General features: G+C 43.3%; 1 protein-coding gene across 3 annotated transcripts; it reads right to left on the bottom strand.

Moving 5' to 3' along the window:
- Positions 1 to 34,636: 34,636 nt before the first annotated feature.
- LOC121004203 (DPY30 domain-containing protein 1-like) lies at positions 34,637 to 63,567 on the bottom strand. 3 transcript variants are annotated; one of them, XM_040436370.1, is made up of 5 exons: positions 63,351 to 63,567; positions 58,281 to 58,449; positions 52,629 to 52,751; positions 50,485 to 50,590; positions 34,637 to 34,879 (listed from the first exon to the last, which is right to left on the bottom strand). In XM_040436370.1, the coding sequence occupies exons 2-4, from the start codon at positions 58,425 to 58,427 to the stop codon at positions 50,540 to 50,542; spliced, it is 321 nt and encodes a 106-aa protein (XP_040292304.1). In that variant the 5' UTR covers positions 58,428 to 58,449; positions 63,351 to 63,567; the 3' UTR covers positions 34,637 to 34,879; positions 50,485 to 50,539. The 3 variants fall into 3 exon arrangements, with proteins under 3 accessions (XP_040292304.1, XP_040292305.1, XP_040292306.1); XM_040436371.1 differs by lacking the exon at positions 63,351 to 63,567 and adding an exon at positions 63,320 to 63,337; XM_040436372.1 differs by lacking the exon at positions 63,351 to 63,567 and adding an exon at positions 63,166 to 63,206.
- Positions 63,568 to 72,089: the final 8,522 nt, after the last annotated feature.

Below are 72,089 nucleotides of genomic sequence, written 5' to 3'. Positions count from 1 at the left end.
CAGAAGCAGGACAAAGACAACACACACCAGGAGAGCTGACACAGAACTGAGGAAACCTCAGCCTTATATACAGGTTCCATGGGTGCAGCAGAGAGACCACACCCATGGAGCAGACAGAGGATTAACTCCTAATAGGCACACAGGGGAGTTAACCCATAAAGAACCACAAATGACACAGGAACGGAACTTCAGCGAGGAGTGCCGAACAAGCAATGATGGAAGGTCACAGCCAGAGATAGTGGCTGTGACACTGACAGATGCAGCAAAGGCTGCAAATTTAGTTTTTGATGCGAAATGGGTGTTTTTTTTAAACCTAGAATATTATTGCAGTATTTCTAGCTTGTATGTCACACTGACAGATGCAGCAAAGGCTGCAAATTTCGTTTTTCACCCAAAATGGGTGTTTTTTTAAACCCAGAATATTATTGCAGTATTTCTAGCTTGTATGTCACACTGACAGATGCAGCAAAAGCTGCAAATTAAGTATTTTGCCCAAAATGGGTGTTTTTTTAAACCCAGAATATTATTGCAGTATTTCTAGCTTGTATGTCACACTGACAGATGCAGCAAAGGCTGCAAATTAAGTATTTTGCCCAAAATGGGTGTTTTTTTAATAACAGAATATAACACCAGTATCTAACGCATGTATCTCACACTGACAGATGCAGCAAAGGCTGCAAATTAAGCATTTTGCCCAAAATGGGTGTTTTTTTAATAATAGAATAGCAGTATCTAACGCGTGTATCTCACACTGACAGATGCAGCAAAGGCTGCAAATTAAGTATTTTGCCCAAAATGGGTGTTTTTTTAAACCCAGAATATTATCGCAGTATTTCTAGCTTGTATGTCACACTAACAAATGCAGCATAGGCCCCAAATGTAGGGTATTACCAAAAATGGGTGTTTTTTTAAAACCCTGAATATTATTGTAGTATTTTAAGCTTGTATCTTACACTAACAGATGCAGCCAAGGCCGCAAATTTACTATTTGGCCCAAAATGTTTTTTTTTTTTAAATAACAGAATAGAACAGCAGTATTTCACGTGTGTATATCACACTGACAGATGCAGTGAAGGCTGCAAATGTATTTTTTTGTGCAAAATGGGTGTTTTTTTAAACCTAGAATATTATTGCTGTATTTATAGCTTGTATGTCACACTGACAGATGCAGCAAAGGCTGCAAATTAAGTGTTTTGCCCAAAATTTGTGTTTTTTTAATAACAGATTATAACACCAGTATCTAACGCATGTATGTCACACTGACAGATGCAGCAAAGGCTGAAAATTAAGTATTTTGCCCAAAATGGGTGTTTTTTTAATAATAGAATAGAACAGCAGTATCTAACGTGTGTATCTTACACTGACAGATGCAGCAAAGGCTTAAAATTTAGTTTTTTGCCCAAAATGGGTGTTTTTTTATACCCAGAATATTATTGCAGTATTGCAAGCTTGTATGTCACATTGACAAATGCTGCAAAGGCACCAGATGTAGGATATTGCCCAAAATGTGTGTTTTTTTTTAACCCAGATTATTATTGCAGTATTTCAAACTTGCTTTTCACACTAAAAAATGCAGCATAGGGCCCAGATGTAAGGTATTGCCAAAAATTGGTGTTTTTTAAACCGAGAAAATTATTGCAGTATTGCAAGCTTGTATTTCACACTGACAAATGCTGCAAATTCACCAGATGTAGGATATTGCCAAAAATTTTTGTTTTTTTAAACCCAGATTATTATTGCAGTATTTCAAACTTGCTTTTCACACAAAAAAATGCAGTATAGGCTTCAGATGTAGGGTATTGCCAAAAATGGGTGTTTTTTAAACCTAGAAAATTATTGGAGTATTTCAAGCTTGTATCTCACACTGACAGATGCTGCAAAGGCACCAGATGTAGGATATTGCCAAAAATGTGTGTTTTTTTTTAACCCAGATTATTATTGCAGTATTTCAAACTTGCTTTTCACACTAAAAAATGCAGCATAGGCCCCAGATGTAGGGTATTGCCAAAAATTTGTGTTTTTTAAACCGAGAAAATTATTGCAGTATTGCAAGCTTGTATTTCACACTGACAAATGCTGCAAAGGCACCAGATGTAGGATATTGCCAAAAATTTGTGTTTTTTTAAACCCAGAATATTATTGCAGTATTTCAAACTTGCTTTTCACACAAAAAAATGCAGTATAGGCTTCAGATGTAGGGTATTTTTTATACCCAGAATATTATTGCAGTATTTCTAGCTTGTATGTTACACAATGCAGCATGGGCCCTAGATGTAGGGTATTGCAAAAAAAAATGGTGTTTTTTTAATCCAAGAAAATTATTGAAGTATTGCAAGCTTGTATTTCACACTGACAAATGTTGCAAAGGCCCCAGATGTAGGGTCTTGGAAAAAATGGGTGATTTTTTTAAACCCAGAATATTATTGCAGTATTTCTAGCTTGTATCTCACACTGACAGATGCAGCAAAGGCTGCAAATTAATTTTTTTGCCCAAAATGGGTGTTTTTTTATACCCAGAATATTATTGCAGTATTTCTAGCTTGTATGTTACACTAACAAATGCAGCATAGGCCCTAGATGTAGGGTATTGCAAAAAAATTGGTGTTTTTTTAATCTAAGAAAATTATTGAAGTATTGCAAGCTTGTATTTCACACTGACAAATGCTGCAAAGGCACTAGATGTAGCATATTGCCAAAAATTTGTGTTTTTTTAAACCCAGATTATTATTGCAGTATTTCAAACTTGTTTTTCACACTAAAAAATGCAGCATAGGCCCCAGATGTAGGGTATTGTCAAAAATGGGTGTTTTTTAAACCTAGAAAATTATTGCAGTATTTCAAGCTTGAATTTCACACTGACAAATGCTGCAAAGGCCCCAGATGTAGGGTCTTAGAAAAAAATGGGTGATTTTTTAAACCCAGAAAATTATTTGGGTTTAAATTATCAAAGTATTGCAAGCTTGTATTTCACACTGACAAATGCTGCAAAGGCACCAGACATAGGATATTGCCAAAAATTTGTGTTTTTTTAAACCCAGATTATTATTGCTGTATTTCAAGCTTGGATTTGAATGTCACAAATGCACATGTGCTGTGCGGGTGCACTGAGCTTGCATAAAATGACCGCCACCGCCCACCTAACTAACAGACGGATAAAAGTTATTTTTCTGTGTCACAGGGCTCAGGGCAGGGTAAAAAGATTGTGCACTGCACCCACAAAACTAAATCTATGTAGATCGCTGAGTTAACAAGCACTTCTGATTAAAGATTCTTTCCTATTCTCTCCCTCACAGCAGCAGCATCCTCTCCCTACACTAGTAACAGCAGAGTGACGTGCAGCACTATGTGACTCCAGCTTAAGAGTTAAACGCTTGCTGATTGGCTGCTCTGCAGCCTTTCAAAAAGCGTCATTAACTCGCCAAACACCGAACCCGAATCCGAACTTTTACTGAAAAGTTCGGGGTCCAAAAATCCTAAAGTTCGGTACGAACCCGAACTTTACAGTTCGTGTTCGCTCAACCCTAGTCTGGTCCTTAAGGTGAAAAATTACCCGGTCATTAAGGAGTTAAACATGTGCTCCGTGGACAATGCTACTAAGTGTGTGTCCTGTGCAATGTATGCGTGCCTTGAAGAGCCTTTCGAGGCTGAATACATTTTCACTAGATGCAATCATGTTGCATATTTGGAAGCCCAGACCTTGAATCTAAATAATCAGCTTGAAATACTTAGGGGCATTGCAGACCTGGAGAGAGGCTTAGACCTCACTTTGCTGGCACTGACTGGGGTCAATGAAATGGAGGTTGGAGGAGGAGGGCAAGATCAGGACTATCAGGTCAGCAGTTGGGTTAATGTGTTAATGTAGGAAGAAGGGGTAGAGGGAAAAGTGCCAGGGAGGCTAGTCCTGAGCTGGAACACCCTAGTAAATATGCCTGTTTGGCTGATATTAGGGATGAAAGCCCAGGGCCAGCAACACTGCAGCAGAGCGTTTCTCCTAGCAACCAGGAGGATGACCGCTGCAGGAAGGATGGTAAAAGGAGTGCAACAAAGGTGAGACAGATGCTAGTGGTAGGGGACTCTATTATTAGGAGGACAGACAGGGTCATCTGTCGCCGAGACCGTGAATGCCGAACAGTGTGTTGTCTGCCGGGTGCTCAGGTTCGGCATATTGCGGATAGGATTGACAGATTGCTGGGTGGGGGTGGGGAAGACCCGGCGGTCATGGTACACATAGACACCAATGACAAAGTCAGGGGGAGATGGAAGGTACTTAATAATGATTTTAGGGAACTAGGAGAGAAGCTCAAGTCCAGGACCTCCAAGGTAGTGTTTTCAGAAAGACTACCAGTGCCACGAGCGTCACCATACAACGAGAGCTTAGGGAGTTAAATAAGTGGCTCAGAAGCTTGTGCAGGAAGGAAGGGTTTGGGTTTATGGAGAACCTTAATGGGGAGGGTGCAACTGCCCTGGGGGAAAAATAGTTAGACGGCTGGAGGAGCTTTTAAACTGGGATCATACTAATAAGGGGGTAGATAGTGTAGATAGAGAGTGGGATATAGAAGGGGACAGTGGGGATTTAGTGGGGGCTGGGTTTAGTGAGGAAAGTTGGGAGAAGACTGGGCATAACAATACACTTATGAAAAATAGAACTGTTGGTAACAAGAACCTGTTACATACAAACTTCAACCAAGGTAACCCAAAAATCCCAGATATTTACTTTACAGGTAATAGTAATTTAAAGTGTATTTTCACAAATACCAGAAGTCGAGCTAGCAAAATGTCCCCCATTTTACTAGCTAGACTTCTGGCTATTATGAAATGCTATGACACTAGAAGAACACATAGATATAGTTGGTGTGGCTGAGACATGGTTGGATTCTTCGCATGACTGGGCTGTAAATATTAAGGGTTTTACATTATTTGGGAAAGATAGGGTCAATAGAAAAGGAGGTGGCATGTGCCGGTATGTGAGGAGTGATCTGAAGACAAGTGTGAGAGAGGCAATTGTGGGTGAGGATGTAGAAACCTTATGGGTGAAAGTTCAAAGGGATATAAACACTGAAAAAATAATACTTGGTGTAATCTATAGACTCCCTAACATCACAGAGGAGATAGAAATGCAACTGTATAACCAAATAGAGCGGACTGCACTAGCTGGCACAGTGGTCATAATGTGAGATTTTAACTTCCCAGACATTGACTGGGGTCTTGGTTCTGCCTCAACTGCAAAGGGGAGAAGATTTATCAACTTGCTGCAGGACCACTTTATGGGCCAGTTTGTAGAAGCTCCCACTAGGGGCAATGCTCTGTTGGATCTGGTAATCTCTAATGATGCAGAGCTTGTTGTAAATGTTACTGTTCGAGAAACACTAGGTAATAGTGACCACAATATAATTATATTACCCCTAAACTATAAAAAGCAAACTCTGTCAGGCAGAGCAAAGACACAAAATTTCAAAAAGGCTAATTTCTCTGGGTTGAGGGCAGCATTTCAGGGCATAGACTGGGTGCAGCTACTGTCACCAGGGCCGGACTGGGACAAAAAATAGACCTGGGCATTGCAGTCTAGGGGCGGAGCCAAAACAGGAAGCACAATTGAGAGGCAGGGCCAGCCACCAGTAAGATAGGAAGGCTTCAGCCAACATACAAGCTTCTTTGGGGTCCCCAGGTGACATTAGGGGTCTTAGTACGATCCGGCCACCTAATCCGGCAGAAAATGCAAGGAATCGACTGGACACAAAGCACAGCATGCAGCGGTTTCTGTCCCGCTGATTCTCTGCATTTTTCCCAGATTGTGGCCGGATCTCTGCCGTACCCCATTATAGTCAATGGGGCTGGCGGGCATTCTGTCTGCATCCAGCAGTGCCGGATCCAGTGAATTCTCAGCTGGAACAGCCTGCCAGGATCACTAACGCAGATGTGAAAGTAGCCTCATACAGCGCCCCATACCTCTTATATCCAGTGACGTCTCCTCTGATGTAGATGTTCTCTTTCCTTATCTTCTCCATTCAGACCAGACCACCGTGATAATTTCTTTCAGCCATCTCACGTCTCTGCAGAGTTTGACAGACATCTTAGTTTCCTACTTTTCCATCATCCTCCAATTAACATCCCATCATGCACCCCCAATACTGAGAAGCTGTGCTCCCCAAAACTGTACTGCAAAAAGAACTGTGCTAAGCTGATGCTGTGCCAGGGTGCCCCCAAAGTAATGGTGCTCCCAAAGTCCCAACAATAGTAATTATTTCATTGCCAGAGTGCATTTAGTAGTAATAGTGCTCCTACAGTGCCCCCAACAGTAATTGTGTCCCACAAGTAATAATGCTCCCATAATCCCCCAGTTGTAATAAAGCCCACCATAATGCCCCGATAGTAATAATTCTCTTTATAATGTTTGACAGTAGAACCCCCCCCCTTATAATGTGCACCAGAACAAAAAATGCCCCGTTGTGTGGCAGTAAAAAAAGAAATACCTCCTCTTAGTGCCCCCAGTAGAGCCAATGTCCCCAGAGTGCCCTCATGTGTTCCAATGACCCGTACTGTGTGCCACTACAAAAAACACTTAGTACCACCAGTTGAGCTTAGGTGCCCATAGTGACCTATATAGTTTCCCCAGAAGATGCCCCCATAGTGCTCCTTCCCCGTCTCCATAGTGCCCTCCATAATGTGGCACTATAAAATGCCCCTATAGACTGCCCCACATAGATACCCCCATAATGCTCCTTTCCTCCCTTACCCATAGTGGCATCAAAATGGGTGCCAGTATTAAATGCCCCTATATAATGCCCTCATAGTGCTCTTGTCCCCACTTCTCCATAGTGCCCACCTATAGTGCGTGCCAGTATATAGGGCCCCCAGTAGATGCCCCCATAGTGCTCCTTCCCCTCTTCTCCATAGTGCCCCCCCATAATGTGCCAGTGTATAGGGCCCCAATAGTGCTTCCCCTGTTCTCCATAGTGCCCCCGTATTGTGCCAGTATATAGCCCCCCCATATTGTGCCAGTATACAGGGAGTGCAGAATTATTAGGCAAGTTGTATTTTTGAGGATTAATTTTATTATTGAACAACAACCATGTTCTCAATGAACCCAAAAAACTCATTAATATCAAAGCTGAATATTTTTGGAAGTAGTTTTTAGTTTGTTTTTAGTTTTAGCTATTTTAGGGGGATATCTGTGTGTGCAGGTGACTATTACTGTGCATAATTATTAGGCAACTTAACAAAAACAAATATATACCCATTTCAATTATTTATTTTTACCAGTGAAACCAATATAACATCTCAACATTCACAAATATACATTTCTGACATTCAAAAACAAAACAAAAACAAATCAGTGACCAATATAGCCACCTTTCTTTGCAAGGACACTCAAAAGCCTGCCATCCATGGATTCTGTCAGTGTTTTGATCTGTTCACCATCAACATTGCGTGCAGCAGCAACCACAGCCTCCCAGACACTGTTCAGAGAGGTGTACTGTTTTCCCTCCTTGAAAATCTCACATTTGATGATGGACCACAGGTTCTCAATGGGGTTCAGATCAGGTGAACAAGGAGGCCATGTCATTAGATTTTCTTCTTTTATACCATTTCTTGCCAGCCACGCTGTGGAGTACTTGGACGCGTGTGATGGAGCATTGTCCTGCATGAAAATCATGTTTTTCTTGAAGGATGCAGACTTCTTCCTGTACCACTGCTTGAAGAAGGTGTCTTCCAGAAACTGGCAGTAGGACTGGGAGTTGAGCTTGACTCCATCCTCAACCCGAAAAGGCCCCACAAGCTCATCTTTGATGATACCAGCCCAAACCAGTACTCCACCTCCACCTTGCTGGCGTCTGAGTCGGACTGGAGCTCTCTGCCCTTTACCAATCCAGCCACGGGCCCATCCATCTGGCCCATCAAGACTCATTCTCATTTCATCAGTCCATAAAACCTTAGAAAAATCAGTCTTGAGATATTTCTTGGCCCAGTCTTGACGTTTCAGCTTGTGTGTCTTGTTCAGTGGTGGTCGTCTTTCAGCCTTTCTTACCTTGGCCATGTCTCTGAGTATTGCACACTTAGTGCTTTTGGGCACTCCAGTGATGTTGCAGCTCTGAAATATGGCCAAACTGGTGGCAAGTGGCATCTTGGCAGCTGCACGCTTGACTTTTCTCAGTTCATGGGCAGTTATTTTGCGCCTTGGTTTTTCCACACGCTTCTTGCGACCCTGTTGACTATTTTGAATGAAACGCTTGATTGTTCGATGATCACGCTTCAGAAGCTTTGCAATTTTAAGAGTGCTGCATCCCTCTGCAAGATATCTCACTATTTTTGACTTTTCTGAGCCTGTCAAGTCCTTCTTTTGACCCATTTTGCCAAAGAAAATGAAGTTGCCTAATAATTATGCACACCTGATATAGGGTGTTGATGTCATTAGACCACACCCCTTCTCATTACAGAGATGCACATCACCTAATATGCTTAATTGGTAGTAGGCTTTCGAGCCTATACAGCTTGGAGTAAGACAACATGCATAAAGAGGATGATGTGGTCAAAATACTCATTTGCCTAATAATTCTGCACTCCCTTTATATGGCCCCATAGTGCTTCCCCTCTTCTCCATAGTGCCGACCCCCCCATATTGTGCCAGTATATAGGGCTCCATAGTGCTTCCCCTCTTCTGCATAGTGTCCCCCCCATATTGTGCCAGTATATAGGGCCCCATAGTGCCCCACCCCATATTGTGCCAGTATATAGGGCCCCATAGTGCCCCACCTCATATTGTGCCAGTATATAGGGCCCCATAGTGCCCCACCCCATATTGTGCTAGTATATAGGGCCCCATAGTGCTTCCCCTCTTCTCCATAGTGCCCCCCCCATATTGTGTCGGTATATAGGGTCCCATAGTGCTTCCCCTCTTCTCCATAGTGCCAACCCCCCATATTGTGCCAGTATATAGGGCCCCATAGTGCTTCCCCTCTTCTGCATAGTGTCCCCCCATATTGTGCCAGTATATAGGGCCCCATAGTGCCCCACCCCATATTGTTACAGTATATAGGGCCCCATAGTGCCCCACCTCATATTTTGCCAGTATATAGGGCCCCATAGTGCCCCACCCCATATTGTGCCAGTATATAGGGCCCCATAGTGCTTCCCCTCTTCTCCATAGTGCCCCCCCCATATTGTGCCGGTATATAGGGCCCCATAGTGCTTCCCCTCTTCTCCATAGTGCCGACCCCCCCAATATTGTGACAGTATATAGGGCCCCCACCCCCCTTCTTGCCACAGTATAGTATAAAATTAAATAATAAAAACAATAAATTCATATACTTACCTCCATGCTGCTGTCAGCGATGCGATGCAGGCCTCTTCCGGCCTGTGTCCCGCTCTGTACGGCTCCATTTCACAATGGAAGCGCTCATCTCCACTCCTGCCCGGCTGCTGCCACATTAATAAAAAAAATAAAAAAACTCAGCCGGCGGCCCGGCTGATTGTGTTCGGCCCGGCCCACCGGGGCAAATGCCCGGTCTGCCCTATGGCCGGTCTGGCCCTGACTGTCACATAATAATACTGAGGATAAATGGAAGAGCTTTAAATCCACATTGAGTAATTGCACTAAAATTTTTATTCCTGTAGTTAACAAGTATAATCGGCTTAAATTAAACCCCCCATGGCTTACAGCTACTGTAAAAAGGGCAATAAAAGACATTAAAAAAGGGCATTTAAATAATACAAATCTGAGGGGTCAGCTGGAGCGTTTGAGGATTACAAAGGGCTTAATAAAATTTGTAAAAAGGAGATAAAATTAGCAAAAATACAAAACGAACAGCAGGGAGCAAAAGAGAGTAAAAAAAAATCCCCAAAAATTCTTTAAATATATTAATGCTAAAAAACCTAGGTCTGAGTAGGTAGGTCCACTAAATATAGGTAAGGGGGGGGGGGTAGTCACTGAAGATAAGGAAAAGGCAGAGTTACAAAATGTTTTTTTTAGCTCTGTATATACAAAAGAAAAGAAAGGATCTGATATCTGTGGCGCCGGGGTTGTTAGTACATCCAGTGATATACTCAATTGGCTAACTGTAGATATGGTTCAAGACAAGTTAAATAAGGTAAATGTGAACAAGGCACCGGGTCCAGATGGATTACACCAAAGAGTGCTTAAAGAGCTCAGTTCATTGCAGTCATTGCTGTGCCCCTGTTTATAATTTTTCAAGATTCTCTAGGTACTGGTACAGTGCCAAGTTATTGGCGCAAAGCAAACGTGATGCCCATATTTCAAAAAGGATCAAGGTCCTTCACAGGTAATTATAGACCTATAGGCTTGGAAAGTAAAGTTTGTAATTGGATTGAAAACTGGCTGAAGGACCGTGTCCAGAGAGTTGTGGTCAATGATTCCTATTCAGAATGGTCCCGGGTTATAAGTGGTGTACCTCAAGGTTCAGTGCTGGGCCCTTTATTATTTAATTTGTTTATTAATCATATCGAGGACGAGATTAATAGCACCATTTCTATTTTTGCAGATGATACTAAGCTATGTAGAATTGTACAGTCTATGGAAGATATCCATATACTACAAGCTGACTTGAACACTGAGTAATTGGGCATCAACTTGGCAAATGAGGTTCAATGTGGACAAATGTAAAGTTATGCATCTTAGTTGTAATAATCTCTGTGCTTCATATGTCCTAGGTGATGTAACACTGGGAGAGTCACTTATAGAGAAGGATTTGGGTGTCCTTGTGGATGGTATATTAAAATACAGCATACAATGTCAATCAGCTGCTTCTAAGGCCACCAGGATATTGTCATACATTAAACGAGGCATGGACTTACGGGGCAGGGATGTAATACTACCACTTTACAAAGTGTTGGTGCGGCCTCATCTTGAATATGCAGTTCAGTTCTGGGCACCAGTCCATAGAAAGGACGCACTACAGCTGGAAAAAGTACAGAGGAGAGACTAAAATGATAAGGGGCATGGAGGGTCAAAGAATACGATAAAAAACCGTTCCATGTAAAATGCGCTCAAAAGACAAGGGGGCACCGCCACCGATTGGAGAGGAAAACGTTCAGTCTCCGGAAGCGTCAAAGCTTCTTTACTGTAAGAACTGTGGACTAGACTTCCTCATGGCGTGGTCACAGCAAGGACAGTAGACAATTTTAAGAAGGGTTTAGATGAATTCTTAAAAGTAAACAACATTAATGCTTATGAAAACTTGTAGAAATATGAGTCTCAATTCCTTCTGGGATTCGCGTCTCCTATCCCTTGGTTGAACTTTATTGACTTATGTCTTTTTTCAACCGTATTAACTATGTAACTATGATTTTTTTTTTTATCGAAAGCCCAAAGTACGTGCTTTCTTCACCCCGCGCAACAAAATCGTGCAGTGTGCCGCACAAAAACGTGCACTAGGTTGCGGTCTATCACGGGCCCTCTCCATAAGAGAAGGGCCTCCACAAACCATTCCCTATCTCTCCGGGCCTATGGCTCCTGCAAGGGACAGGGACAAATGGCAACCCTTAGCTGAAGCTGAGGGTACGCCCGTCTGTGCTCCCGGCTTTCGCCTTGGCTGCCACCCAGGACGTCAGCCAGGAGCGATGATACTGAAAGCCATGGTGACTCTATGAGCCGTCCCAGACCGAAAGTGTAGATAGAGAAGAGCAGGGGTCCTAGGACAAAGCCTTGCGGGACACCAACAGAGAGGGAATGAGACGAGGAGGTGGTGTTCTGTTTAGATGAATATCTCTTGCTGGCCCCAGGCATGGGAATGACTCAATTATTTATGCATTACACAATACACTACTTAGTAGCAGGATATAAAAAAGGAAAACTAACAATAATTGTTCAGACAAGTATCTCTAAATAACGAAATGACAAATACACTCCTGTGTTAGTCACTGGGCTGGGTGGCTCTTTATTATCTATCAGACTATCCCTGCAGCCTAGAATTTTCTATGCAGTACACCTCATTGTTTGCATTATACAAGTAATTGGACTATCTTCATGGAGAAAACATTGGTGTAAACAATTATAGAACAAGACTTGCCCATTTTTCATTCCTGCTCTGCATGCAATGGAACAAGATTATATCAAGGATAGAAGCGTCATGACTAGGATTAAGATCAAAGACTGGAGATTTACTGTCGGATGAATTATAAGGAATAAAATATTGACCTTTGATCTGGTGAATAACACAGGAAAAATAACTAAAATATGAAAAGATTTCAGTTTTTCTTTTCTCATCTTAATCACCTACACTTAAAAGATAATTGGCCAAGGAAATATATTTGGTCTCACACATAAAGAATAAAAAAGAAAATTCCCGCTAATCCCTAATAAGGTATTTCTGCCCTGCAAATAGATTTTGGTTTGTTTGGGAGTAAAGTTGGTGTTGGTGATGAAGGGGCCTCCAGAGAAGTACAACTCTAGGGGTGGTAGTTACTCAGATCAAGTAAAGGGTCAGCCAGCATACTGTATTTGTTTGCAATGCAAATGGTTGCCTGTTTTGAGCAACTAATACTGTCATTTTCATAGTACTGATAGTCAGTTAGGCTGGTTTTACATACACAAGTTTTCTGAATTTTTTTTTTTCATAGTTTTTTTTAACAAAGTTTTGCTTTTTTTGTGGCCATATATTACCTTAAAGTCTACAGTGCAATATAAAATGCACCACAAACAATGACCCAGATTTATTAATGTAAAAAATGAAGATATGGCACTCAATATCTGGAGGACTGCTCAAAGCAAATTACTTTATTATTACTACTAATACAGTTCTCAAATATTAAAAAATTAAAATGTCATACAAGATAGGTAAATTGTACAGAAATTAAATAACAAAAGGATAAAACATCACAAATGACGGTAAGGTAAAAATCACTTGAGGTATAAATGTGTATGTCAGACAGCTTTCTGAATTTCTGATTAGTCCACCACAGAAAAATTGGTTATCAGCACTATATAGGCTGTTTGTCAATAATTCTCTGAGATTTTCGATAGTCACCAATTCTTCAGTTAGTAAAATAATAATATATTTTTGATGTTATAACGCAATGTTAGACTTTTCGATAAAATTATAAAATCTTAATTCAAATTTATGAAAGAGTCATATTATTCTTATGTCACAATTCTTAAATTTGTAAAATTGTAGAAATTCGGGAATTATTAGCTCTGAGTGGCGTCCCACCTGTTATCGAGCTGCCTTATTCCCTTACCTCCAACCTCTGAGTGCGGCTTTTTCGTTCAATCGCCGTTCCTTCAGCGTCCCACGTGTTCAGCTTCTCATTAACTTCGATTAGGTGAAGAGTGGAACTGTGTCATTCCAGGAAGTTATCGAGCATAAGTCTTTATGTAGGACGAGTCAGTCACTTGAGAGGTTATCAAATAAGGAGGTAGAATTGTAAATGTCCTTGCGTACGCCAGAATGGTGGTAATGTGGGGTCCAGATTCCTACCAGACGCGTTTCGAAGTCCCAAAAGGTACTGACTTCTTCCTCAGTGGTGACCTGGCTCCCACTAAACCACCTTTTTATATCCTCTTTCCTAATTGGTTCTAGATGTCCCAAAAAAACAGTCCTGGACTAAGATTCAAGTTTCACAGTGTCCAAAATCTGGTCTGGAGTATAACAATGTGGTATAATCAATAAAATCGATAAAAAATGGAATTAAAATGAAATTAATCAGAAAATGGCACTTCTGTTTCTTCCATAGGTATACTACATCAAAAATCTGACTGTTTTTGAAAAAAACGCAGGTGCGGTTTTTATGTACCGATGCGTTTTTTTCAGAAAAGCTGCTGAAATTTTCACCCTTAATCTTTTGGGTGAAGGATTTGATGTTATTTGCTTTCCTTATATCATTAAAATTCGCTTAAGTTAAAATATATAAATGAATATAAAAATTACTTCTTAAAAAGTGATAATCACTACACTTTAGTCTATTTATAAACATATAGCAGTAGGTAAAACGAAGTAGATAAGTCTAAAAGGAGAAACTTGTCAAGTTGGATGGATGTGAGGTTGTGGTTAAATAAAAGTGGGTGCCTTCCACCGAGGCGCGGTCGGATGTACGTAGCTAATATACCATCCGACCACGCATCAGTGGGAGGCATCCACCCCAGAGCATTCATATTTTACAGAAAGCCGAAAATTTCTAATTCGCCATTTAGGCCGTGTGGTATAAGGGTGTCCAGTTCAAAAATCCATCTCGATTCTATTCTGGACCTTTTTTCCACATGGTTCCCTCCTCGCCAGTCTGTCTCAACCTTCTCTATCGCTGCAAAGCTTAAGTTTGTTTGTTGACCATGTTGTTCCTTAAAGTGTTTTGAGAGTGGGTGATCCATGTGGCCTTTCCTAATATTATTAAGGTGCTCTGCAATCCTTTTCTTTAATGTTCGTTTTGTCCTTCCCACATACATTTTTTTGCATGGGCAGCTTATTATATAGATAACACTCGTAGTACTACAAGTGAGGTATTCTTTTATTTTATATCTAAGTTGATAAGTCGGGGATATTATTTCATGTGTTTTCCGCGGGAAATTTGTTAATCGGCAATTGATGCAGGTGCCGCATCTGTAAAAGCCTTTTATATCCAGCATTGTCTGTATCGTAGGTTTGTTGTTTTTTATCTTTTTTATTGTTGGGGCTACCTTCAAGTCTAAATTAGGGGCCTTGTTATATACAATCTGTGGTAATATCGGGATCAGTGAGCCTATAAGTTTATCTTCCTTCAAAAAATGCCAGTGTTTTTTAACTATCTGTTGAATTTTCCGATATTGGGCATTGAAGGGTAAGACCATTCTTATAGTCCCCTCATCTTTATTTTTCTTCTTCCTCACTTGAGTTGGATTAAAAAAAGATTTTCTATACAATTCTCTTACTTTACTTAAAGATGAGTCTACTAGGGATTCAGGGTATTCTCTAGTTACAAATTGTTCTTTCATTTTACAGGCCTCCTCTTCAAATTGTTCGTCTTCAGTGCAATTTCGTTTTAGGTGTCGGAATTGTCCATACGGGATATTTAACAGCTATCTAGGTAGATGTCCGCTGGTATAGGGGATCAGGCTGTGTGAGGACTTGCCTTTTGTGGGACGGGTTGTAGTTTTTATAGGTACTATTTTGGGGTACATATAACTTTTTGATCACTTTTTACACCATTTTTTGGGAAGTGAGGTGATAAAAACAGGAATTCTTTCCTAAACTACCAATTATGTATAGATTATTATTTCCACATGAGGACTTGAACATACAATGGTCTGATCGCTGGTACAATACACAGCAATAGTTATCTATTGCATTTTATTGTACCTGTCAGTTTTACACTGGCACTTGGCCAATCAGACCCTGCCTCTGGCAAGATTTGACAGCCCTCCCTACAGGGCAGACCCAAGGCTTTGTAAGGCCCTCAGCTGCCATAGCAACCAGGGGGACCCTGTGATCACGCTTCTGGTGGCCCAATAAGGGACAAAAGGAGCTCCCATCCTCTGTAAACCCTTAAGATGTCGCTATCACAACGGACTGCGGCATCTAAAGGATTAAACGGGTGGGATCGGCGCTAGCACTGATCTCTGCTGATGCAGCAGGGTCTCAGCTGTATGTCACAACTGACACCTGCAGTTCCTGAGCCAGTGCCATCACAATGACATAAATTTGCAGCATGATGCGAGAATGTGATAATTGCCATGTCGTACATTTACGTCATGGTACAGGAATGGGTTAAAGCATTTTCCCCTATATAATCACAAAAAAAAAGAAAGCAGGGTGATATCTAAAATCATTTCTGATATAAAGCAGTCAGGATGTGGATTGCAGAGAATTAAAAAGGATACATTGGCAGAAAATATATTTATGGGTGGATTCACACGTTTATGTTTTTTTTTTTACATCTTACACGTGTGTTTTTTTGGCATTTTTTCTTTTAGAAAACATCACCTCTGGATGTCAGCTGTAAGTCTATGGGAATTATGAAAAGCAGTACAGGGGTGCTTGTACTGTTTTTTTTTTCCACTTATTGAACATTTTTGGGGTACATAGCTCTTTTTTTTAAATTGCAGCATTCTTTGGCTTTAACACTTTTCTCATCATTTGCTGGTGTTTTTTTGTGCCATAGACATCTATTGTTTTTTGCCCCTTCTTTCTTCAAGGGGCAAATTAAGCATCAATGTGTGTATGGCTTTTTTATATTGTTTTCTAATAGCTTTTGTTATAGAGATGTATAGAGGAGGAGACATTATATAAGGGCTGCAAGGCTGCGTGAAAACATTATTTAGTAAAAAAAAAAAACAACACAAAAATACCATAAGTCACCTCAATAAAGCATATTTTTCTGATGGCTTTTGTACTGAAACACCAAAACAAATGTGTGAAGGTGACCTTAGGGTGATTTCGCAAATAACATTTTTAGCAGCTATTTTCTTTTTAGCAAAAACTGCCACAGCTGAACATTTACGGTAGCTGAATAGAGAATTATGAAACAAACTACTTTTTTGTGACTTTTTTCCTCACTTTTGCTGTATCTTTTTGGATAGGGGATAACTATTAGATTAGTGGGGGTTCCTACAACTGGAGGGTCCCCACGATCACGAGAACAGGGGCCCCGTACCTCCTGCAGCCCCCTGAAAAGAACAAAGCGGTTGGTTGCACATGCGTACGGCCAATTGTGTATGAAATGTAGTATAACTGAACTTACTAATATGCTTTTTTATGAAATGTGTGTGGATCTTCTTATTTTAGCCTCCTTTATTCCAGCAGCTCCACTCCGGCATTTGTCCCAAGACAACAGCAGATCTCACGTTGTTGTGAGCTGCCTGAAGGGGGCTGCTGACTGGCTTGGTTCATTAGCTAGGCCAGCCTCCTTCTATGCCTGCATCAGCCTTAAAGGGGTATTCCAGTGCAAGAAAAAAAAGCTCTCCCAGCGACTGCACATGCTGTAAAATATAACAGAATTTACTGTATACACAACTCACCAATCCTCCAACTCTGTAATATCGGGGTCATTGCTGGCGGGTAGAGATTGGCCGAGTAGTAGTCACAGTCATTTTCTGCCAATTTTATATGGAGAACAGGAGCAGAAAGTGGAGCTCAGCTTGGACCCTCACACTGTGGGAATGGCAGTGATGGGGATAGGGATTTTTTTTTTTTACAACAGTGCAGCTCCGGGGCAGTTATTTTTCTTGTGCTGGAATACACCTTTTAATGAGGAAGCTAAGCTAAAGGGGTTGTCTCAATTCAGTAAATGGCATTTATCATATAGAGAAAGCCAATACAAGGCACTTACTAATGTATTGTGATTGTCCATATTGCTTCCTTTGCTGGCTTCATTCATTTTGCCATCACATTATACACTGCTTGTTTCCAGGGTTTACGACCATCCTGCAATCCATCAGCGGTGGTCATGCTTGCACACTATGGGAATATGTGGCCGTCTCTTTTGTGGCCAGGACACAGGAGTGTGCATAGCTCATGATTTGTCCTATACTGTACAAGCACGACTACCACTGCTAGATGGCAGGGTGGTCGTAACCCCTGGAAACAGGCAGTGTATAATGTGATGAAAAAATAAATCCAGCCAGCAAAGAAGAAATATGGACAATCACAGTAAATTAGTAAGTGCCTTTTATTAACGTTGTCTACATGAAAAATGCCACTTGCTGAAGGGAGACAACCCCTTCAATGAACTGAGCCAGACAGACAGCCATCTTCAAAAACATGACTGTTAGGCCTTATGCACACAAACATATTTTGTTTCCGTGTCCGTTTCTTTTTTTTTTGCGGATAGGATGCAGACCCATTTATTTCAATGGGTCTGCAAAAAACGTGGACAGCACACCATGTGCTATCCGCATCCGTTTCGTAGCCCCGCAAAAAAATATAATTTACGGACCGCAAAACACATACGGTCGTGTGCAGGTAGCCTTAGAGATGAGCGAATCGAAGTTGATGAAGTGGAATTCAATCCGAATTTCAGAAAAAATTGGATTCACACCGAATCCGAATTTCCTCACGCTTTGTGGTAACGAATCGCATTTTTTCCTAAAATGGCTGAAGCACGTGTGAGGACATGGAGCAAGTAACTCTGGGAAGGTGGGATCACCCATTGTAACGGACCGTTTCAGCAGACAAGGGGTCAAAATACGTTTAGGCGATAAGCCCCTTTCTGAGAGACAGGCAAAGCTACTGCAGGATACACCAAACTCCCGAACTGGATACAAAATAGCACTCCAAACTGAAACCTAACGAATAGCTGCTAGCAGGCGAACAGGAATCAGCTTACACTCCTGGCAATCAGTCCCTAACAGCATACAGCGGATCCCCCCAATAACGAGACAAGGCTCCGTGTTGAGGGTCAAATAGTGGTCTGACTGTACTTCACGTACAGCCTCTTTTATTCATAAACCACAAACATAGTACTGCCCACAGGGGTTTGAAATATAACCAATCAGTAATTTACAACACATACAATGATACAACATATCCCCACAATGCATCATGGTTTCCTCCCCTCTGTCCCGGAGACAACCGAGGGGCAATCCAATTATCTCTCAGGACAAAGAGAAATCACCAATACACATGTGCAGACAACAGGACAGATATCACCATTTAAACACACAATGGGACAATGGCACAATAGAAACATACCCAGCATTTTCCTCCCAAGCTGACAAGTTACACTTATTATAAATTGTTACAACTTTGTGAGTTTACATTGGCCATACATATAACTTACATCAATTTAAACAGTATAACTTGGGGACAAACCTATCCAAAATTCACTTGAATAGGTTCAGGGGTTCAGGGGGGCCGGGAGAGAAGTCAGCAGGTGCTAGGGAGAGTGTTAGAAAAAAATCTTCATTGTGCTAAAAAAAGATTTATAAGTGCAGGGAAAGATTATTCAAGGTGTAGGGAAAGGATAGGGAGGAATCATTCCACAGCATTTATGCACAACAGGGTTCAGTAGGGGAGGTTACAGCCTGGGTAATAGGAACAATCTTATTACACCTTGCTGCACTGACTGGGGATCCAAATTGCCATTATACAGTTCTGTAATTCCAGCAAACCGTTCTTGTTATTGGGGTGCAAGTGCTGTTTGATACAGCCATTAAAGGGAACCTGTCACCGGGATTTTGTGTATAGAGCTGAGGACATGTGTTGCTAGATGGCCGCTAGCACATCCGCAATACCCAGTCCCCAGAGCTCTGTGTGCTTTTATTGTGTAAAAAAAACGATTTGATACATATGCAAATGAACCTGAGATGAGTCCTGTCCCTGACTCATCTCAGGGATAGGACTCATCTCAGGTTAATTTGCATATGTATTAAATCGTTTTTTTTTACACAATAAAAGCACACAGAGCTATGGGGACTGGGTATTGCGGATGTGTTAGCGGCCATCTAGCAACCCATGTCTTATTACAAGGTTTTATTACAAGGAAATATTTCTACATTTTATTTGCTCTAGTGCGGTGAAGTTATATGTTCTAAAGCATTTTTTGGCTTGTATTAGTGGGAAAAAAGGGCTTATTAGCCGTTGTGTGGTGAAGTGCGAAAATTACATCCCTTTTTGTCGTGTATTAGTGGCAAAAGGAAAAATATATTTGCCGTTCAGCGATGCAGTTATATGTTCTAAAGCCTTTTGTGATGTGTATAAGAGGAAAAAAGAAAAATATATTTGCCGTTCAGCGTGGAAAAAAGAAAAATATATTTGCCGTTAAGCGGTGCAGTTATATATTCTGAAGCCTTTTGTGAAGTGTATAAGTGGAAAAAAGAAAAATATATTTGCCGTTCAGCGTGGAAAAAAGAAAAATATATTTGCCGTTCAGCGGTGCAGTTATATATTCTGAAGCCTTTTGTGCCGTGGACAAAAATAAGGGCCTATTTGCTGTTTAGTGGTACAGTTATATGTTCTAAAACCCTTTTTGGCGTGTATTAGTGGCAAAAAAAGATATGTATTTGCCGTTCAGGAGATATGTTCTAAAGCCCTTTATGGCATGTATTAGTTGGAAAAAAGAAAAAGGGCTTATTAGCCGTTGTGTGTTGAAGTGAGATCTTTGTCAAGATGAATCAGGCGTGGATCAGCCAGGATTTCCACCCACCAATGTCTGATGCATCAGACTAGATCATCCATGGTGCCACACCAACAATTTGACTAAAGAGACTGGTTTCTTCTGGTTAACTGCCTCAGCTACTAATCTGATGCTGCCACCCGCCTGATGCCACACATCTGATGCCAAGTGCTCCTTCTTACACCCACCCTCTTCAGCTGGTAGTCATATTGCCACCCACCTCCCCACTCTGTGGTCTCCTGATGCTGCTGCCACCTTCCCACTCTGTCACTGGGTCACTCTGTGGTCTCCTGATGCTGCTGCCACCTCCACACTATGTTACCTTGCCACTCTGTGGCCTCCTGATGCTGCTACCGCCACCTCCACACTGTCATTGTACCACTCTGTGGCCTCTTCATGATGCTGCTGCCATCTTCACACTCTGTCATTGTACCGCTCTGTGGCCTCCTAAGACTGCCGCCACATCCACACTGTCATTGTGCCACTCTGTGGCCTCCTCCTGATGCTGCCGCCACCTCCAGACTCTGTCATTGGGCCACTCTTTGGTCTCCTCATTCATGTAAATAATCAGTGACGTCAGACTCAACACAAACTTACTGCTGACACCCTCTCCACTCTGTCGGGGGATTCTACTTGCATAAGCGTTTAATAGAACAGGTTCTGTAGACATCTATGTGGAATCAGCTGACGACAGTGTAAAAGGAGTGCACTTCTTCTTGGCGCTAACATCGACCTGTAAGTCTGAGTTCATACTTGAGTTATTTTGTCAGTTTTGGCCCCGTGACTTCCCAAATAAGTGAAGTTTGCAGTGATTCTAAGAGTGACGCCTGTCATCTGCATGTCATACTGACTCACAGTATTATTTCACTACCACAGCAGACTCCCTATGCCTGTTACTGCAAGTCACAGTGTTCTACACCACTATAAAGGCTCTCTGCAGCCAGGAAATAGCCGGTTTTAATGCAATTCACTGCAAATAAATTCGGACGGAACCACATTTTTTTTGGTTTCAGGACAAATGCATTAGTGGAGTTACTGGGTTAAGAAAAGGGATACTGAAGCAGGAATATTAAATTTCTTATACTGTAATGGGACAATCCCATTAAGTAACATATATATAAAAAGAGCTCCAGTTTATGACACATAGATTGGGAGTGCTATGTTTATTATGTTTGCAGTGGGGTATTATAGAGGAACTACATGGTATGTCCAAATACAACACTGGTCCTGAGTACTTATTGGATGGGAAATCTGTTTATTGCAGCCGTTGTGCTGTATTATGTTCGGTAACTGATGACTGGCAGTAATCAATCTGTTACAATGCTGGCTTACTATATTACATAACTGGTTTAACTCTCTTCTGCTCATTCCACCTGCAGAAAAAGGAACAGAAAACAGTATTTTTTTCTTGGTCCATTTACTACATACCTATAGCAAGTAAGCAAGTACTGCAGAAGAAATGAAAATGTCTGTTTCTCAAAACCTTAGATACTATATATACTATAGATACTAAGGCCTCTTGCACACAAACTTTTTTTTGTTACCGTTCCATTTTTTTTGCGTTCCATATACGGACCGTACGCAGAACCATTCATTTCCGTTTTTTCCGTTCTGTTCAAAGATAGAACATGTCCTATTATTGTCCGCATAACAGACAAGGATAGTACTGTTCTATCAGGGGCCAGCTGTTCCGTTCCGCAGAAAACGGAATGCACACGGACGTCATCCTTATTTTCTGCGGACCGCAAAATACTGAAAAATCTATACGGTCGTGTGCAAGAGGCCTAAGCCAGTTCTACTTTACACCAGTTTGAGAAATCTCCCCCAGTGAGTTTAGGTGCTGCATAGACACTCATCCAACAAGCTTGCATTTTGCTCGTTTAATGGGCAAATAGCTGCACATTTCCATCTACTAATTATTGTGAACAAGCGTTTGTATGAATGTTTGATCCTGATAATTGGCCCGAAAATCTACCTGCGTAAATTCACAACTGCTACACAGCTAAGGACGTGCTCACATCTGTGCTGTGAACTCCGGCAGTCTGGAACAGAGAAATACACTGCTGGCGTTCACTGTATTCAGCGTAACCGGATATCACAGTGCACCGCCAGATCCCCATTCACTATAATGGGATTCGTCCGCTTTCCAACATATATGCTGGCTTTCTGCTGGACAACAAAATTCTGCGTGTAGTATTTTTCGTCTGGAAGAAAGCCGGCATGTATGCCATAAGCAGTGAGTGAATCAGAGTGCAGGAGTTCACAACGCAGACATCAACCCTGCCTTATTGGGTTAAAAGAAATGTCATCATTGTTTCAATCATGTTTTTATGTTTAACATATATATATATATATTATTTTTTTGTGATATTATTTTTATTTTTCCCTTATCAATATCTTTATTTAAACAACAAGCATACAATCCTGCATTTTTTGTACTCGCCACTAAGCCTAATAGGAACCACTTATTGGTCTGTACAGATCACTTTACTGCAGTTACTCTGATGAGAAAAAGGGTAACAATGTTTTGAACGTTTGACTCTGAGGCTCCATATCTCACCATCTGCTACAGCTTCCAACGTGAGACTACCATCATTTTATAGGCAATCACCTTGGCTATCTCATATATAAATTGGACTGGTTGACTCACTTGGGTAGGATTACAATGTTTTCTTCAACTCTACCCACAAGTGTTCAATGCTATTGAAGTCTGGGGACTGTGGAGGCCAATCCAGCACCTCTACTTAATGGTCATTGAACCATTTCTTCGCCAATCTCGACGTCGGGTCGTTTTCCTGTTTGAACACTATGTCATCCTTTTCATATCCATAGCACTCGATTGTACAAAGAAACTCGTAGGATACTCACATATAGCATTGAGACCACCATCGATCCTGACCAAGTATCCAATGCCTTTGGCTGTGAAACAACCCCATATCATCAGGCTTCCTTCACCGAACTTGAAAGTTCCTTTAATTTCTCGATTCGTTAGCCCTCTTTTCCCTTGTTTCTTCCAGACCCATTTGCTCCCATCAGCTTCTTATGATGATATTGAAGTCAAGGCCTTTTCAGCTTTTTATTGGGCCACCATTCTAGACTTTTGTAATGTGCGTCGCACAGTGCTTTCATGGACATCAGTGATCTCACAATTACAATGCACACGAGCCACCTCCACTGCCATGTTTGTTGCTTCAGAACTGATAGACCTTGTGACTCCGATTGGCTCCAGCTCTTGGCTTTGGAATGGATGGACGGACTTAATTTTGTATTTTTTTCAACTGTCATGAAACTCGCATGATGTAGTTTGGCAATTTTCTTGGCTGAGATACCGCTATGGATGAGCTGGATGATGCTGTTTCTCCTTTCTTGGGAAATCTACTTCATGATTGCTCCTGCATTCGAACCAGTAACCCTTTGGTTGGGAATCAACCTAATAACACATTGAGCTATTAGGGTATGTGAGAACAGGTTTTAAATTGTAGTATACAAGAAGAAAGAGATTGTTCCACCACCAAGAGCAAAGCAGTAACAATGCAGTTACATGACAAGGATCTGCATAACTAATCAAATGCCTAATAGTTGCACGTCCACTTTATGTATGAGATAGCCAAGATGACTGTCTATAACATGATAGTAGTCTCACGTTGGAAGCTGTCCTGGATGGTGAAATATGGAGCCTGAAAGTCAAAAGCTCAAAACATTGTTACCCTTTTGCTCGTCAGTGTACCTGCTTACCTTTACACAGAGGTGATATCATTACAGGCATAATTAGAATGACCGATACCACAGGGTTCCCCATTTACAATCGGTGATTGTCAGATCTTATCTATTTTTACCTTGTACAATGACCCCTGCACAGGTCACAGAGCATGCCTAGAAATCTCTACCATGTAAGTCAACGAGGTCTCCTCCTGACTATTGTGTCTATGGCCCATGGGGCTGTAGTAAAGCAATTTTCCTAATGCTTTCTAAATGCTGTTAAGAAAAGCTCAGGCGAGATAAATATATTCAGGAAATAGAATATATAAATCTGAAATCAGAAAATAAAAACAGATTAGATAAAAAGGAGAAGCGTCACTATCTGGTTTTAACTTGCAGAAAATATTTTTGGTGACACATTTCCTTTCCATCTCTGGCACTCCAGCTGTTGTGAAACTACAACTCCCAGCATGCATACTTGGTCAGCTGTTCTCAAAACTTCTAAAGAAGCAAATGGGGCATTCTGGGAGTTGTAGTTTCACAACTGCTGAGGTGTCGGAGGGTGCTGACCCCTGGTGTGAATGATGAGGCTTTCCTATTTTTTTAGGATTTAGCACCTGCTGCCATCTGCTGGACACTTGATGCTTTGCTTTCATTATAGCTCTTATTTGTCTTTTACCGGTAAGTATATATATATATTGTAGTAGCCCAGAAGGGAGAATCGTGGATGGTCAATACGTCTCACTGAGAATGTATGCCTCAGTGACATAATTCCCGGAAATAAGTATACCAGTAACATTAGGTTGCTGGGAGGTTTTCATTAAAGTGGATTTTGGGTCCGGGTTTTAGGAGTGACCAGAGAGATTGGGTGGGACAGGTCACTCCCGTACTCCATCCAGGGTTTTCCTACTGTGTGGTTAAAAAGGATGTGGGAATCTCAGCTGGGGAGATCAAGTGTGCACAGGCCAACTAAAGCTGAACAAGCTAAGAGGGAGGAATTGGTCTCTGAAAGACCCCAGAGAGTGGTGAGATCATATTGTTTTGTTACCTGATTTGGACTGAACACAAAATGTGGGACTTTGTTATGCAATATTTGTGGGCTGAAGAAAGCTTAAAGCTAAAGTTTGGACAGGTTTACTTTTGTTTGCTGAAATAAACCCTGCCTGTGGTGAAGACTGAAGTGACACGTGTGTATGTGTGCACAGTGACTGAGTTAAACCCCCCCCCCAAAAATAAAAAATATATAAAAAAATATATATATTTATTATTATTATTATTATTATTATATTTTTATATATATATATATATATATATATATATATATATATATATACATATAATTATTTTTTTTTTACTAGTTTAAACAATATACTGAAACAATTTTTTGTTCTTAATCTTATTTACTGATTGACTTTTTTCATATTTTAGGGGCAATCTTGCATAAGTGTTTGCAACAACAGCTGTCTAGATTCACTTTACAGCAGGCATTATGTGGGCATCAGAAAATGGTTTGTTAACTTGTTAGATGGAGAGCTATGAGCATGCTCAGGGCCGGTGCAAGGATTTTTGCCGCCCTAGGCAAGATAAAAATTGCCGACCCCCCCCCTTATCAGATGATCTGCCCATATCATGACATCACATATGTTCCACCCCTTTCTCAGCTTTTAAATGAAAAGAACTGCTATGTTTCCCTTAGGGTTAATGCAGCTTCTTGTAGCTGTCTCTTTTTGCGGAACGGAATTGCGGACCCATACATTTCTATGGGATCCGCAATTCCGATCCTGAAAAAAATAGAACATGTCCTATTCTTGTCAAGAATAGGCATATTCTCTTAGTGCCAGCAAAATGCGGAACGTACATTGCTGCTGTCCGTGTTTTGTGGATCCGCAAAACACACATAGATGTGTGAATGGACCCTAAATGTGCATTGTCTACTTACCACCAGGACAATAAGATGATCTGGTCTCTGGCTGCAGTCTGGCTCTGGGGACTCCCTTGTCACTCTCTTCTCCCCCCCCCCTCCCTTGTCACTCTCATTCCAGCCCCCCCCCTCCCTTGTCACTCTTATTCCAGCCCCCCCTCCCTTGTCACTCTCATTCCAGCCCCCCCTCCCTTGTCACTCTCATTGCAGCCCCCCTCCCTTGTCACTCTCATTGCAGCCCCCCCTCCCTTGTCACTCTCATTGCAGCCCCCCCTCCCTTGTCACTCTCATTGCAGCCCCCCCTCCCTTGTCACTCTCATTGCAGCCCCCCCTTCCTTGTCCCTCTCATTGCAGCCCCCCCTTCCTTGTCCCTCTCATTGCAGCCCCCCCTTCCTTGTCCCTCTCATTGCAGCCCCCCCTTCCTTGTCCCTCTCATTGCAGCCCCCCCTTCCTTGTCCCTCTCATTGCAGCCCCCCCTTCCTTGTCACTCTCATTGCAGCCCCCCCTTCCTTGTCCCTCTCATTGCAGCCCCCCTTCCTTGTCCCTCTCATTGCAGCCCCCCTTCCTTGTCCCTCTCATTGCAGCCCCCCCTTCCTTGTCCCTCTCATTCCAGCCCCCCCTTCCTTGTCACTCTCATTCCAGCCCCCCCTTCCTTGTCACTCTCATTCCAGCCCCCCCTTCCTTGTCACTCTCATTCCAGCCCCCCCTTCCTTGTCACTCTCATTCCAGCCCCCCCTTCCTTGTCACTCTCATTCCAGCCCCCCCTTCCTTGTCACTCTCATTCCAGCCCCCCCTTCCTTGTCACTCTCATTCCAGCCCCCCCCCTTGTCACTCTCATTCCAGCCCCCCCCTTGTCACTCTCATTCCAGCCCCCCCCCCTTGTCACTCTCATTCCAGCCCCCCCTTGTCACTCTCATTCCAGCCCCCCCCTCCCTTGTCACTCTCATTCCAGCCCCCCCCTCCCTTGTCACTCTCATTGCAGCCCCCCCCTTCCTTGTCACTCTCATTGCAGCCCCCCCCTTCCTTGTCCCTCTCATTGCAGCCCCCCCCTTCCTTGTTCCTCTCATTGCAGCCCCCCCCTTCCTTGTCCCTCTCATTGCAGCCCCCCCTTCCTTGTCCCTCTCATTGCAGCCCCCCCCTTCCTTGTCCCTCTCATTGCAGCCCCCCCCCTTCCTTGTCCCTCTCATTGCAGGCCCCCCCCCTTCCTTGTCACTCTCATTGCAGCCCCCCCCCTTCCTTGTCACTCTCATTGCAGCCCCCCCCCCCTTCCTTGTCACTCTCATTGCAGCCCTCCTCCCCCCCCCCCGTCACCTCTACTGTAGCGTGGCCGAGCTCTGTTCGGTCCGCGGTACAGGAGCATTTGTTTCCTGTACCCGGCCAGACTGAAAGGAAGTGCACACTAAGTGAGCACTTCCTCTCAGTCCGGCCGGGTACAGGAAACAAAAGCTCCTGTACCGCGGACCAAACAGAGCTCGGCCACGGACAGCACAGAGCAGACACAGAATGACAGCAGGCGCAGGCAGGCTGCGCAGCACTGAGCCGGCAGCCGGAGATTCTTTAGAGCGGCAAGCGCTCAGCTGCTCAGGAGGCACAGCATGAGGGGAGCTGCCGGCCGGCCGAACTTATATAACCAACTTATTTTATTTATTTTTTTTACACTGCAATGGGCGCCCCCTGCTAAATGGCGCCATAGGCGACTGCCTAAGTCACCTTACTGGTGGCGCCAGCCCTGAGCATGCTGTGTGTCTTGTGCAGTAGTTATGGTGGGGGAAGAAGAAGCAGATCTGTCTGAATCCTCTACTGCAGGGATCAGTAAACTGGCACTCCAGCTGCTGTGAAACTACAACTCCCAGCCAGGGGCGGATTGGCCATAGACCTTACAGGGAAATCTCCTGGTAGGCCGATGCCCAAGAGGCCACCTGATTCCTCCTCACAGCTAGCCACTGGAAGTTTTGGGGATGTATTTTGTGCTGCTGACTGTGGTATATGGCTCGGGGTGGTATAATGTGCCACAATGTGGTATTGCTGGCTCGGCCTTCCATTTGGACCCGACTACAAGACTGGTCAACTTTTATAATTTTTTTCCAGGGCCACTTTAACCCTTTCAGGACCGGGCCATTTTTTTTATTTAGCGTTTTTTGTTTTTCTCTCCCCTCCTTCCCATAGTCCTAAGGCTGGTTTCACACGGGCGTTGCGGGAAAATGTGCGGGTGCGTTGTGGGAACATGCGCGATTTTTCCGCAAAACATTGTAATGCGTTTTGCACTCGCGTGAGAAAAATTGCGCATGTTTGGTACCCAAACCCGAACTTCTTCACAGAAGTTCGGGCTTGGGATTGATGTTCTGTAGATTGTATTATTTTCCCTTATAACATGGTTATAAGGGAAAATAATAGCATTCTGAATACAGAATGCATAGTAAAATAGGGCTGGAGGGGTTAAAAAAAAAATAAAAAATTATTTAACTCACCTTAGTCCACTGGATCACGTAGCCGGCATCTCCTTCTGGCTTCATCTGATCTCTGTGCAGCAACAGGACCTTTGGTGACGTCATCCCGGTCATCACATGATCCATCACCATGGTAAAAAAAAAATAATAATAATTTAACTCATCTTAATCCACTTGATCGCGCAGCCCGGCATCTCCTTCTGTCTCCTTCTTTGCTGATTGTAGGAACAGGACCTGTGGTGACGTCACTCCGGTCATCACATGATCCATCACCATGGTGATGGATCATGTGATGACCGGAGTGATGTCACCACAGCTCCTGTTCCTGCACACAGCTAAGATGAAGACAGAAGAGAAGCCCGGCTGCAGTATCAAGTGGATTAAGGTGAGTTAAATATTTTTTTATTTTCTTTAACCCCTCCAGCGCTATTTTACTATGCATTCTGTATTCAGAATGCTATTATTTTCCCTTCTAACCATGTTATAAGGGAAAATAATAATGATCGGGTCTCCATCCCGATGGTCTCCTAGCAACCGTGCGTGAAAATCGCACCGCATCCGCACTTGCTTGCGGATGCTTGCCATTTTCACGCAACCCCATTCACTTCTATGGGGCCTGCGTTATAGAGCATGCTGCTATATTCGCGAGCATGCTGCGAATATAGAGCATGCTGCGATTTTCACGCAACACACAAGTGATGCGTGAAAATCACCGCTCATGTGAACAGCCCCATAGAAATGAATGGGTCGAAATTCAGTGCGGGTGCAATGCGTTCAACTCACGCATCGCATCCGTGCAGAATACTCGCCCGTGTGAAAGGGGCCTAACTTTTTTATTTTTCCGTTCGCATAGCCTTATGAGGGCTTATTTTTTGCAGGACAAGTTGAACTTTCTAATGGCAGTATTTACGATTGAATACCATGAATTGGGAAAAAACGCAATTCTGATAAAGGTTTTTCTTATTTATTTTTTATTACACTGTACAATATGCGGTAAAATTGACCTATTAAATGTATTCTTCAGGTCAGTATGGTTTCAACGATACCACGCTTGTATACTTTTTCTTGTGTTTTAATACTGAAAAAAATTAAAACCTTTTTTGAGGAAAAAAAAAAATATAACCATATTCTGACACCCTGTGTACGGGGCTAAGCGAGGGCTGAGTTTTTGCGGGACGATCTGTTCTTTTCACTGATATCAATTTGAAGTGTGTGCGACTTTTTGATCACTTTTAATAAAAAAAAAATTATTGGGTAGTTGAAGTGACAAAGAAGTTTTATTTTTTTCCCGTTACGCCATTTGCCGTATGCCATTAATATTGTTATATTTTAATAGTATGGGCATTTTCGCATGCCCATGATGTTTATTTTTTTTTCTATTGGTTAAGTATTTCTATTTTAAGGAAAGGGGGGTTATTTTTTTTTTTTATATTTGAAACTTTTATTAGATTGCCTATTGTGTTCACTGATGGCTGAATAGCCATCATTGAACACTTCATTTGGAATATAGCAATACAATGCTGCCACCTGCTTGAGGCTTCGGTGTATTTCAGCGAAGTAACACGTTCCCCGGACTGGAACCGCGTTACTTCTGCTTCCGGACTGATCAGATGCTGTGGTCACATTTGACCACGGCATCTGAAGGGTAAAATGTGCGCGATCAGCCTCATGGCTGATCGCATACATGTGCCGTGGGTCTATGCTATTTAAGATAGCAGAAACCCAGCGGCCATGGTGCCCGCGGGCAGGCGCCATGTTTAAAGACCGGACCGATGACTTACATGTACGTCATCGGTTCTTAAGGGGTTAACTTCCCAGTCCGCCCCTGCTCCCAGCATGCAAAGGCACCTCTTTTAACTCCTATAGAAGTGAATGAAGCATTCTGGGAATTGTAGTTTCTGAACAGCTGGAGTGCCAGAGGTTGCTGATCCCTGACCTACTGTGTGTTATCTGCCTTCAGGTCAGTTCTCATCAGAACCTCTCATTAGTGCATCATCAGGGGTTGGACCTACAACTTCAAGCAATCCCATCTCAGGATGTACGATCATAAAATCCAGAATGAGAGGGTTTAACATCTACTTCTGGAGGGTTTTCTTTAATTTAAAGGGGTATTCCGGTAAAGTAACTTAATTTTTGAAAAACTGCATTAAGACTGCAAGCTGCGACCCAACCAGAACCCATACCTATACATATAACCAGAGCTTCAATTTACCTTGCAATCCATTTGTCTATCTCCTATGTGAGCCTGCAACACACTGAGAGTATCGTGGCGCTTGATCTTCCCTCACAAAACTACAATCCCCACAATCCCTAGCTTTCCTGCTGTGAGTGTTGATGTTCATTGATTGGCTGCCTGATATACAGTCCGGTCACGCCCCCTCTAATCAGTAATCACCAGCACACTAACACTCCCTTTGTTTCACAAGACATTTGGCTAGACTCCCGGAGAACTGATAGCAGCACACTGAGCATGCTCGACCTAACAAAGGCTCAGAACTACAGGTCGATGCCATGGTCATTTATGAGGAAACACAGTGGGCAGCAGAGGAAGGAAACTACTTTTATAACTACTGAATGGTATATATGTGAAATATACATTATATTAGGAAATTATTGATGATTAATTAGTCTAAAACATAAGTTACATTTATGGTAACCGGAATACCCCTTTAAAGGGAGTCTGTCACCACATTTCAGCATATTAGACCGATCAAATAGGGTTATATGATCCACCCAGAACTTAAAAACGGTACCTTTGTTGTAGAAAACGAACTTTTCTTTTAGCCGAAAATGAACTTATAAGGTTATGTTAATGAGCCCTCTCAAGTGCCCAGGGCGGTCTCTCAATCCTCGGAGCCCCAGGCAGCACCTCCTAAACGGCTCATAACCCCGCCCTCCGTGCGCCTCTGCCCGCCCGTTTACTCCCCTCCCCTGTCCTTTTCCACTGCGGCTGTGCGGTCCAAATCGTAGCGGGCGCATGCGCAATGCGATGCCCGCTCCTGGCAGGGCATCGCAATACCTACTGTGCATGCGCCCGCTACGATTTGGACCGCACAGCCGCAATGGAAAAGGACAGGGGAGGGGAGTAAACGGGCGGGCAGAGGCGCACGGAGGGCGGGGTTATGAGCCGTTTAGGAGGTGCTGCCTGGGGCTCCGAGGATTGAGAGATCGCCCTGGGCACTTGAGAGGGCTCATTAACATAACCTTATAAGTTCATTTTCGGCTAAAAGAAAAGTTCGTTTTCTACAACAAAGGTACCGTTTTTAAGTTCTGGGTGGATCATATAACCCTATTTGATAGGTCTAATGTGGTGACAGACTCCCTTTAAGTACGTGACAGAAGATATTTTAAGATGTCAACAGATCATCCTACTGTATAAAATAGAGCTGCTTCTGCGCAGAGAATCTAAATGAACGAATGCACTGGACTATGTGACGCCGGGTCCTCGCAATCAATTATACGTTGTTATGTGAGCCCTTGTAAGTTTGAGACACTTAGTAGATGAGTATCTGTGTACCAATTAACATGCGGTGATGGTTTCCATCACTTTTGAATCGTTCCCACAATACATACTGTATATATACTTCTACTTGGCGTAGCTGGTAATCGGTAAAGACAATTGGGCTGCAGTGCTCCTCATTACACAAAAGTATCGGTGTTCCCGTAACTATTTCTCAGGATCTAGGTTACTTTTCTTAGGGCTCATGCACACGGACATATTTTCTTTTTTGTTCCATTTTTTATTTTTTTTGCAGACCGTATGCAGAACCATTCATTTCAATGAATCCACACAAAAAAAAACGAAGTTACTCCGTGTGCATTCCGTTTCAGACTGTTAAATTAGGGGCCAGCTGTTCCGTTCCGCAAAATACGGAATGCACACGGATGTCATCCGTATTTTTTGCGGATCCGTTTTTTCCAGACTGCAAAGTACATACAGTCGTGTGCATGAGCCCTTAGGCTGAGTTCACACTTCAGTTATTTGGTCAGTTGTTTCCATCAGTTATTGTGAGCCAAAACCAGGTGAGTGTCAAAAAGATCCAATCATTACACTTGGTCTCTGATTCGGCTTTACTACTGGTTTTGGCTCACAATAATTGATGGAAATAACTGACCAAATAACTGTGTGAACTCAGCCTAAGGCCTCATGCACACAACGGTGCCATTTTTTTGCGGTCTGCAAACCGCGGATCCGCAAAAAACGGAAGCCATCCGTGTGCCTTCCGCAATTTACGGAACGGGCGGCCCATTGTAGACATGCCTATTCTTGTCCGCAAAATGGACAATAATAGGACATGCTATATTTTTTTTTGAGGGGCCTCGGAATGGAGCAATGGATGCGGACAGCACATGTAGTGCTCTCCGCATCTTTTGCGGCCCCAGTGAAGTAAATGGGTCCACATCTGAGCCGCAAAAACTGCGGCTCGGATGCAGACCATAACTACGGTCGTGTGCATGAGGCCTAAGGCCTCATGCACATGGCCTTGCTCAGCTGTTCTGTGCATTGGGGATAGCAATTTGCGGTCCCCAATGCATGGGCAACATCAGTGTGGATTCCGCAGACAGATCCAGACTCATTCAATTTGAAGGAGTCAGTGATCTGTCCGTACTGCAACAAAATCCACATCCATGATGCGGTGAGCAAGAGGATGGTGCCCACATATTGCAGGCCGCCATACGTGCACGGCCTTACTCCTTGGTGTGCGCTGCTACTTCACTCAGTGTCTCACTGAGCAGAGTGTGCATGGAACTCGTCAGTAGCAGTCCACACAGTAGTATCTTCTGTTATATAGCCATCTTAATTAATGTCCACTACATGCAGCATTGTATATGGGATTGGTGCCAAAGACATGGAAGTGTGTGGCTACTTGTTGGTTGCACTCCAACTTACCCATCCCACAGGGTGTTTTTAATTAGCGATATTATAATTAAAATAATCACTCCTTGCCCGTATGTCCGTTCCGCAACAAAAAAAATATATAACCTGTCTTAATCTTGTCCATTTTGCAGACAAGGACAGTCACGGTAACAGTGGATGCGCAAAAAACAAAACAAAAACAAAAAATGGCTGCAACACAGACATCCTATTTTTTTTGTTTTGCGAATCTGTACATAGGTATTAAAATAGAGTAGATTCCCATCCAGACTGAGGTCTCCTTGCCATGCTGGATGGGCACTGATATTTTTGATCAAAATGCTAAGCACCTCATGTTTATGTGTACGGAAAACGTTTTAGTTCATATATAGATCAGACACTGTAGGTTTATGGAGTCAGCCAGTTTCATAGGTACACATCTGCAGACTGATACCCCTAAAGGGCAGTTTCTGACCAGGCAGATTCCCTTTAAAGAAGCCCTCTAGTGAAAAATTGTATTCTATTCACAGACACCTCCTAAGACAATACAGATACACACGTAGGTCTCACTTTATTATTTCTTTGACCTTGAAAAAACCTACCTTGCTTCCTTTCCATTGGGTCATGTAACAATATAGTGAACCCCTGTGCTATCCTGTTTCTGTAGCAGCTCGTCTGCCTACATAATCTACTTCCTGCAGACTACAAACTACCTGTAGATGTGAATACACATTAGGCACATGGACTGCTGGAGCTGCGCCTAATTTAGGACAAGACATGAGTCCTCAACGTAAATTGGGCACAGCCTCTGGCAGTGCACGGGGCTACCATAGAGCGGCATAAATGCTGGTCTATGATGTTTATAGCCCCAATGTGTTTATCACCATTTTAAATCATTTTTGCTTCCATGTGTCCTCCTTGCTGCTGCTAATCTGCACCACCAGGGCTTGGCTCTGGGTTAAAACATGTCTCCTTCCACCTCTGGAAGCTGACAATAAACTGGCTTTTTACTTTCCCTATAGACAGAGTTCTCTCACTATACTGGCATGTTGCTACAAGGCAGAAAGCTATTTCTTTTGGCTGCTCACTATGCAGAGACCCAGCTGAGGGGAGGGACAGAACATTTGTGACTCAGCTCAGTAGATGATGTCTACATTGATATACACTTTTGAACACCAAGTGATGCATACTATGTAACTGTTTACATTTATTTTTTATTTTTATAGCATGTAAATGACACATAATTAATAATGTATAAGATAACTAATGGTGGGACAACCTCTTTAAAGGAATGTATCTAAAATAAAGGCTAAGGATGCCCACCAATGGAAAGGTTAGTCTTTTTCTGAGTGCTATTAAAGACAAATAGACATTGTGAATAAGACCTAGGACCATAATATAAAACAACCCATGCACCAAAAATAAAAGGATTTTAATAGTCATATTACTACACTTGACTTGCAAACTGGTCTTATAGTCCTGCATTTTGTGGCTTTATGTGTATAATTATCCATGATCCAATTCACATTTAAGAAACGATTGCTGCAATAGTTGGAAGCCCAACCACGCACTGAGAGCACTCGTGATTTTCATGAAGACAGAAGATCGACAATTCCCAGAGAAGAAGTTTCATGCATCTTGTTCTCCAGCATCAATCTCAGGTTCCTTCTCTTCAGATGCTTCCAACCCAGTGTCATTCTGCTCTGTATTTGTGATTGCTGTATCCACAGAGGGGACATGGTCATCTACTAGCACACCGTCACTTGTAGGATCTTCCAAAGGCTGTCTTTCCACAATGTCAGGTTTTTCATGATTCTCTACTGAATCTAAATTCAACTGATTTTCATTCGTTTTTTCAATGTCTTGGGTCACTACTGTGTCCTCTGTCTCAGGAGGAATATCTGGGCTCTTCGGTTTACTGCCCTTTTGTGTGGAATTAAAGAAGTTTAGTAATTATTTGATCGTCAATGGAAAATTACAGAACAGCAAATTTGGTTCCTCAAAGCATTGTGTAGGAACAAGAGTGTATAATATTATAACCTCATTACAAACCCCTGTATAAACTGTATTTCACATTTCATTATACAAAGCAGCACGGATGTTGCCAGTAAGGCGATGCAGGCAACAAATGGTATGATGGGTGGAGTGTGACAACAAATGGTTAAATATTCTCGGTCTGGTTGTAAGAGAAGTATAGGCACAGTTGTAAGGTACTAGGTTAATCATTTTTGGTTTGCAGACTGCAGTCCTCAGTAAACCTATTATGCATTTAGAGCTACTTCTTAAAATATTGGGGGAGATTTATTAAACTGGTGTAAAGTAGAACTGGCTTAGTTGTCCAAAGCAACCAATCAGATTCCACCTTTCATTTCCTAAAGGAGCTGTCAAAAATGAAAGGTGGAATCTGATTGGTTGGAATGGGCAACTAGGCTAATTCCACTTTACACCAGTTTAAAAAATCCCCCCCCCCCCCCATTGTGTGTGACAACATGAACCCAAGCATTACCTTCAAGGGGAGATTGACAAAGAGCAATTTGTGGCACTGAATACTCAAAATGAATGTCCCCTGGGAAATGTAATATTACACGGTAGCCACTCAAAAGATTGGGCAACCATGTAATACATGGCTGCACAGTGTCCTTTATACTCTAATGGGGATCGTTAAAGGGGTTGCCAGAGTTTAAAGGGAGTCTGTCACCAGCGACCTATACCCAGTCCCTTCTTGTCTGCTTTGCCACTGCCTGGTCCTGTCAATCAAAGCAGCCAAGGAAGGGTTGGCCACATTAATGTCACGGTCCGGCCTGTGACAGGGACTAGAAGATCAATGAAACTGGCTGCACATGATTGACAGCCTATTTGGTTTCACCTTTCTGTGTTGTTGCTGGGGATGACCACACCTCTTGTCTCAGGTGTAGCTTAAGTGGTCATTCCTTCTCCTCTATTTAGTCCGGCCTCACCCATTATGCTATGCGGCTGATAGCTCCTTGTTTGTGGAAGTCCTGTTGTTGGTTCTCTGAGTTTCCGCTCGTCCGCATACTTCTGGAACTTATTTTATCATCTTTGTTGTTTTCACTGACCTGCTGATATTGGGCCTGAGGGGGTCTCCTATTCCTTCATCTGAACTGACACTATCTGCAGGCCCCTGTTAGGGTTAGAAAGGGCTTAGGTTCCTGTGTATGGATATTCCAATCATCAAGGTCTCTTCATACCGATTAGCAGTCAGGGCTCGGCATAGGGACTCACTAAGTGTGACCATTTCCCCTTCCCTAGGTTCCAGGCCTAATACCTTTTCCCTTCCCTTCTGTGTTCAGTGTGGAGTGTATTTACCACACTGCGCAGTGACAATTAATAAGCTGAGCTTGTGTGCAATGAGAGCAATAGTGATGCCCTCATTGCACCACAGGTCAAATTTGCATAGTCAAGGGGTTGTGTCATTTTAAGCATCGGTGGCTTATCGTTAGGATATCACATATGCAGAACACTTTGATTAAAGTGCATTTACTTTATAATTCTAATTGTTCAGCACAAAGTCATATGTATAATCACATCCATGACACATCTATCGCACAAAAGCAGCATCTGAATACAATCCAAGGAGGTTTTTCAAAAATGAGACATGGTGTTTCTGAATTAAGATGGAGGGCATTGAATGAACGAACTCATGAGCAACAAATCAGAATTAGATTACTTCAGAGAGCAGTGTTTTGGACACACTCTCTGGACAGTCTGAACCAGAAAGGATTAAATGATGCTTGTAATTGGAAGGTGTTCTTATAAGTATTGGTTTTTGAATTTTTCTATAAGATAATGGTGTTATAATTACATATTTTCGTGATTGGTAGCCTTGACTATTTAAATCCACAGGATCAATACAGAGCCTGATGAAGGGGGCGTGACCCCTGAAACGTTGAAATTTGTGACTATAGATGGCCTTGTGGTTCGCCCGGCGTCGTTTTGCGACGAACTTTGCTCGTTCGCGATTTGCCGAACATATGGTGATATTTGCACGTTCCAGTACATGGACACCCCCCCAACCCTATAACAGAGCCCGATCTGGCAGCCATTTTACATTATGTGTTTTGCCAGTGTAGGGAGAGGTAGCATTTTGGAGCAGGGACAGTTAGGGACACCAAACGCTAGGTAATAGGACCACAAAAGTCCTTTTAAGGACTGGTATAGGTGTGCTATCGATGGGTGTGATATACTTATAATATACTTTCTAACAGAAATTATATTATAGTGTATTTGTATTGTGCAGCAGTTGTGTGTGGTTTCGCTGCGATACCGCAGCTAGATAGAGAGACAAACGCTATTGGCATAACTAATTGCAACGGGTGTGATATACCTGTTGCCCCCAAAAAACCTGCTTGAGGGCTGTGATATACCTTCTTCCACAAAATCCTGATTGAGGGGTGCTATATACCTGTTTCTGCCAAATACTGATTGAGGGGTGCCATATACTTTCTTCCACAAAATACTGATTGAGGGGTGCTATTGCTATATAGACTGTTCCGCAGGGATAGTAGGGGCAGGAGCGTAAGTGGGAAGTTGGAGAAGACGCGTGCGATAATTTCTATGGGCGCACCAGAGTTGGTTGAGTGGCTCACTCAGACTTCCGCTTCCAACTACTACCATATAAATTGGTGGACTTGGAGGCCTTTAATTTGTGGCCATTGGCACACCGCAATGGAAGGTCCCCGGAAGGAAATATTTCTCCCAGAAGGGCATCCCTGAACTATATGGCCACGTTCAGCGGCAAGTTAATATATCTCTGGCATACAATGTCGGTGCCAAGATACATCTGACCACAGACATGTGGTCTAGCAAACACGGGCAGGGAAGGTACATAACTTTTACTGCCCACTGGGTGAACCTTCTGACGGCTGTCAAGCATGTAACCCGTGGCACCCGTGTGGATTTGGTGTTACCGCCACGGATTGCATGCAGGCATGCTTCTTCTTCTCCTCATCCTCCGTCTCACTACTCCTTTTCCACTGCTACCGCCTCTTCCACTGCACCCCTCAAGCTCACCAGAATCTATTTGACGTGCCAGGTGAGACATTGCCATGCTGTGCTGCGGCTGTTGTGCCTGGAAGCCAAGAGCCACACTGGTCCTGCACTGCTTTCAGCTCTGCAGTCACAGACCGATCAGAGGCTAACCCCGCTCAATTTGACAGTTGGTAAAGTGGTGTGCAACAACGGTGCCAATCTGCTGAGCGCGCTGAAACAGGGCAAAATGGCACACGTCATGAACTTAGTCGTGCAGTGATTCGTTGCCAAATACCCCAGGGTCCAGGATGTCTTGCGACAGGCCAAGAAAATCTCTGGCCATTTTAGAAGATCTTACACGGCCATGGCTCGCCTTGCTGATGTTCAGCAGCGACACCACTTGCCTGTCAGACATCTGATTTGTGACTGCCTGACACTCTGAAACTCCACCTCGTATATGCTTGATAGGCTGCTCCAGCAGAAACGTGGAGGATGACATTCTCCTGATCGATGAGCAGGAGCCAGGGCGCTCCAACACTTCTAATTTAGTGCAAATGGAGGCTTTCATGCTCCAGTGTTTGAAGAGGGACCCACGTATAAAAAGCATAAAGGTCAAGGACCTGTACTGGATGGCAATGTACTTAGACCCCCGGTACAAACACAAAATGGTGGACATGTTACCAGCATCGCAGAGGGCTGGCAGAATGCAGCATTTCCAGGCCTTGCTGCAAGAGATGCTGCATTCTGCTGTTGCGGGCACTGGCAGAGGAATTTCCACCCACAACAAAACAGGTGCAGGTACCAATCCTACTGTGCTTGCAAAAAGAGGGCGGTTTGAAGATGTGTTGGTCACTTCGGATATGAGATCATTCTTGCAACCAACCCGATGACAGTCGCCCTCTGGATCCAGCCTCAAGGAATGCCTAGACCGACAGGTGTCTGACTACATTAGGTTAACGGCCAGTGTGGACGCTCTGAGAAGCGAGAAACCCCTTGACTACTGGGTGTGCAGGATTGACCTGTGGCCAGAGAAGGTACAATTTGCCATGGAACTCTTGGCTTGCCCCTCGTCAAGTGTCTTGTCCGAAAGTAAGTTCTGCGCAGCAGGGGGGATCGTGACCGATAAGCGCACTCGCCTAGCTCACGATAGTGTGAACTACCTCACATTTTTTTAAATGAATGAGGCATGGATCTCAGAGAAATTCAACACCTATGATGACCACGTGTAATTGAATTTCCTCATGCCAGCCCACACACATCCGCCACTACCCAGAACAAAGAATGGTGCTTGCCTTATGTATATACAGCTGCATTAAAGGCCTTTTAAGTCAGGTGAATAATTAATTTTTGGGGCCTATCTGAATTTTTGGAGCCACTGAATCCAAAGTTCTTTGCTGTCAGGTGAATGCCTATTGCCTAATTATTGGGGCCTTTACTGGTCGACTGTTAATTTTTTTTATCTCTAGCCACATAATCACACTCCTGTCTCACTCCTCTGCCACTCATCATGGTGGCGTATGACCGCATTCACCACAAGGACCTTCTAATTTCACAGGGTCATGTCACTGTGCCCCCTTATACCCTGCATTGTGCCCTCTTACCACACCCTGTGCAATGCCCCTAGTCATTCCCTGTACTGTGCCCTCTTATACCCTTTTATCACGGTATGGCGGTGTTATCCGGTCACTGTACAGAGGTGTTATCCAGTCAATGTATGGCGGTGGTATCCAATAACTGGATGGCCATAACTGTATCCCTTTCCCTGCCCATGCCATTCTTTTTTTTTTAGACCTGGCATGAGCGGGAAAAATATGCAGACTGCGGTGCTAAAGACCTTTGCACCACAATCTGTGTCAGAAATTCGCCTAACATAGATGTATTTCTAAATAATAAATGATCACCTAATTGTATTATTATTCGGGGGTAGGGATAATATCTTTATATTTTATATAGAGTCTAGTGTATTATACTGTGCCCTGCATTTCCCAGTAGAAAAGGATCCTTGAGAAGCACAGTCCTCATCCCTGACCACCAGGACCAGGTAGCGCTCTGTCAGTACATGACGGCCTCCCCTCTCCTTCACGCGGCTCCACTGTGTACTGGTGCTTATTCTGATACTAGTGCTGGGTTCACATCCTATTTTTGCCATCCATTAAATGCATACCAAAAATGTATGCATTAACAGATGCCTCAGACTGATGCCGTACAGTGATGTTCGTTCACCATACAGTTCCATGGTAGAAAAAAAATTACGTTAACGTATGCATTTTTTTTTTTAATGGACTCTGCAGGATACAAAAACGTGGAGAGCTGTACATTTGCATACATCAAACCGATAGGAAGTAAAAAATTTGTAGACCCCAGCAGGGCACATTTTTGAGAGTTTCCCTTTAAGACTCATAAGACTCTGGTATATCACTGTCCATGGTGTGGGACTATTTTTGTACTTCTAGTGTTTGCTGGCTGCAAATATGACCTGAAGGTTTTTCAGGTTCGCCTGGCATTAAAGTGAATGGGGCCCGCCGCGAACATTTGATCGCGAAAGCGCGTTCGCGATTCGTCCCGGTCGATGTTCGTCCATCACTATTTGTGAGTCCGAACATGCTACCTCTCCACGCGAACTGAACTTTCTCCATGAATTGATAAGTATCTATGGACTACCTGCTGCATTCGTGCTATACGTGTATGTCATGGATGTGAAATTGGAATTATGAAGTACAGTAAATCCACTTTCACTGAATTTAGTGTCCTGTCCTGATGGATTTGTGAGTATCCTCAGACACATTAACATGCAGCTGTCTGAGCTCTTGGATTTTGCTTATATCGCTAGGATATGCCACCGATGTCTGATAACTGTGGGTTCCACACTCACACCTATAGAAGGGAGCCCATATGCACAGCCACCTTCCATTTATTTCTATGGGAGTGCTGAAAGTAGCCTTAGCTGTGCAGCATGCTCAGCTATTTTCAGAAGTCCCACAGAAACAGTGTTTTAATCAGGTGAACCACAGCTATGTGTCTTTGCAGCTGGGTAGGGAGGTCGCTGCTGACAGATTGTAAAATAACATACTAAGGGCTCTTTCACACTTGCGTTCTTGTCTTCCGGCATAGAGTTCCGCAGTCGGGGCTCTATGCCGGAAGAATCAGGATTATCCTAATGCATTCTGAATGGAGAGAAATCCGTTCAGGATGCATCAGGATGTCTTCAGTTCCGGAACGGAACGTTTTTTGGCCGGAGAAAATACCGCAGCATGCTGCGCTTTTTGCTCCGGCCAAAAATCCGGAACACTTGCCGCAAGGCCGGATCCGGAATTAATGCCCATTGAAAGGCATTGATCCGGATCCGGCCTTAAGCTCAACGTCATTTCGGCGCATTGCCGTACCCGACATTTAGCTTTTTCAGAGTGGTTACCATGGCTGCCGGGACGCTAAAGTCCTGGCAGCCATGGTAAAGGGGAGCGGGGGAGCAGTATACTTACCGTCCGTGCGGCTCCCCGGGCGCTCCAGAGTGACGTCAGGGCGCCCCAAGCGCATGGATCATGTGATCGCATGGATCACGTCATCCATGCGCATGGGGCGCTCTGACGTCATTCTGGAGAGCCCCGGGAGCCGCACGGACTGTAAGTATACTGCTCCCCTGCTCCCCACTACTACTATGGCAACCAGGACTTTAATAGCGTCCTGGGTGCCATAGTAACACTGAAAGCATTTGGAAGACGGTTCCATCTTCAAATGCTTTCAGTACACTTGCGTTTTTCCGGATCCGGCGGGCACCTCCGGCAAATGGAGTACACGCCGGACACGGACAACGCAAGTGTGAAAGAGGCCTAACACTCTTTAGTAGGCTAGGGTATTTCAAGGACCATGAAAGGTCAGCACTTGTGTGAAGTGTCAATTTTGACAGTTCTTGAGACAACAATAGTATTTGGAAAGGTTAGGAATCCTCCTAACTCAGCATATTATTATTATTAGCTTTACAAATAAGGAATACTTAGAAAATCATGATGTAAGGGGTTTTACTTGTTAACCATATATGTTTGTTAGAATGTTAAATTTAGGATACAATGTAACTCTATGGAGAGTCAACCTATAAAAAGGCTTTGTCTCATGACATTGGCAGAGCATTCTTTGACAAGACACCTGTTGCTCTCTACACACACAGATTCACACATACACGTTACTTTAAAGGGAATTACTTTTTCACTCATTTTAAATTGTTTGCTTGTTACTTTTTGAGATTAATCTGCTGTGCCTTATTTTTCTCTTCCTAAACCTTGTAACCTTTCTTTTTATGTGAATTAAATCCTTTTTAACTTTTTTTTTTTTCATCAAGAACTCTCCATATTTTGTTGGCTCCTTCTGAAGCATTTCTTACAAAATTAAGAACTGCTGGACTATATTTAACAAGTGGCGAGCCAGTACGGATTTTTTTTTATTTTCCTTCTGCTTGAGGGGGGCCTACAGAGTAATTATTACAAGCTTCAGGAAATCAACAAAAATTAACTTCTACAAGAAGGAGTGAGCCATACATCTGTTGCATGTGTTCAAAGTGTCACTTCCCAGAACGGATGTCTGTGACTACACAGAGATCCTTCCATAGACTGTAAAAAAAAGACGTGAAGGGGACATCGAGGACATTGTACCTGAGTAAGTCATAGAATTTCTTGATTCCTATTCTGATAAAAGTAAATTGGAGTATAGAGTTGTGAGTAGTCATACTAATGCACAATTATGGGCAAGTTTATATATTATATAGTCAATGTGAAGAGGAGAACAAAAGAATTGATAAAAAGTTATGTATAGATAAATTATAGAAGAAGCTCAGAAATGTGTTTACATATGGTCAAAATATTCAATACATTAGTTCTTGAAGACAGGCAGTCACAGATTCAGACACATAGTATATGTGTGAATAATAAAGATACACATAATACTGACACACAAGAACATTTAGAGGAGGTCTAAACATTTGTGGCCAGACACTGGTGATTTATGAGGTTTTGAAAGGAATTGTACAATGTACTCCTTCTTTGTGGGCACAATTCAGAAATAAGGTAGGCACAATGAAGGAAGTGCTTATAAATGTGGAGGGGAGAGATCCTCCTCCCCAAAAGCAGTACAAATTGCCACCTGAATCAATTGGTCCCATGTCTAAAATCATACAGGAACTGCTTGATCAGGGTGTAATTAGAAAAGCTAATTCAGTAACTAACAATCCCCTGTGGGTTACCGTGAAGCCTGATGGTTCATACCGAATGTTATTGGACCTAAGACTGCTGAATAAGTATACCCCAAATGTGGCACCTATTGTTGCAGATACTCATGACATGATGGCACGATTGAATGCTAAGGTAAAGTTTTTTTTCTGTTTTAGACATCAGTAATGGTTTTTTCAGCATTCCTCTTGCAAAGAGTTGTCAATACAAGTTTGCATTTTCTTTCATGGATGAGCAATATGTACTTTGCAGATTGCCTCAAGGAACTCATTTATCACCTAGCATATTTCATCAGGCAGTTGCAAAAGTATTGTTCAAATTTTCAAGACCCGATTGTCTGTTGCAATATGTTGATGACATTCTTCTAGCCACTGAGGATAGAGAGTTGCATTTGTCTCTCTTAGCAGAATTGTTTTTATTGTTGCACGAAGCAGGTTTGAAATTGAATACCCAAAAAGTCAAGTTGATGCAAACTAAAGTGAGATATCTTAGAGTGTTAATCAGTCCAGGAAAGAGGCAGCCTCTTCAAGAAAGGATTGAAGCTATTGCTTCTCTTCCCATTCCAACATCACACAAGGCTCTAAGACATTTATTGGGTCTGGTAAACTTTTCCAGAGAATTCATAGAAGGGTTTGCAGAAAAAGCTAAGCCTCTTTATGATCTCTTAAAAAATAATGATGATGACTCTTTTGGACCATGGGAAGAGGAACAACAGAAGGCATTTGAACTTTTAAAGCGAAATATGCAAAACTCTCCAGCATTGTCAACAGCTATGCCTCTGGCACCTTTTGCTTTGCAGGTTCATACCTCAGACACGGCTGTGTCAGCTGTTCTATTGCAGTTGCAAGGGGGAGAATGGCGGATTTTGGGCTATTTCTCCAAGCTTCTCACACCTGTGGAAAAAGGGTTTGAAACTTGTGCAAAACATTTGGTGGGTGTTCATTTTGCTGTCAAGGCAACAGAACACATAGTTGGATTTAACAAAATCATTCTGCAGACTCCTCACTCCACATTAAAACTTCTCCTTGAGAAAAACATCCCAGGTGTGTCGCATCAAAGATTTGCACATTGGTTGTTGTCTTTATCATCAAAGCAAATTGAGATTGATCACAAAGCCAAGTATGTCCTTCCTCAACTAATGCAGTATGAAGGGAAAGTGCATGAATGCTTAGGGACATTTTGTGAACCAAATTCATCTCTTTTTAGGAGAGATGCAGAGAAAATTGATGAACCAGTGTTCGTTGATGGCTCCAGATTCTGTTCAGAGGGAAAATACTATTTAGGTTATGCTATCTGGTATCCTGAGAGGGGATATGCAGTTCAGCATAGGCTACCAGGACACTATTCAGCTCAGAGAGCAGAGTTAGAAGCTGTCAAGACAGTACTGACAATTGATGAGAAAGAAAACAAGAGTCCCTTGGTTATTTATACTGACAGCTCATATGTCATGAGATCACTGACAGACTATTTACCAGTGTGGGAGAGGAGAGGATTTGTAGATTCCTCTAACAAGGTCCTGGTTCATAGTGATACACTCCAGGAAGTATTCAAGTTGGCTACTAAAAATCCAAATGGGTATGCTATAGTCAAAGTCCAAGCACATAAGAAAGGCAAACATGAGCTAGTTATTGGAAACAACACAGTAGATGCATTGGCTAAGAAAGCAGCTATGACAGGAGAGTTAGAGGGAGAAACTGAATCTTTGAAAGCTTTACCAGTTAGGAAAACAGACACGCATTTGCCTTCTTTTGCAGAAGAACAAGCGAAGGATTCGTCCATTGCTACTTCTCAGGTTGATCCAAAACCTCCCTTTGTTTGTGAAGACAGGGTTTTGTGTCATGACTATAAGGGGGAATTGCGTCCTGTTGTCCCAAAACACTTACAAATTGAATTCACCAAATACAATCATCATGAGAGTTTAGGTCATTTGGGTCAGGAAAAATTGTTAGGAGTTCTCAAAGAGAAATTTTACTGGGACAAAATGGAGAAGACTGTCCAAGATGTTGCTCAGTCATGTCTCATTTGTGGTCAAGTTAACCCGCGACCTAAAGGACAAAAGCCTCCACTTTTACGAATTGCACCTGCAGATGGTCCTTGGTCTACATTACAGATAGACTACATAGGTCCTCTACCTACAGGTAAACATGGACTGAGGTATGCATTAGTGGTTGTGGATGTATTTTCAAAATGGGTAGAGATCTTACGTGTCAGGAAAGATGATGCTCTGTCTACAGCGAGGGCATTGATGAATCATGTGTTTTGTACTTGAGGGATCCCAAGAATGATTACATCTGACAGAGGAAGTCATTTTACAGGTAAAGTCATGCAAACAGTTTGTGCTATTCTAGGCTTAAAACAACAGTTCCATGTATCGTATCACCCACAATCTGCAGGCATTGTGGAAAGAATGAACAGAACAATTAAGACAAGGATTGCAAAAATGTTATTAGACAAAGGGAATACATGGGTTTATGCAGTACCCTTTGTACTGATGAGTATAAGAGGAACTGTTTCCTCCACGACACAATATACTCCATTTGAATTGATGACGGGAAGAACAATGCCATTAATTTTCCCAAACGAACCATTTTTGTCTACTCCTCAAAAAGATGCAGTAGCAAGGTCTAGGTGGTTACAGTTATTAAAGGAGAATTTAAGTACAATTCTTCCATATGCTGCATCCAAAATGCAACGCATGATAACACCGCACTCTTCTAAATTTGTGAAAGGTGCTTTTGTAATGATTAAGACCTTCAGGAAGAGTGGACCTTGGGAAGGTCCCTTTGAAATCATTGACACTAGGACAAGTAATGATTTTGGTTCAAAGAGCACCGAATGCTTTAAAGAATACTCAGACAACAAAAACTGTGGGTACATGTTGATCAATGTAAATTGTATGTACCAAAATAATGATACTGCTTTTCTCCATAGGGAATGAAATATGCATTCTACAACAGAAAAAGATGTCTTCAGAAAAACTGTTTCATGATGAGAATGTCATTGTTAATGATGATGTTCACAACTACGTTTGCAGAATTCTTTCATGATAAAAAGAGTGACCATGGTACAGAGACTTCAATCCTTGCATGAAGAAGAAGTAGATTTCATGTTGAGGATTTCCTGGAAGAACAAATTCTGGATAATTCCAGAGACATTTCCGGAAAAGACTTTGTATGAGTTATGGCGTTAACTGTTGTATTGAATTACACTTCAGACATGATACACACATTGAATTACATGCAACAGCAGGACCCAAACCAAAGTTCACTCAATTACAAGGAACATTCACACATAACAATAGAACGGGTACATGGGAGTGTACATCGATAGATGTATACTGAATTTGCATATGATGGTTCTCATATAGAACAATTGGATCTTTCTTCATGTCTACACTTTGTTTCTAAAATAATCTGTTTACCTGAGCAAGATAAGACTATTTATCATTCTTGTTTCCATAATCAAACTTCTTGCCATGCACGGATTGAGAATGTATACTCAATTCATGATTTGGTAACTTAAGTTGGTCTAAACAAAGTTTGTGTACAAGTGATGTCTGAGAAAGAAAAGGTTGTAGCATTCTTTTCTTCTTGTATACATTACGAGAATTTGACAAGAGGTCTATATTGTTTGGAAGGAGATTTGAGAGCTATTTCAATAAATTTAGGAAGACTTAATATTTCTTCCATAAATACAAATCAATTGAAAATCCTTCCAATGCAATTCAATCTCACTCAAATTGACAAATTTCCGTGGGATGAGTGGACAGAAGAAATTAAAAAGGATAAAGGTCTTTTAAAAATATTAAACGAACAAGTAAAAAGCTGAAATTGCATTTAATCACCATCAAGGACAATTATCAGAAATAGAACATGAATGGAATACTATGTCTGGAACATCTTGGTGGGGAAAATTGAAGAAATCTGTAAATATGTGGACAAAATCTTCTGCACAAACAGCAGTTGGGAATACTTTGTCCCATCTTATTATTATTATATTTATTGTGATATTTTTGTGTGTTATCTATCAAATTTTTATTATATTAGGAAAACATATAGGAATATAAAGAGAAATTAATAAGGGAGACATTTTTAACAGAAATGTTAAAAAGAACTCAGTATTTCAATTCTATATTGAATACTGAATCAAAAATTAATCAATCAAGTGCTATAACATGGTCAATTAATGAATGTGATATGAATGGTGAATAATTGCGTTAAATTGGAGGGTTATGATTGAAAATTTAGATTTCAAATCATAATCGGGGGGGAAATGTAAAATAACATACTAACACTTTTTAGTAGGCTAGGGTATTTCAAGGACCATGAGAGGTCAGCACTTGTGTGAAGTGTCAATTTTGACAGTTCTTGAGACAACAATAGTATTGGAAAGGTTAGGAATCCTTAGAAAATCATGTTAAACATATATGTTTGTTAGAATGTTAAATTTAGGATACAATGTAACTCTACGAAGAGTCAACCTATAAAATGGCTTTGTTTCATGACATTGGCAGAGCATTCTTTGACAAGACACCTGTTGCTCTCTACACACACAGATTCACACATACACGTTACTTTAAGGGAATTACTTTTTCACTCATTTTAAATTGTTTGCTTGTTACTTTTTGAGATTCATCTGCTGTGCTTTATTTTTTCTTCCTAAACTTTGTAACCTTTTTTCTTTTTATGTGAATTAAATCCTTTTAACTTTTATTTTTCATCAAGAACTCTACATATTTTGTTGGCTCCTTCTGAAGCATTTCTTACAAAATTAAGAAATGCTGGACTACAGATGTGTCATCGCTACCGCTCCCTTATTTCGCAATTCGTTACTAACTAAACGCGATTTTATCAACTCCAGTCTATCAATACACACCAATGCCAGTAGATGGCGGTGTTGAGTTAAAGTTAATATCGCTATCCGGCTCCTGATACAGCCCGTAGTCATCCCGACACTATACAGGAGCCGGGCGATGGCACCTCAACATTAAATCATTTAAAAAAAAATGTGTTATAAAATGCTAATAAATACAGTATATGTTATCCTTTACTTACTATGGAAATGTTAGCACTTTACATTTGCTACTATCTGCATTTATAAATAAAATGTCTATATTCATATTAAATATTGTTATTGGTCATCAATAAAATCCACCCCGTTTTATATTTGTTTAGTTTTTTTTTTTTTTTTTATATTGGGGACTACTGTATTTCCATGATTTACAGTATTTGGTTAGAAACAACAGGCCACATTACTTTAATAGTGAGGTACATTTGTCAGGGATGGATTACTTTTATTGTCCCCTAAAATAAATATAGGGGACAGGGGAAAATGCCAATACAAGATATATAGAAAAAAATCCTAAGGCTGGCAGACACACACTACACACGGGGAAAGTCGGTGCAGCGCTGGTAGATCACTGCAAACACAATCCTCGTATTTTTATGAATAAAAATGAATAATTTGATTTTTAATTATGAATAATTAAAAAAACAGAGGTGTTGAACTGAACCATAGAAAGTACCATACAGAACTGTAAATAACCGATCTCACCACTTCATCCCCATAGCAAATAATTGAATGCTAGTAGAAAGGGGATTAAAAGGTTAATCGACAGGAGGCCAGTTGGGCGCTTCTCAACACCTAATGTCATTGTATTTAATTAATAAATAAAAAAAATGGCAGCATCTCTGTATCCTAATAGCACATTCTAGTTCCCACGGTCATGGGAACCAATCACAGGCCGGTTCTCACGGAAATTAAGGTTAAATACCTTGTTAACCAATATGACATAATTGTTTTGACAATTAAGCTGGATTGCCAGAGAACCGGCTTCTGATTGGTTCCCATGACCGTGGGAACTAGAATGTGATTGGCTGAATATTCTGTATTGAGCGATCCAGCTATAAAAAGACCTGGCAGTGAAGAAAATGGCAGATTACTGTATTAGGATACAGAGATGCTGCCATTTTTTTTTTTATATTACGGTAATTAAATACAATGACATTAGGTGTTGAGCAGTGCCCCACTGGCCTCCTGTCGATTTAACCTTTTAATCCCCTTTCTACTAGCATTCAATTATTTGCTCAGGGGATGAAGTGGTGAGATCGGTTATTTACAGTTCTGTATGGTACTTTCTATAGTTCAGTTCAGCGCCTCTGTTTTTTTTTATTATTCATAATTAAAAATCAAATTATTCATTTTTATTCATAAAAATACGAGGATTGTTTGCAGTGATCTACCAGCGCTGCACAGACTTTCCCCGTGTGTAGTGTGTGTCTGCCAGCCTTAGGATGTGCTGTCATTAGTCCTCCTTATGATGTGCAGTGTGTGAGGCTGGTGGTCACAGGTCATGGCTCTGCCAGATCTCCAGGGCACAGGATTCCTGCTGGAGACCCTTTCACTGCTGGTGCCCTGGAGCGCACGGCATCAGTGTGTACAGAGATGCTGTGCTCTCCCATTGCTCTGATGTTTGCAGCGCATCCAAATGTCCATGAGATGTGACAGCTGTATTTCCCTTTGTATGGTTCCATTCAGCGCTTCTGGTTGTTTTAATTATTCATAAATTAATCCTGAAAATGGGGCAAATTTGGACTGGCGATCAGTTTACAGTACTTTATGCGGGACTTCTGTAATGGAATAAGCCTTGCCACCTACAGTACTCCACAGCGAAACTTTGATATTTACTGTATAGCGCACGGGAACTAACTGACTGTAGTTCCATGCGCCATCTGGTGTTCACAAACAAACATTACACCCTGAATTTTCTCAATGGCTATTTACGTGATTCGGGTTTGCTAATTGAATTGGAAATCGCTTTGCGCTGCCGCGATTCTGAAGGGAGCGCTAGCGATGCTATATCTGCATATTTAACACAGATTCCCTTTTAAAAATGGTAAATGGCTGGTGTTACAATAATGAAAAAACCCCCCCTCCACTCCCCAGCTGGTCTTGTTTTCATGACCACTGCAGTAATCACTGGCCTCAGTGGTCTTGTGCATATATCACGGAGGCCAGTGATGCAGTAGTCACATGCACTATATGGGCATGTCATTGCTGCAGCAAAAATGTTTTGAAAACCTTCTGAATCAGTAAGAAGTGAGTACCGATCCTGACACTGCAGATGCACTTCTGTGGTCACTCACCACCAAAACAGTTTAGGATTCTGTAAAACTGTTATTTCCAATGGAGAGTGATAGTAGTGATCAAGATAACGAAATGAAACTAAATCTAAAGTTAAAAAATCTTATAACAACTAGATGAGTTCTTAAGGAAGGAGCAAGGAAGGATGCCAGAAACGCGTCTAGTCTGAAGAATACTTACAACCACACTTTCATCAGTCTCTTCCACAGTAGGTAAGTGAGGTGCACCAAACTTTTCAGTAAGTTCTGCTATAGTTTTGGGGGGGATATTCCTCTAAAACTTTGTTCTGAAAAAAAACAAAAAAAGAAAACAGTTTGTTTAAAAACTGCTTACACAAACATGTTCTTCTGTAGGCTGTAGTTTTTCAAAAAATTTTTTTAGCCCTCTTATTAATTAACCCCTATAGGTCTGATCTATTTTGGGCCTCTAGGACAAAGCAATTGTTTATTTTTACGTTGACATGAATGTATGAAGACTGTGGTGAAGTGAACTGTAGATGTGTTATGGGGGTGTATATCTTCGTCCACACCCCTAGTCCATCACAGGTGTTCACCTGGCCTGAGGCGGGGTCAGGTGCGATAATCACTTGGGGATAAAGCAAACCACAGAGTGTGTGGAAGAGGGAATTGAAAAGGAAGCCTGCAGAGGCTCTGTGTGGTCCCAGCCAGGAGGGTTGGTCACAAGGCTGAGGAAGTCTGAGTTTTGGGGAGCCCAGAAACGCCTGAAGAAAAGAGGTGTCACACTGCTGGACCATATCTCCCAAGGTATTGCATAGTCACCATCAGGAGGACTGGTGGAACGAGACCCCAATGGGTTGCAGTGGTCAAGCTGTCGGACTGCATAGCTGAGTGAAGCCGAATACCACAGTGTGAACACTGAGCTAGAGGCTAGTTAGGGTAAACCTTGTTTTGTGTTGATGTGATGCTGTGCCTTCATTGTGCCAAGTGATGCCAAACTTGGAAGTTTGATGTGCTGTGTGACAAATAAAGCAACGTCTGAGCTTGATAACCCCTGTCATTGCTGACCCTGTAGAGAGCGATCCTTTACAGAACCTATTTCTGTGGGATGAGTTGTATTTTTAGTGGCACCATTTAAATATGCATATAAGCTATTGACAATCATTTTGCCATTGTTTTTTTCACATTTTAAACTTTGCGGGGTCCACCATGCAGCGTAAATAACGTTATTTGTATGCTTTGTGACAATATGAATATGGCAATACCAAATTTACAGATTTTCTTTTTGTATGTCTAACTATATACCCTATTTTTCACTTTACAAGACGCATTTCTTCCCCAGAACTGGAGGGAAAATGGCAGTTCATCTTTTAAAGTGAATAATAGTGAGCGCTTCCATTGTGGAGGCACTCACTAGTATGCAGGAGTCATGGGAAGCGGTGAGTTATGCACTTCAAGTGCTGCCTGTACTCCTCCTCCTTGGTATTCACCGGGCCCGCGCTGCACTGCCCTGACTGCGGACAGCATCAGGACTAAGACCTGATGTTGTACACAGTGCGGCGCTGGCTCTAAAAAGATCGGAGGTGTGTGACTGGAGGAAAACCCACGAGACCTGCAGAGTAGAGGCGGAGAAGGAGAGGTAGGTAAATGCATTTAATTTAGGCCTTCATGGGGGTTTGATCTGAGGTTTGGGATAAAGGTCTGATTTGAGATGGGGATCTGATCTAAGGTTTCCCTTTAATTAGTGTGGCTTTAATGTCTCTGGGTTTTATTGGCTACCATATTTGAAAGACCCAGAGCCAGCTGTCATTGGATCCATCGGCACCTATGTGATCATGTTAAGAATAAGGTTTTCTAAGTGCTCGGCTATCTTCAACTCTCCCACAGATACTGAGGGGAGCTGTGATCATGTATGCATGCTACCACTCCAATCACATTGGAGATGTCTGTTCTCAGGACAGAGGGGGTCCAAGCGATCATATCCTCAGTGATTATACAGTTTTCACTTAGCCTGTGGATAGATGCTAGACGTTGTGTAAGAAAACCCAGTTAAGTACCATCTTGTTTAAACTGATGATCTATCCTCTGGATAGATCATCCGCATCTGACCAGCGGAGGTCTGACACCTGGGACCCTCACCGATCAGCTGTTTGAGAAGGCAGCGGTGCTCAAGTGAACTGACCTTAGCAGCGCCAAGAACAGTTGATACTAGTTGTGAAGTCACTGGGCCAGCGGTAAACAGTGAGAAGGAGCGGCGGTGCCTTCTCAAACAGCTGATCTCGGTTGTCAGAGAGGATAGATCATCAGTTTAAAAAAACTGCAGAACCCCTTTAACTTCAGTATCTGCGAAGCCTTGGCAGCTCTCACCTTTTGTTGCTCTTCCATTTTCTGCTGAATCAAAAGTTCTTCTTGCTTAAGCTTTTCAATTGTCTCAAGCTCTTGTCTTGCCTCTTCTTTTTCTGTTTCCAGCTGCTCCCTCTCCAGGTTCCTCTTTAAGGTAAAAAAAAATAACTGTAAAAACAATCATATCCAGATAAGATTATTATAAAAACCACTAAATTGGTTTTCCAGGAGTTAAATAGCGATGACTCTTTCTCAGGATGAGTCACCAGTTTATCATCAGTAGGGGTCTGACTCCTGGGACACCCACAAAGCAGCTCTTTGAAGTGACTAGGGCTTCTTCATTGTATACCAACCACAGCACCAAAAATTGTATAGTGGCTGTACTTGATCCAATTCCTGGGACCTCCACAGAGCAGCTGTCTAAATAGGCAGTGGTCCCTTAAAGGGAACCTGTCACCAGGATTTTGTGTATAGAGCTGAGGACATGGGCTGCTAGATGGCCGCTAGCACATCTGCAATACCCAGTCCCCATAGCTCTGTGTGCTTTTATTGTGTAAAAAAAACGATTTGATACATATGCAAATTAACCTGAGAGGAGTCCTGTTCCTGACTCATCTCACATACAGGACTCATCTCAGGTTAATTTGCATATGTATCAAATCGTTTTTTTTACACAATAAAAGCACACAGAGCTATGGAGACTGGGTATTGCGTAAGGGCTAGCGGCCATCTAGCAACCCATGCCCTCAGCTCTATACACTAAATCCCGGTGACAGGTTCCCTTTAATTGTATACCAAGCACAGCACCATATATTGAGCAACTTAAGGCCTCATGCACACGACCGTTGTGTGCATCCGTGGCCGTTGTGCCGTTTTTTTCGCGGATCCACTGATTTTCAATGGGTCCGTGGAAAAATCGGAAAATGCAACGTTTTGCAGCCGCATCCGTGATCCGTGTTTCCTGTCCGTCAAAAAAATATGACCTGTCCTATTTTTTTTGACGGACAACGGTTCACGGACCCATTCAAGTCAAAACTCATATCCAACAGTATATTCTAACACAGAGGCGTTCCCACAGTGATGGGGACGCTTCTAGTTAGAATATACTACGAACTGTGTACATGACTGCCCCCTGCTGCCTGGCAGCACGAAATCTCTTACAGGGGGCTGTGATCCGCACAATTAACCCCTCAGGTGCTGCACCTGAGGGGTTAATTGTGCGTATCATAGCCCCCTATAAGAGATCAGGGGCTGCCAGGCAGCAGGGGGCAGACCCCCCTCCCTCCCCAGTTTTAATTTCATTGGTGGCCAGCGCGGCCCCCCCCCCCCCCCCCCCCCTCTATTGTAATATCATTGGTGGCCAGTGTGCGGCCTCCCCCGGCCCCCCCCTCCATCCCTCTATTGTATTATCATTGGTGGCCAGTGTGCGGCCTCCCCTCCCCCCCTCCCCCGATCATTGGTGGCAGAGTAGAGTTCCGATCGGAGTCCCAGTCTAATCGCTCTGGGGCTCCGATCGGTAACCATGGCAACCAGGACGCTACTGCAGGCCTGGTTACCATGGTTACTTGGCAACAATATTAGAAGCATCATACTTACCTGCTGCGCTGTCTGTGACCAGCCGGGAGCTCCTCCTACTGGTAAGTGACAGATCATTAAGCAATGCGCCGCACAGACCTGTCACTTACCAGTAGGAGGAGCTCCCGGCCGGTCACAGACAGCGCAGCAGGTAAGTATGATGCTTTCTAATATTGTAATATTGCTAAGTAACCATGGCAACCAGGCATGCAGTAGCGTCCTGGTTGCCATGGTTACCGATCGGAGCCCCAGCGATTAAACTGGGACTCCGATCGAAACTCTCCGCTGCCACCAATGATCGGAAAGGGGGGGGGGGGGAGAGAGGCCGCACACTGGCCACCAATGATAATACAATAAAGGGAGGGAGGGGGGGCCGGGGGAGGCCGCACACTGGCCACCAATGATATTACAATAGAGGGAGGGCCGGGGGAGGCCGCACACTGGCCACCAATGATAATACAATAGAGGGAGGGAGGAGGGTCAGGGGGGGGGGGGGGGCGCACACTGGCCACCAATGATAATACAATAGAGGGAGGGAGGGGGGGCCGGGGGTGGGGGCCGCACACTGGCCACCAATGATATTCAAACTGGGGAGGGAGGGGGGTCTGCCCCCTGCTGCCTGGCAGCCCCTGATCTCTTACAGGGGGCTATGATATGCACAATTAACCCCTTAGGTGCAGCACCTGAGGGGTTAATTGTGCAGATCACAGCCTCCTGTAAGAGATCGGGTGCTGCCAGGCAGCAGGGGGCAGTCATGTACACAGTTCGTAGTATATTCTAACTAGAAGCGTCCCCATCACTATGGGAACGCCTCTGTGTTAGAATATACTGTCGGATCTGAGTTTCACGATCTAACTCATATCCGACAGTATATTCTAACATAGAGGCGTTCCCATGGTTATGGGAATATACCATCGGATTGGAGAAAACTCTGATCCGATGTAAGTACATAGGGAATGCATGTAGCTATTAAACTGGCATGTCAGTGGCCAGTGCGGCCCCCCCGACCCCCCTCCCTCTATTGTAATATCATTGGTGGCCAGTGTGCGGCCTCCCCTCCCCCCCTCCCCCGATCATTGGTGGCAGAGTAGAGTTCCGATCGGAGTCCCAGTTTGAAAAATGTGTACTGAGATGCTGGGATGAAAGCACTTAGTTTATGTTTATTAAACGGATCTTACCCTTTTCAGCATTTACGGCATACAGATGTGTGCTTCCTTACCTTTCTCGTAGCTTAACATATTCTGGAATATGTGGCATGATATGACCAGCTTTTAGAAAAAACTATGATAGTGTCATAAGATGTCTATCCTGTATATGTCTAAGGTTCCATTCACACGTCCGCAGTGTTTTGCAGATCCGCAAAACACTGGGCTGGCACCCCGATAGAAATGCCTATTCTTGTCGGGACTGCGGCATTTTGATAAGTATTCAGATCCTTTACTCAGGACTTACTTGAAACATCTTTGGCAGCAATTTCAGCCTCCAGTCGTCTTGGGTATGATGCCACAAGGTTGGCACATCCAGATTTTCTTCCATTCTTCTCTGCAGATCCTCTTAAGCTCTGTCCGGTTGGGTGGGGACCATTGGTAGACATTTTTAGGTCTCTTGAGAGATATTTGATTGGGTTCTAGTCAGTGCTCTGGCTGGGCCACTTAAAGACATTCACAGAGTTGTCCCTAAGCCACTGCTGTATTGTCTTGCCTGTGTTCTCAGGGTCATTGTATTGTTGGAAGGCAGACCTTTCACTCTGTCATAAACCGCAGAGTGTTGCAGTGACAGTTGACCGTTTGTCCCATCTGCACACAGGATATTTGGGGCTCTGCCAGAATGACCATTGGGTTCTTGGTCAGCTCTCCCATCAAGGCCCTTACTTAGTTATGTGGAATGGCCATTTCTTCCATTTCAGAATTATGGAGGCTTTCAGTACAAATTTTTTATTTTTTTTGTACTCTACTCCAGATCTATGCCTCCACAAAATCGTGTCTCAGAGCTCTACAGGCTGTTCTTTCCTCATCACGGCTTGGTTTTTCCTCAGATATGGTTTGTCAGCTATGAGATCTTATATAGACAGGGGTTTGTCCTTCCAGATTATGTCCAATCAACTGTATTTACTACAGGTAGACTCAAATCAAGGTGTTAAAACATCTCAAAGATGGGCAAGAGAAATGGGGGGTCCCCAGAGCTACTGTACATTCAAAGTTTCATAGCAAAGGATCTGAATACTTATGTCCAGGTGAAATTTTAGTTCTCCCTTTTCAGTTTCTGTTTTCACTTTTTCATTATGGGGTAATGATGGCTGATTGATGGGGGAAACATGAATTTTTCTTATTTTAACACAAGGCCGCAACATAACAAAATGTGAAAGAAGTGTCTGAAGAACAGGGCCGGCCTTTGGGGTGTGCGGCCGCACAGGGCGCCATAGCAACAGGGGCGCTGGGCGGCCGACAGCTCGCAATGTAATATGCGGCAGGCGAGGCTGCACTTGTGTTCTCCCTCGGGGCGCCCCCCTCCATCTCCCCCTCCCCTGTCTGACCTGATTCCTCCTCCCCTGTGTCTGACCTGCCTGCTGCCCCCGCCGCTGCCAATAAGAAGAGAGACGGGAGGAGGAGGGGAGGGGCTGTGGCCACTGCGCCACCAATGAAGATAACTGACCTGTAATACAAATACAGGAGGCGGGTGCTGGAATCAAATAGTCGACACCCGACCTCTGTGACAGGGAGCTGCGATCAGCAGCTCCCTGTCACAAAGGTCGGGTGTCGGCTATTTGATTCCGGCACCCGCCTCCTGTATTTGTATAAGAAACGTTGGTGGCACAGTGCGCCCCCCCCCCCCCCCCAACACCCCAGTATAAGAAACATTGGTGGCTCAGTGGGAAGTGCCAATGAGGGTTAAAAAATAATAAAAAAAATTAACTCACCTCCTCCAGTTGATCGCGTAGCTGCCGGTCTCCTGTTCTTTCTTCAGGACCTGTGGTGACGTCACTGAGCTCATCACATGGTCCATTACCATGGTGATGGATCATGTGATGTATCATGTGATGAGCACAGTGATGTCACCACAGGTCCTTTGACAGGTCCTGAAGAAAGAACAGGAGACGATCAATTGGAGGAGGTGAGTTAATTATTTTTTTATTTTTTAACCCTCATTGGCACTGCCCACTGCGCCACCAATGTTTATTATATTGAGGGGGGGCGCACTGCACCACCAATCTTTATTATATTGGGGGGGGGGCGCACTGTGCCAATGTTTATTATATTGGGGGGGCGCACTGTGCCAATGTTTATTATATTGGGGGGCGCACTGCGCCACCAATGTTAATTATACTGGGGTGTTGGGGGGGCGCACTGCGCCACCAATGTTTATCATACTGGGGTGTTGGGGGGGGCGCACTGCGCCACCAATGTTTATTATACTGGGGTGTTGGGGGGGCGCACTGCACCACCAATGTTTATTATATTGGGGGGGCGCACTGCGCCAATGTTTATTATGACCAGTGCACAGGTGCGGTGATCGGATGGATGTTCTCAGCTGGACACCGGCCGACACTGCGCATGCGCTGGGAACCTCACCAGCGGTTAGGGTAGGGAAAAAGCACTGGCCCGTACGTAATTTTTCCCTTCCCTAACCGCTGGTGAGGCTCCCGGTGCATGCGCAGTGTCGACTGGTGACCAGCTGAGAACATCCATCCGATCACTGCGCCTGCGCACTGGCCCATAGCGAGGCTCCTGGCGCATGCGCACTCTGCTGTGAAATTTCCCTAACCTGTCGTTGTGCGCCTGCGCGGCGCTGCACACCTCCTCACGTCATGTCCGGTGCGACCGGAAGTGACGAAGGTAGGGAAATCTCATGAAGTAGGGAAGTATAACATTACACCGGCCTTTGGGGTGTGCGGGCTGGTAACTACTTGGTTGGATAGTCAGCCAGCCTAGGCCATGATGCCAGCAACAAGCAGTGTTTTTTTTTTTTTTTTTTTTGGGGGGCGCCACAAGGTTAGCTCGCACAGGGCGCCTGAACACCAAAGGCCGGCCCTGCTGAAGAAGGAAAGGAAGTTGGGTCTAAAGACCTTCCAAATGCATTCTACATAGAGATGGCTTACATTACCTTCTCATGTTCATCTAGATTGCTTCTGTACTTGTAAATAAAGTGTGCAAGATATTCAATAGGGTCCGCTGGTCTTTTCTCTATTATTTCTGCCAGTCCCTCTGCCAGGCATTTCCCTAATGTCCTCGATATATATTCAGAATCCATACTCGACCCAAAAATTCCAAATCTATTTTCAGAAAATAAAATAAAAAGTATTACTGAATGGGCTCACTCATCGCCACAGTCTTCATTCTGTAGCCAAGTGAACCGTTGAAATTACCTGGATTTTTGCATTGATTACTAAAAAAGTGTCTGATAGCTAGGTTACAATTAGGCTCAATTCACACCTGAGCGTTCTGAAAGGAGCGCTCTGTATGCGCGATTGTACGGACGTTTACAAGCGCGCATACAGAGACAAGTGTGCACACAGTGTCGCGCGTTCCCGAAAGTCTATGTACGGGAACGCGCGACAAGCGCCCAAAAAAACGCTCCTGTACTTGTGTGAGCGTCGGGCGTTTTACAGCGCGATCGTACGCGCTGTAAAACGCCCAGGTGAGAACCATTCCCATAGGGAAGCATTGGTTTCTCCTTGTTGAGCGTTTTACAGCGCGTAGGAACGCGCTGTAAAACGCTCAGGTGTGAATTGAGCCTTAGGGATGAGCGAATTGACTTCGGAAGAAATATCCAAAGTCGATTCGCATAAAACTTTGTTCCAATACTATACGGAGCAGGAGCTCTGTACAGTATTAGAATGTATTGGCTCCAATGAGCCAAAGTTATTCGCGAATCCCTAGTTACAATTCTACACAAACAACATCTAACTAAACTAGTAACACACAAACAGTTGTGCCATTCTTGTCTTCTATTGAGCACATGGGGGGGATTATCGTCTCCCTTGTGCCTGAAAAGTGCTGTTAAAAAGTCTCATCTCCCGTTTTTTATGCCGTCCTCACCACTTTTTCTCAAGGGTGTGGTGGGGCTGGGAAGGGGACGTGGTCAGCAACTGCAACAAATTTATCTTCATTTACACCAGTTTTCTGACGCACATGAAGCCAGAAATCTACGGCAGCTCTGAACTGCTTAGGCACATGGGCTCTTGGAGGATGAGCCTAATCTAGAAGGAGACGTGCACCTCATCATAAATTAGAGGCACGGGGACTATCAAGCCCCAGAGCTTTCTTTATACATTTCCCCATTGAGTAAATTTCCACAGTGCGGGGAGAAAAGTTAGTGAACCTCTGTGTTAATAACCTCCAAGGGCTAAGTGGCAAATGCATGGGGTATTCCCATCTGGGGCATTGATGGCATATCGCTAGGCTATGTCATCAATGTCAAATAGATGCAGGTACCACCTCTTAGGAGTGGGTCAGGGATCTCCGAAGGGAACAGAGAGCATCTGTGCATGCACGGCCATCCGCTGTTCAGCGCTATGGGAGCTCAGAGAACAACCGAGTGCTGGCTCGGCTATTTCCGGAAGTCCCATAGCGGCAAATTGAGATGTGGCCATACTTAAGTGGTGCAATCTCTATTCACCTTATGAGACTTCTGAAAATAGCGGAGCATGCTCACTTGGCTATTTTCGGAACCCTCATAGCAATGAATGGAGTGCACGCCGCACACGCGCAGCATCATCATCATCATCATCTTCAATTCTCGAGCCCTGTTCTCTTGATAGGAGCGGGTCCCTACTCGCACCTTTCTGACATTGATAGTAGGGTTGTCACGATACCAAAATTTTGATTCGATTTCGATACCATAAAAAACTATTGCGATACAAGATACCATTCGATAACTCGGGAAAAAAATAAAACACCAAAAAAAGTTGCGTGCATTTTATGGCATGCCCGACCCATAATAGAACAGTCCTATTTTTTGGGGGTACAAGGTGACTAAAAAAAATGGTGAATCACGCAGTTTTATTTTTTTTCTGTTACAGCGTTAACCGCATGGGAGATATTTTTTTATAGTTTGCACTTTTTCGGGCATGGCAATATGTAATATAGTTATTTTTTTTATTGTTTATATATTTTATATGTAAAATTGGGAAAGGGGGCGATTTAAAATGTTAGTATTTTTTTTTTTTTACTTTTGACTTTTTTTTTTTACTTTTGACTATTAGCCCCCTTAGGGGCTAGAACCTGGGATCTTTTAATCCCTTGTCCTATTCACCCTGATAGAGCTCTATCAGGGTGAATAGGACCTCACACTCTCCCTGCTGCCCTGTGCATAGTACACACAGCAGCAGGGAGCTTACCATGGCAGACAGGGCTTCAGTAGCGTCCCGGCTGCCATGGTAACCCATCAGAGCCCTGCGATTACACTGCTGGGGCTCCGATCAGTCACTGCTCCACCAATAAAGAAGAGGGGAGGGGACCGGACCCTGTGGCCACTGCCACCAATGAATATAACAATGAGGAGGGGTGAGCCTGTGGCCAGTGCGCCACCAATGATTATAATAGTTATAATACTGGGGTTGGGGTGGCACACTGCGCCACCAATGAATATAATTAGCACATTAATTTAAATGCAGGCAGTGAATGCCGGCAGCTGTATCACATATCCGGCAACCGCCCTCTATGACATGGTGCTGCGATCCCCGGCAATTAACCCTTCAGGTGCAGCACCTGAGTGGTTAATTGCCAGTGATCGCAGCGCCATGTCATAGAGGTTGGGTGCTGGGTATGTGATACCCTCTGCCTACACTTAAATTAATGTGTTAATTATATTCATTGGTGGCGCAGTGTGCCCCCCAACCCCAGAATTATAATCATTGGTGGCGCAGTGGCCACAGTCCCTCCCCCTCCTCCGCAGTACTAAGCTCCCATTGGTGGCAGTGCCATAGGGGGGAGGAACTTCTTCTCCCCTGTGCTGCTGAGGAGAACATGGCACGCGCTGAGAGCGGCATGTGCCATGTTCTCTAACAGATACTAGGCTGCGCAGCCTAGTATCGTTAAAGGGAGTCTGTCACCACCATATGGCCATATACAGTGCTTACATTGTCCTATCGCACACCTATACATGAATGTAACGGTACCTTTGTTATTTTCTTTACACTTGCAGAATTGAATTCATATGCAAATGAGCACTCGCAAGTGCTCAGGGGCGGGCTCCTACACAGCGAACGCCACCCCTGAGCACTTGCGAGTGCAATGTAAGCGCTGTATATGGCCATATGGTGGTGACAGACTCCCTTTAAATAGTAAGACCTGGTATCGTATCGATCCTGGTCTAAAAGTATCAATTGGGTATCGAAACTTCGATACCCGGTACAACTCTAATTGATAGCGATATGCTAACAATATCCCAGATAGGCTAACCCCGTTAAGGAGATGAGATTGGAGTGTTGGTGTCATACATGCCCTGGTTCCAGACGAGCGCGTGTCATGTGCCGTACTCGCAGCACCCATACTGAACCTCCAGTACTGCTGGGGTCGCATAGAATTATATTGACCTATGATGCTATGTAACCCTTGCAGTTCTGGAATGTATTTGGACAACACTGACAGCATTATGTCAGTGTTATCCAATACATTGCAGAACTCGAAGAATTACATAGCATCATAAGTCGATATAATGCTATGCGACACTTCAGATGCCATTGTCAATCCTGACCATGGCATCTGAGCACATGCAAACCCGAAAGCGCATGCTTCGGAGTATGCTCCGGCTCCCCCGTGTGGCGATCAGAAGAGCTGGAGCTGGTATGCGGCAGCCCCCTCATAGAGAATGACAGGCTGCTGCATAGTGTTTCCTATGGAGCCCTGCTACAGACAACTGCTAATGCATAGGAGTCTATGAGAATTGCAATCTAATGATTGCTTGTTCTAGTTTCCTTTGGGAACTATATAAAAAAAAAGTGTAAAAATAAATAGTTTTTTAAAATAAAAAAAATTTAAAAATTAAAATCACCCCCTTTCTCCAAAATAAAAATAGAAAAGAAAAATACCCATCATATGTATTGCCATGTGAAAAAACACCCATACTATAAAACGGCAGTCAACAAAATGGAAAAAAGGCCAAGATGGCCAATTTGCCGTTTTTGGTCGCTTCATTTCCCACAAAAAAATTCAATAAAAAGTGATCAAAAAGTTGTACACACCCCAGATTGTTATCAATGAAAAGTACTGCCAAAAATGAGCCCTCACACAGCTCCGTACACATAACTACAAAAAAGTGATAGCGGTCAGAATATGGAGATGAAAAAAGAAAACTGATTTCAAAGGTTTTTATTATTTTATCAGTATCAAAATGCAAGAAAAACTATGCATATGAGGTATCGCCGGATTGGTGCCGACCTGTACCTGAATTACAGTAACTGGTCCGTTTTATCGCACATCGAACATTGTAAATAAAATAAAAAAACTATAAAACTAGTGTAATTGCTTTTTCCCATTTCCACCCCATTTGGAATTTTTTTTCCTGCTTCCCACTACATCATATGCAATATTAAATGGTGGCATTGGAAAACACAACTTGACCCGCAAAAAAAAATAATAATAAAAAGCCCTCATACGGCTATGTGAACGGAAAAATAAAAAAAATTATGGGTCTGGGAAGGCGAGGAGGGCAAAATGAAAACGGAAAAAAACTAAAAAAGCCTACAGGGTAGAAAGGGTTAATAAGGAAAATCTGCAATAAATGTCAACAGAAATTGACATTTCTAAATCCACACCTCAGACCAATTTTTGGCGCATGTGTAGATGAGATTTTTACGTTCTTTTTCTATTTATCTGGTCTGTGCATATAACTAACAGGAAAACGGTCTTAGTTGCCCATAGCAACCAATCAGAGCTCCCCTTTTATTTCTTAAAATGATCTGAAAAAATGAAAGGTGACTCCTGATTGGTTTCTATGGACAACTAAGCCAGTTTTCCTGTTAGACAGGCCCAATGTGTGCATTTACCATAGTGGGGGGAACATTGCCTAGCACCAATTATACTGACTGTTCTGGGGCACAGTGTATGGGTGCACCTCTGTCTACTACATGGTTAACATTTCTGGCTCCAAGGACCGCACCATTCAGTGTTTCGGGGGAACCTCACAATAAAACCACTCACCCGCCGCTCTCCCCTGCGATCCCGTACTCACCAGCAGCCAAATGCGTCTCTAGTCTCCTAGCAACCGGGGAGGAGCGTCTCAGCATCACATCAAGGCTTTGCGCGGCTACATAGTGAGCGGTGGCCATTTTGTGTGGGGTCGCTAGTTTATTACACGGCTGCCCGTAACAATTTCTATATTAAATTTGACCTAAATTCATTAATCCAGTAATATTAACACTTTCAGGCTCGTTTATAAAATGAAACTATCGGAAAGCAAACTGCTTGTGGCCATTTTGTTGGAGACCAAGGGTAAAAAGTCTATGTCGCGTTCGTTTCGCTCGGTGTTGTATAGTGCTGCCCTCTCGTGGACATGTATAATATTGCACTACATAGGAATAACACTATATATTGTGTACAGTGTATTACTGTATAGTCAATTGAAATCTGCTCAACTGGTATTATTAACATTTATGTATGTTCATAATACTATAGCAACTTTAACCCCTAAAGGACTCAGCCCTATTTCACCTTAAGGACCAGGCCATTTTTTGCAAATCTGACCAGTGTCACTTTAAGTGCTGATAACTTTAAAACGCTTTTACTTATCCAGGCCGTTCTGAGACTGTTTTTTCGTCACATATTGTACTTCATGACACTGCTAAAATTGGGTCAAAAAAGTTAATTTTTTTGCATTAAAAAAATACCAAATTTACCAAAAATTTGGAAAAATTAGCAAATTTTAAAGTTTCAGTTTCTCTACTTCTGTAATACATAGTAATACTCCCAAAAATCGTCATGACTTTACATTCCCCATATGTCTACTTCATGTTTGTATCATTTTGGGAATGATATTTTATTTTTTGGGGATGTTACAAGGCTTAGAAGTTTAGAAGCTAATTTTGAAATTTTTCAGAAATTTTCCAAATCCCACTTTTTATGGACCAGTTCAGGTTTGAAGTCACTTTGTGAGGCTTATATAATATAAACCATCCAAAATTCTAGAAACTACACCCCTCAAGGTATTCAAAACTGTTTTTACAAACTTTGTTAACCCTTTAGGTCTTCCACAAGACTTCATGGCAAATGGACATAAAATTTAAGAATTTCGATTTTTTGGGGAAAATTTTCCAATATAATCAATTTTTTCCTGGAAAAAAACAAGGGTTAACTGCCAAACAAAACTCAATATGGGTTGCCCCGATTCTGTAGTTTGCAGAAACACCCCATATGTGGTCGTAAACTACTGTTTGGCCAAACAGGAGGACATAGAAGGAGGGGAACGCCATATGGGTTTTGGAAGGCAGATTTTGCAGGACTGGTTTTGTTTATACCATGTCCCATTTCAAGCCCCCCGTTGCACCCCTAGAATAGAAATTTCTAAAAAGTGACTCCATCTAAGAAAGTACACCCCTCAAGGTATTCAAAACTGGGTTTACAAACTTTGTTAACCCTTTAGGTGTTCCACAAGAGTTAATGGCAGATGGAGAAACAATTTTGGAATTTCTATTTTTTTAAAATTTTCCATTTTAACCCCTACTTTATTACTGGAAAAAATGGGTTAACAGCCAAACAAAACTCAGTATGGGTTGCCCTGATTCTGTAGTTTGCAGAAACACCCCATATGTGGTCGTAAACTACTATTTGGCTAAACGGCAGGACATAGAAGAAGGGGAACGCCATATGGTTTTTGGAAGGCAGATTTTGCTGGACTGGTTTATTTACACCATGTACCCTTTCAAGCCCCCTGATGCACCCCTAGAGTAGAAACTCCATAAAAGTGACCCCATCTAGGAAACTACGGGATAAGGTGGTTGTTGTTTTTGGACTATTTTAGGGTAAATATGATTTTTGGTTGCTCTATATTACACTTTTTTGAGGCAAGGTAACAAAAAATTTAAATTCTAAAATTGTTTCTACATTCGCTATTTAGTTTTGTGGAACACCTAAAGGGTTAACAAAGTTTGTAAAGTAACTTTTGAATACCTTGAGGGGTGTAGTTTCTTAGATGGGGTCACTTTTTTTGAGTTTCTAGTCTAGGCTACATTAGGGGGGGCTTCTAATGGGACATGGTGTAAAAAAAAACAGTCCATCAAAATCTGCCTTCCAGAAACCATATGGAGTTCCCTTCGTTCTATGCCCTGCCGTGCGGCTATATAGCCATTTACGACCACATATGGGGTGTTTCTGCAAACTACAGAATCAGGGCAATAAATATTTAGTTTTGTTTGGCTGTTAACCCTTGCTTTATTACCGGAAAAAAGGATTCAAATGGAAACTTTGCCCAAAATAGTTTTTTTTTGCACCGTTTTTATTTTATATTTTTAAGGCTTTTCATCCGAGGGGTTTGGTTAAATGTTATTTTTATAGGGAAGATTCTTACGGACGCAGCGATACCTAATATGTCTACATTTTAAAATGTATTTAGATTTTACACTATACTATCATTTTAGGAACCAAAAAAATTATTTTTGTATCTCCATAGCCTGGGAGCTACAGTTTCTTTTTTTTTGTTGGGCGACTATCTAATGTAGGGGCTCATTTATTGCGGGATGGGATGGCGGTTTCATTGGCACTAATTGGGGGTGCATATGACATTTTGATCGATCGCTATTACACTTTTTGTGATGTTAGGTGACAAAAAATGGCTTTTTTTACACGTTTATTATTTTTTCTTTAACGCTGTTCATCAGGGGGGGTTGGGTTACATGTTACTTTTATAGAGAAGATTTTTACGGACGGGGCGATGCCTAATATGTATGGCTCTCAGATTTTGGAGACACTAAGCAGGCATCCTCAAACTGCGGCCCTCCAGATGTTGTAAAACTACAATTCCCACCATGCCCTGCTGATGGCTGTAGGTTGTCTGGGCATGCTGGGAGTTATAGTTTTACAACATCTGGAGGGCCGCCGTTTGAGGATGCCTGCACTAAAACTAATATTCTTTGGGGAAAAAAAAAATTGTTTCCGTGTCTCCAAAGTCTGAGAGCCATAGTTTTTTATGTTCTCTAGGGGACTGTTGGGGATTATAAAAATTTAGTACTCCATGGAAGTGTGATACTCCCTGAAGCAATCGATAATGCAGAGGCCCGGATGATCGGGGCAAGTGTCACATTGAGTGGTGGTGTCCTTCCGTATCCCCCTCCTGCGACACACTCTGCACTTTTTTTGGGTTGTCCCTTCTTTCTAGTATGGGGGACCACACCTGGAAAATGTTGGCCAGGGACGATCCGGGCGCCTCCAATTCCCGAGGTACTCCGGCCTGCTCTTTTCCGGTCCGAAAAGATCAGGTCCTTGAGGACTGCCTCATAGAATTGGAGGAATGTCCTTGTGCTGCCAGCGCTTCGGGATAGTACAAAAGAGTTGTACATGGCAGCCTGCACCAAGTAGACAGCAACTTTTTTGTACCATGCCCGGGTTTTGCGCATAGCATTATATGGCTTGAGGACTTGAGAGATCAACTCCTCCCATATACCGATTGTAGTCGACGATATAATCGGGCTTGAGGACCGTTGCAGCGGTACCTCGCACAGAGACGGGTTGGTGCTGTTACCGTGGATTGTGGACAGCATAAGGACATCCCTCTTGTCCTTATACCTGACCAGCAACAGGTTTCCACTGGTAAGGGCACGGGTCTCACCCCTGGGGATAGGTACCTGGAGGGGGTAGGCAGGGAGGCCGCGTTGATTTTTCCGCACGGTCCCACAAGCGAATGTGGATCTGGCGGCAAGGGACCTGAACAAGGGAATGTTAGTATGAAAGTTATCCACGTAAAGGTGGTAACCCTTATCTAGCAGTGGGTACATAAGGTCCCACACGAGTTTCCCGCTAACACCCAGAGTGGGGGGACATTCTGGGGGTTCAATACGGGAATCTCGCCCCACGTACACACGAAATTTGTAAGTGTACCCTGAGGCACTCTCACAAATTTTGTACATTTTCACGCCATACCTCGCCGACGTAATGGGAATGTATTGGCGGAAACTGAGTCTCCCCTTGAACGCAACGAGAGACTCATCAACCACAACCTCCCTTCCAGGTACGTAGGCCTGCTCAAATTTGGCCCCAAAGTGATCGATGACCAGCCGTATCTTATACAGACGGTCATGGGCAGGATCACCTCGGGGGGGACATGCTGCATTATCAGAATAATGCAGACATTTCCGGATGGCCTCAAACCGGGGACGTGTCATGGCCATACTGTAGAGTGGGGTCTGGTAGAGGACACTGGGTTTTTGCACTAGACCCATATGCAGCACGAGGCCCCAAAATGTCCTCATCTCGGCTGCACTGACCGGCGACCAGTCACCGGGACAAGCCAAAAATGAGCCCGGGAGCTGAGCAACGAACTGTTGGGCGTACAGGTTCGTCTGCTCCACCATCAGATTCACAAATGGGTTACTGAAAAAAAAACTAAAAAAGTCAATTTCAGTAAACCCCACTGTGGGAATCTGTATTCCTGGATTGACAACAAAATCCGGAATCTCGGGCTCAAAATCCACTGGGGGACACCAGCTAAGTTCACCGGCAGGGGCCTCCGGTAGGCTTATTTGGTGGGCCTGGAAACCAGTACGAGCCCCAGGGCCGCTTGTACCAGGGTGGGCCACAGAATCCCTAGCATGTGGGGCCCCTGGCTCCGCCCGCCTCGCTCATCGTCATCAGATGATGATGAGGAGGATGCGGATGACAAGAGGAACGTGGGGTCATCCTCATCCTCACTGGGGCTCTCGGAGTCGGAGGCAATCTGGGTGTATGCCTCCTCCACCGAGAACATCCGGCAGGCCATGGGTATGTGAGTGCGTGTGTATGTGCGTGTGTGTAAACCTTTATTGTATGTGCGTGTGTGTGGGGGCACGGGTGTTCGCGTACTAAAAAGTGAAAAAGAAAAAAATGGGGGGGGGGGGGGGGAAGTGGCAGGGGGGGTCTAGGGTCTGAAAGCTGAAACAAAAAAAAGTTCAGATAAAAGTGCTTTTTTTATTTTTTCCTAACTAACTTTTCCCTTCTATCCCTGCCTAACGGTGCCTCTCCCTCACTGACCCTAACCTACCTGGAGGGTGATGGGTGCAGGAGGGTGATGGATGACGATTAGGGGGGACTCAGGAGCCTGGTGAGGACGGTGCTGCAGGGTGCTCGTGCAGAACAGGAAGAGGAGGGGAGAAAGGAGAGCAGGAAGTTTGAATCTCGCGCCTCTCTCCCCTGCACCAATCAGCACCCTGGACTGGACAGCAGGCATCAGCACCATGGCCAGCACCGCCTCTCCAAATCTTCGTACTGCGATTGGTGGTGTGTAATCACGTCACCGATCGCAGTCTTTTCCCGGTTCATCGGGTCACCGGAGACCCGAATGGACCGGAAACGCAGCAAACTGCAGGTCTGAATTGACCTGCGGTTTTCTGCGATCGCCGATACGGGGGGGGGTCACATGACCCCCCCTGGCGTTGTGACAGGATGCCGGTTGAATGATTTCAGCCGGCATCCTGTTCGGATTAACCCCTGCAGCGCCGCAATCGAGATTTAAACTTAGGACGTACCGGTACGCCCTGAGTCATTAAGGATTCGGGAAATAGGGTGTACCAGTACGCCCTAAGTCCTTAAGGGGTTAAGTGTAAGTAATTTAAGATCATGCTAATTTTTAAAGATAGAACTATTATTGAGAAAACAAAGAAAACTCTGATAATCCTTTGACTGAAATCTTACTGAATGACAGGTTTCCCTTTTTCTAGATTTGATAAAGTTCCTGCAGGTCTTTCTGGAATTCCCATGATTTTTATTTTACCAACATGTACTATAAACTATGGGGGTCATTAACTATCAGATATACCCCAGATGTTGCAGATTGCCTTGCAAAGGTTATTTGCGCTGCAATCTGCGACTTTTCCCTGCTTAAGGTCTAAAAAATGGGGAATGGAAGGGGGTTGGGCTGGCAGGTCCGTCTCATTTATAATTTTCTACAGCTGTTTTAGGCGTAAAAAATGGTCTAAATTTAAGACAGCAAGGGCTGTTTCACACGAGCGAGTCCATTGCGGGAATCGCGCTCCGTGTGTGAGTGTGATCCTCCGCTCTGGACTTGCAGGAGCGCACGGTATTATCATGATTTATAATGCTATGTGTCTCTGCTTGACCTTTTTTCCATAGAATCATAGTGACATAAAGCTGCAACATCAGAAGACAAGAGTATTATAAATGCCACATGGTAAGTAGGGCACAAGTAGGTTAGGACCTACAAGTTATACCTTTAAAATTAGATGTGGATTTGCTGCATATTTAAAGGGTAATAACAATCTGATTTTCACATGTGGAGCAGTTTACGGCAAATCTATATCGTTTAGGGCAGGCAAGGCCAACCTGCGGCTCTCCAGCTGTTGAAAAACTACAACTCCCACCATGCCTTGCTGTAGGCTGATAGCTGTAGGTAGTCTGGGCATGCTGGGAGTTGTAGTTTTGTAACAGCTGGAGAGCCTCAGGTTGGCCAGCCCTGGTTTAGGGTATGTTCATATGTGATGTAAAGGCTGCAGATTTCCATGTGGTAAGTGCAGCATTTAACAATACCAGCAAAGTGAATGAGATTTTAAGAAATCCAGTGTAAATTGACCAGTGGTGTGGCTTTTAAAATGTGGTTCATGTCAATTTTTCACTTTTTGCAAGGCACAGGGTGAAATCTGTGGCAATGCCACAGCAAAATCCATGACAAATGAAATCTTGCATCAGATTTGTCGCAGATTTTGCTGTGGAAATGTGACAAACTCCGCAATGGAAATTCTTCTGCTGAAATTCTGCCCCGAATGGCTGTACCTGAAGCTTCTGGGGCAATTAAAATGCAAATTCAAGTATTTCAGCCCCTAAGGCTACATGCACAGGACAGTCAAAAAAAAGTCAGTAAAAAATGGATACACTGTCAGTTTTTCATAGCCCTTTTCATCCATTTGTGCTTCCATTTTCTGGCCGCCTGGCCGTTTTGCATTTTATTTCCATGGCCATGAAAATGATGATTACACTTACCCCACGACAGCACCACAGAGAGAGATTACAGACAAAACCCCCTTCCTTAAGGGTGGGTAACCACTTCTAGACTTTTTTCCCAAATAGAAGATCAGAGACAGTTGAAGCCAATAGCGACGGTAGAAGGAAGAAGGAAAAGACCATGTGGCAACCTTACAGATTTGTTCAAAAGAAACATTAGCCCTTTCAGCCCAAGCGGAAGAGACTGCATGAGTAGCATGTGCTCTCAGGAAAACTTCCATAAGAGATGTAAGCCAGAGGAATAACTGTCCTAATCCATCTGGCTAGTGAACTCTTTGAGGCCACCTTAACTTTATTTATGCCAAAAGCGTAGAGGACTTACTTCAATCCTAGGTTACCCCTACATAACGTATAAGGCAGGCATGTCCAAAGTCCGGGCCGCGGGCCAATTGCGGCCCGCGGTCCGGAGTAAAACGGCCCCCCAGAGGTTTGATTAAATTGTGGGTATTCCGGCCCCTCTCACCAGTCACCGCCAGCTACTCACCGGGAGCCCACAGCTTTACAGGAAGAGGCTGCATCAGAAAAGGCCAAATCTCGCGGCGACGTCCGAGATCACGCGAGATTTGGTCTTTGCCTTCACAGAGAAGGAAAGCCGAGATCTCACAACGTGATTTGGGATTTGGGCTCAGGGAGAAGGAAAGCCCAAATCTCAGATGTCACGAGATCTCTGACGTGACGAGATCTCGGACATCGCGAGATCTCGGCTTTTCTTCTCTTGTAAGGCCAGAATATCGGTCATACTGCACATAACATATAATTGTGATCGATTAAGTTGCAGTTTGTTGAGGTCTCCTACCTCCACGGTCACATTACCCCCAGAGGACATTTATACAGTGTGAAGGTCCCAAATGTAGAAGAAAAAAATTATTAAAACATTTCTGGCTGCGTTCTAGAGCTGAGTTCCAGGTCCAAACATAATAATCAAAGTCATCACTAGGGATGAGCGAACCCGAACTGTATTTTGGGGTGTCCGTGACACGGACCCGAACCCGAACATTTTCGTAAAAGTCCGGGTTCGGGTTCGTTGTTCGGCGCTTTCTTGGCGCTTTTTGAAAGGCTGCAAAGCAGCCAATCAACAAGCGTCATACTACTTGCCCCAAGAGGCCATCACAGCCATGCCTACTATTGGCATGGCTGTGATTGGCCAGTGCATCATGTGACCAAGCCTCTATATAAGCTTGGGTCACATAGCGCTGCACGTCACTCTGCTGATACAAGTGTAGGGAGAGGTTGCAGCTGCGACGTTAGGGCGAGATTAGGCAGTGATTAACTCCTCCAAAAGACTTCATTCAGTGATCGATCTACAGCTGTGGATCATTGAACTGCTGCTATTCAATTGCTCACTGTTTTTAGGCTGCCCAGAGCGTTTTTCATTCACTTTTTTTCTGGGTTGATCGGCGGCCATTTTGTGTCTTGTGGTGCGCCAGCACAAGCTGCCACCAAGTACATTTAACCATCAATAGTGTGGTTATTTTTTGGCTATATCCTACATCAGGGTCAAGCTGTCATCAAGTGCATTTAACCATCAATAGTGTGGTTATTTTTTCGCCATATACAACATCAGGGGCAAGCTGAGCCTGTCACCAAGTGCATTTAACCATCAATAGTGTGGTTATTTTTTGGCTATATCCTACATCAGGGTCAAGCTGTCATCAAGTGCATTTAACCATCAATAGTGTGGTTATTTTTTTGCCATATACTACATCAGGGGCAAGCTGAGCCTGTCACCAAGTGCATTTAACCATCAATAGTGTGGTTATTTTTTGGCTAT

This window comes from Bufo bufo, chromosome 6 (assembly GCF_905171765.1).
Source record: "Bufo bufo chromosome 6, aBufBuf1.1, whole genome shotgun sequence".
NCBI classification, from domain to species: domain Eukaryota; kingdom Metazoa; phylum Chordata; class Amphibia; order Anura; family Bufonidae; genus Bufo; species Bufo bufo.
The sequence above is the reverse complement of the archived record's forward strand: the minus strand, read 5'-3'. Positions and strand labels throughout refer to the sequence as shown.

Bases quoted from the DNA above. Each gene is read 5' to 3' on its own strand.
- LOC121004203 (XM_040436370.1), bottom strand. From the start codon at position 58,427: ATGGATTCTGAATATATATCGAGGACATTAGGGAAATGCCTGGCAGAG. The intron at 52,752-58,280 runs GTAATGTAAGCC...TTTACCTTAAAG, and splicing joins ATCTAGATGAACATGAGAAG to AGGAACCTGGAGAGGGAGCA. The intron at 50,591-52,628 runs GTGAGAGCTGCC...GTTTTTTTTCAG, and splicing joins AAATGGAAGAGCAACAAAAG to AACAAAGTTTTAGAGGAATA.